The sequence below is a fragment of the Emydura macquarii genome, unplaced genomic scaffold (assembly GCF_026122565.2).
Source record: "Emydura macquarii macquarii isolate MOO-44397 ecotype Brisbane River unplaced genomic scaffold, CSIRO-AGI_Emac_v2 contig_3240, whole genome shotgun sequence".
NCBI lineage: Eukaryota > Metazoa > Chordata > Testudines > Chelidae > Emydura > Emydura macquarii.
In genome coordinates, this window is record NW_027133377.1 from 3,488,261 (window position 1) to 3,560,349 (window position 72,089).

A 72,089-nucleotide genomic window follows, 5' to 3' on the forward strand; every position below is an offset into this window, starting at 1 on the left:
ACTGTCCCCTCCTCAAATGAGGGGAGGGGGGTACTATAAAGGAAGGGGGGTTGGCTCACTGTCATACCAGTGTCATACCATACTATAGTCACTGTCCCATTTCCTCTCCTTTAAAGAATACTTCCTTTAAATCCTTTACTAATCCATTTTATCTGTTCACTATATCCCTTCCCTACAGAGTACCTGCACTGGACATCTGTCGCCATTTACATAATGAGTTGCGACATCATAGCCTAACTCCCATTTCATGTTCGCCCAACTAAGCCCACCGCACAAACCCACGGTGGGGACAGTAGAAAAAATCCCCTTTGCCTTGGCCAATCAGGTGGAGAGGAAATAATTCCTTACCAGCCCCCTGAGAAAGGACTGACTAGTGCAATGCCCACAGCGGATCCTGACACAACCCGATAATTCCTTCCAGCTGCTGCTCTGCCTAGTCCAGGTAAAAGAGGGGTTTTCCAGGGCTAGCATGGACCTATATAGTTCCACCCCCCCCCACCTTCCAGTTACCTGCTAGGGGAAATGGGTTAGCATCTCTATGCTGACTTGGTCTGTTGGTGCAGCTGTCACTTACTCCCTGTCTCTCTAGCCTTTAAAAGGGCACACACCGTTCCCCTCCCCCCCGCGTAATGTGCAGTGAGGTCATTGTGCTGCTGCGTGAGAACAAGGCCAGGTCTACACTACAGACCTATATCAGAATAACTACATCGCTCCAGGTGTAAAAAATCCACACCCCTGAGCGATGTAGTTATATTGACCTATTCCCCATGTAGACAGCACTATGTCAATGGGAGAGCTTCTCCTGTTGACATAGCTGCCACTTCTCGGGGAGGTGGGTTAACTACGCAGGCGGAAGAAGCTTTCCCATTGGCGTAGTAGCATCTTCACTAAAGCGCTAGAGTGGCGCACCCGCATTGGTGCAGCTGCACTGCTGTAAGCGTTGTACCTGGGGACTAAACCCCAGAGAGTGAAACTGACATGAGATGGACTAGAAACTGATACAAAACTGATAACCTATTTTCATGTTGTAAGCTGAGTGGAGTACAAAAACTGAACAAACAGAAGTACATGCTAAAAGTAAATTCCATTTCAAATCTGTTTTATTAATTAAAGGTGTTTTGAAGGAAATTTGTGAGGTCAGGAAATTTTATTTTCAGAAATCTGTTTTAAGCTGTCTGTGTAAGCGACTCTAACTTTTAATAACCAGTTTTCGTGTTCGGTGCTCACTGGAATTGGTCCCACTCAAATCCTGCAAGTTTATTTTCTGAGTTAGACAAATGGGATCGAAACCATCCCATATGTAACTCCATTGATTTCAGTGATGTTAAACCATAGATGAATTTGGCCTTTCACTTTCATTCATTAGCAAAGGGTAAGAAAGAGGGTCAGATTCACAAATCTATCAACACCACATAATTTGTGCCTCTAATGTGGTGCAAAGTGGCCTTTAAATAGGCTGTGGAGATCTCTTTCTGTGTAAGGGAACTCTCCACCACATCCTGTGCTAGCTGCCACCCTACCAAAGAGTGGGTGGTTGTTGAGAACATTCTGGGGATGATGTACAGACCAGGACACAAAGGGAAGAAGTGTGATGGATCGAAGCCAAATTCTCCACCATGATAATGTTTCTGAGCTAATTTAGCCAGTGGTGTAGGGGAGAGCTGCTCCTGTGCAGCCCTAACTTGCACCATGGCGGGGTGCTTGAGTACCAAGGAGCTACAACCAGCTCCCTGCAGTTCCCTCCTTCTACTGCATGAGTGGAACTAATCATGGTTATAGAATCCGTCTCAGAGAAGTAGGGCCTATTGGGAACCAAACCCTTTATGTCTTAACCTGTATAGGAGGCAGTGCATAGTTGCAACAGTCCAGGGAAGGAACTGTGCCTCAGAAATTCGCAATTTCTCACCTGGTTCCTCCTTTTGATCCAGGAGGATGAAATGTCCTTGATGGACCTGCTCTCTACCAACTGGTGGAAGTAGTAATTCTGCAGAGTGATGCAGGGAAGCAGTTCAGAGCAGTAAAGGGGAAGATAGGCTTTATGCCACCCTCCCCCCTTCAGTTCCTCTGGGCAGGCATGCAGTACAAGCTAGAAACTTATCCAAGATAGTTGCAAATTATTCTTTAGTAACATATCTCTGCTAGTTCCTGTTTCCATCTCAGATCTTCCACTCTCATTTTAAAAAGTCAGTTCTTGATTCTTTGTATTTGTCTGGTGTAGACTTTTAAAAGCCTTACCCTGTGAGTTAAGAGCTTTGCTACAATATATGATTCATATCAGATTGTTTTTAATTAATTTGTTTCACTTGCTTTAATTTTTTCATTTTTAAATACTTTATCAAATCCTTCACTTCTCATATACTGAGGATGGGTTCAAAAGCTTTTTGTTTATCGTTCATATTGTTCCATATATCTATGCTGAGCCATGTTGGCTTCTGTTGTCATTTTGACACTGATTTACTGGAATGAACTTATATTAAAAAATCTCTTACTATTCTTTAAATGGCTTCCACTCCACATTAACATTTTTCAGCAATGATCATTTCTAATTAGCTTTCTCCAATCCGTTTTGCAAACCTATCACAATGACTTCTGGTGTGGAAACAAAGAAAAAATGCTAAGGAATATCAGACATTCTGGGACAGTAGCTCACCAGGAAGCACTATTAGCTCGCCTCTTTTAAATTAACAGTTGTACCCAGTTGTACATTTTCTCACCCAATTTGAACTCCTTTTTTAAAAAAAGCTTTATGCTAGTTAGGAAAAGGCAAACTAGAAGAAGGGAATTTTTTTAAAAACTGGCCTAGGAGTGGGGTTTTCAAAAACTTTCAATGGGCCCTGTGCTCCTAAGTCACTTAGGCATTTTTGAAAGTGGATCTCAAATCTTTTTTTATTGGCATTTTGATGGGATTCTCATCTCCCCATATGGCTGTATCTCCTTCTTTCACCTTCCAATATGCTCCCATTTCTATTAGAGAAAATGGAAAATTGGCTCTGGATCCAGATTCTTTTGCAGGTCTCTGTAAAACCAAATGGCCCTCTCTAAACAATTGTTCATTCTGCTCCACTCCAAACCAAACCAAATGGCAAGGATTTATTTTCTCACTTCTGTCACTTTTTAAGATGCTATTGTACTTAGCCTAGTACCTCTCTCCTCTGCAGCAGCTGAAAACAGCTTGGAGCTCTTCAGTCGTTCTTCTTTACTTACAGGAATTTCTTTTTTTTAAACCAACAAGCATTTTAAATAACTACAAGGCCCCATCATCTACTGGTATAAGCTGATGTACCTCCATTGATTTCAGAAGAGCTATGCCAGTTTATACCAGCTGAGGATTTGCAATATGGTATTCTAATCTATGTGGGAAGGAGAGGGGAACTTCTTAGGTGGGACTTATAGATGGTTATGATGTATGAATTTTAGGCAACAACTAAAACTACTTCTAAAAATGGGTTCCAGAAACCGGGTTCAGATTGGTATCTTAGAAATTTGTAGGTGGAACATGCTGCTTGAAGCCAACCAGGGTATATGGTTATAGTGGATGTGGCTCTAATATGGAATATTTGTCTTATAAAGGGTAGAACTGCATAAAATGTCTACAAGCAGAGCAGAACACCAAATTCACTCCACCTGCATAAAGCCCAAATTTTCAGGTTGGAATGCAGAGGGATTAGATAGATGAAATCCACCCCACCGCTTCCAATGCTGCTGCTTCCTAGAAGACCACCCACTCTCTCTCTCTGTCTGCTATTCCAATCCATAAGCTCCTATGCCAGGTACATGGGATATTGGGACCCTATACATGCCTCCTCTTGCCTGTCCCTGGTATAGGCTCCAGGCCAGCCTGTAAGGAATTAGTGCAGAAACCCTTTTCACAGCATGTAAAGGATGCACACCTGCCTTGTCTGGCCATTTCAGCTGCAGTCCCCCAGTGCAGACCTCACAAAGGGCTTATGTAGTACTGAGGGCCCGCACAGGCCACTGTGCTGAGATTTGGTGGTGTGGTTGAATTATTTTATTACTTTCTCAACAAACTGAATTTTTACACTTTAACCTTGAATGCATGGTAGGTGAAATGTATCTTTTTCTTAAGGATATTCTGGTGATCACACATAGTACTAGATGTTGTAGAAATCACACATGCCTCACTATGGCCTCTGTAAGCTACTCCATACATATAAAGAGGAAATAGCTGCCTGTATAATATCCCTTGCATAAAAGGGTTCCCCCATTGGCACAGAGCTGATAGAGTAGTTGTCCTGTATAGCCTTGGCACAGAGGTATTTCTTGAGTATGCCGGGAGAGGGAGGAGTGTGCGGAGTGGGAGAGTGTAGGGTTGCTCTGGCAATATGAGGTTACTGCAATATAGAGCAGCCTCTGGGGCTGCTCTGAGTTGCGCCAGGGGCTAGATAGGTCCCCAGAATTTGGAGCATGCAGAGATGGAATAAAACTGCCTTTGACCTCCCCCGGCTGTGTTGTTTTTGGGGCAGCACATTGCCGTGCTGTCCTTTGGTCTGGATGAATTACAAGGTGCCAGATTAGCCCACTTTTCCATCTACATTTCAGAATTCCTATTAATTAAAAACATAGAGACTGACTGTCAGAGGAGCTATGGGCCCCGGGTCCTTGGGAGCCCAGCACCACTGAAAATCAGGTGTGTTTAGACATACTCCAGTATGTGGTTGTTAGAAAAGCTGCACATGTGCAGCATGTACAGCAAGTGTGTAGAAGAGCAGTTTAAGTACCCAGAAATGCAAAAGTATATTTCTAGTTATATTCTGAGGCGCATACACCAAAAATAGCCCATGTCAAATACTGTTTGTATATTATTTCCTAATGTGTCCAATGCATTTATTTTTATGTGAGCACATTGATATGTCGCATCTTGCAAAATGTAAAAAATATTCTTTTAGAAAAGATCTGTTTCATCGGCCTGTAGGTATGCAGAATTTAGTTTTTGGGTTGCAGCCTGGACTGGCCATAGTTTTTTGTGGTGACTGAGTGATGTAATTTTTATTGGTGAGAGAGCTTGATGATTCTCACTTATTTGGTTAAACTTACCAGTTACCAAAGCCAGTCTCCCTGAACAGGCAACTCCTGTTCTCCCTTCTTTCTCTTATCCCCCAACAGGGAGTGCTGATCAAATTCCCATAAGAGGGCAGTACAATGGTCCATCTAGTCCACTCAATATCCATCAATGGCCAATGCCAGATGAAACAGCTATGGAATAACCTACCCATAGGAAAATTGTCTTCCTAACCCCAGGCAGATGAGCCAGTGCATCTGTTCCATGACCAGGGGAGAGGGGCACCACAATAACAAACTGAAAGGTGTGTCATGGCTGAATTTTCTCTTACACTGTCAATATGCAAAAACAATAAAGCATTAAAGACAGCAGCCTAAGGCGCTGCTATTATGAAACATTAGTATTAAATTGGTTACATATATTAAAACCCAAGAAATGAAGGTTCTTTTGATTGCTCGGTATAACTAAAATATAGACTTTAAAATAGAACTTCTTGCTGTATGGTAAGTAGTAACCTTTAGCTGCATCTCAGATCGCAGAGTAGAGTTACAGACTGGATAACTACACTGTTTCGTTGACTTATTTTGACAGCTTACGTCCAGTCACTTTCAGTGATTTGTAAAACTGATGTTTCTCCTTAGTGAACCTTAAACTCTTTTCTGCTGTGTTTGATAGGTTTTTAACATAAAAGACAGGGAGAAGAGAATAGGGACCTCATTCTCATTTACACACACTTTAAGGCTCATTATGCTGGCAAAGTGGAATAAAGGGGCCTTAGTGTAAATGAGTATCAGGCCTTAGGTCTGTATGCATACAGCCATAGAAGTATTTCTTATGAACTTCCCACAATGTAAATTTGTCATATGATTTTTTTTGTTCCTTACTAGATATTTTTCTGTTTCACAAATTGCCATTATAACATTATCTTACTTTCATGGCAGAGCATATCTGAATGAGCCAATTACTACTGACAGCTTTCTTAAATTAGTGTGTCTGTGAATTCCCAATCCATTTAATATTTTGCTGTTGCTTTCCATATTTTAGGCACCTTTTTCTGTATCTGAAAGATAGGATGCTGATAGTTTTTTTATATTTATATTTCAAGGCTGTTTAATGTTTAACGAGGCTGAATACTTTGTAAAAGCTTCAGAACACTCAGACTGGTTAATATTTCATGATTGTCTACAAAGACAACTTTATTGATCTTTGAAGTCATCTGCCAAACAAGACAAGGAACAAATTGGATTTTGATCAGTCTGATTTGGCTGGTATCTTAAATAATTTTTGGACCACGATCACATTTAAAAAATGGTTTGTTTCCAGTTGAATGAAGTAGAATTTGAAGGCAGTGTTTAATTGTGTGTTGTATATTATGCATTGCTCTACATGCTGTGTGTTGTGTTGTGTGTATATGCTGCATATATATGTTAGAAAAGGATATTGAAACTTGGTGTCTTGTTTGTAAAATTGCAACCAGGAGTGTGGTCGGATTTAGGGGCAGAGCCTTACCCCAGTTACGTTCCTGATTGTGACATATCGTTTACTAGTTAAACTTTAATGTAGTTCTATATTGGATATAATATTTGATATTTAAGTAGTGCCTGTCACCCCAAGGACACACAGATGTTTTGAAACTTCAGTGGTGCTTTGTGCGTGTAATTCATCCACTCTTAAGATGGAAGGTTGCAGCCACACAAAAATAATACTCCTTTGTAGGAAAATTGAGCATATGGGTAAGTTCATTAGCAAGTCCACATAAGGACCCAGAAAATCAGCTCCTAGTTCCTTATGCTGTTTGAAAAGTTCTGTTCTAGTCCGTAGCCTTTTTTATGACCATAAAGCCTCATTGTTCCAAGAAGACTTCTTTGGCTGCTTCCCATTAGCAGTGAGACAATGATTCCAAATAGTGCATTTAGTAACATAAATTGGTGACTCACCAGTTATGTGGCCAGTGATACCTGGAGGCCAAACCATCCTTTAACAAGCTGGGCAGAAAAAATTAGGGCAAGGATATGGGGGCTAATTCCTAACTCTGGGAAAAGTAATCTAGGATTTTAGTGTCCACATTGGAATAGTAAACTATGTGGAACTGAATTTATCAACGTCACAGGATGAAGGGTTGAGTCAATCCTGATGTTTAGATCACTAAGTTATCCCCTCTAGCATGATGTACCATTGTATTCTACAGCAATGGATGAACCACAGCAATGATATCGGTATTTCTCTTACATAGAGTTCACTGGCAAAGAGTTTGTTGTAAAGTAACAAATACTTTAAATCAACGTAACCCTAAGCCTACTGCATAGGTGATCCATCTTGCTTTTTATGTCTAGGGATTGGAAAATTGTAATTTCATCGTTTTTATTTTTTTCCATTTACCCTCCTTTGCTTAAAACTATACTTTTGCTGCTACCAATTTAGAGCAAACAGGATACTTCAGGAAACTTAATTTCTCGTGCTGTAACTTTTCAGTATTATCAGACTGGAAAGTTTGGGTTTTACTTAAGGTGCCAATTCTGTGCTGTTAACCAAGAACAAAAACTAGAGATGGGGAGAAAGAAAGAATATCTAAGAAACAGGGAGTGGAATAAGGAAAGATTTTAATGTGATGAAGTTTTAATTTGAGAAATGATTATATGGAGAAAGAAGCCTTTGATTTTTTTGCCAGCGGGTACAGGATCTGTTCAGTTACTTGTTTTCTCTCATTCTCATTTTCCCATGAAATTCACTTGTGGTTCCCTGATAAGGTCCTTTTTATGATCTTGAAATGTATTCTCTACATTATAATCAAATGAAAGATTCAGGAAATTTGAGAGATGCAATTGTATTGTATCTTTTCACTTGATGAATTCTAGGATAGCATTTCTTTCTCTTGTGTCTTGGCATCAAGAGTCCATGTGAGATGGAGTGGAAGCAATGTTAGCAGAATCTCAGCTCAGCTGAATCTAAAATGTATGGCATGAGGCAGGGAGGAAGGATCGTTTAACTTGTCAGTATGGTCAATAATCTCTTGGTCTTTGGCATGCCCATATAAACCTTGCATTTGATCTAATACTAAAATAAAACTGTTTATCTTCTTATTGAAATATAAAATGTGCAGGCTTTTTGCCAAACAGAACCAGTGTATGCCAATTCTGAGAAAACTGGGTTAGCAATTATCTAGAATGATTTTTGCTTAATTTTCTAGGTTTTGGGGGCTTGATACCAGTTCATTAACTTCTTCAATAGTGGGATTCATGGTGACCACTAGGTATTCATTTCATGCAACCATCAAATTTCCTGAGAATCCACTGGATGCTTTAGGTATGGAGAAGATAGGCTGACCCAGTGTGCACTAGCCTTATTTTTACCTAAACCTCATCAGAAACCAACTGGATTTACATCATAACACCCTTATCGATGGCTGTTTCTTGGACAGTCCAGTTTGTCTGAGAAATGTTTGAGAATACAGCATGTGCTGCTGGACTATCAACTCATCATGTCTTTGTATCACCAGCCACAAAAACACCAATACGCCTACCATATGATTTTAAGAGATGTCTTCAGATGCTACAGTAATGTCTTTACTTTTCTTCCCATCTTGATCCTATGTACTTTTGTTTTAAGCACTGGCCATCTATTTTCATATAATTAAATGATTTCCCATTTAATCTGTGAAAGATTTGTATGATAGATATCAAAGTTTCTATTGTTACAATGAAATGTTGACCATGCCCCTGGTTTTATATAGCTATCTTGGAATTAAAATTACTTGTTTGTTTCATGTGCAGTAAAAAAATCTCTTGTAAACAAATCGTAGCCACAATCACTATACAGCACTATCACCAACTGAACTTGTCAATCTTAAAACTGGCCAATTGTCTCATGTAACTAAATAACTTTTGACCTGGGTATCTGCAGCATTCTGGATTTTCCCTGTAACAAGTATAGAGAAGGTTAGGTAATATTGCAAGTACTCAGGTAAATTGTGTATATTTCTCTAAGACAAAATAGGTGTGATTTTAAAGGTGACCAGTGTAAATGGCAAATGTGCAGCGTGAGGAACAGAACTCTGGAACTTCTGCTCCTGCAACAGGAGTCTAATATTTTGAGCTAAAGATAAATCTCACTGAGCTGCCAATAGAAGTGTGTGTGTTTGTGTCTGTGTGTGTAAAACAAAATATATATTCTTGTGACTAGCCTACGTAGAGAGACAGAATCCTAAACACTAGAAAAAAGTCTTTCTCACTCCATCCAGTGGAGAAGTGGAACATGCACATGTCCATGCACACACACACGCATGCACAATCACAGGCCCAGTACATTACACTCCATTGCACTGTGGGAATGCCAATATTTGCTTTAGTTTAGCTTAGCTTGCTCTAAAGTTTATCAGATTTGTAACAACTGCACTCAGTACTGGGTTTAAAGTAAATGAAATGTGATGGTTTCTGAGAAACTTTAGTAGCACAACTGAAGTTAGCATCTCATTTGCAGTCAACAGCCTTGGATCACTTGCCCATCTCTGTGCCCAAGACACTGAAACAGTTTTTGGCTGTCTAAGAACATATAGATACATTGATTTAGAAGCATAAACTGAATTATATAGGTGGAGCAAAGTTAAGATGTTGCTTGCTAGTGAGGGAAACTTCTAAGCATTTGAGTGCAAGTCCTCTGTTCACACCATATGTCAGACCGGCCATGGAGCTAAGATTGTCCCCTGCCCCTTCCACTATAAGCATTACTAGTTTGCTCCTTATAGTCTGACTGGCTAAGGAATGTTGGTTACATTTGGTCGTAATTACTTGCACTGTAAGAATGGCACCATTCAGTAAATTGGCAAGCAAGAGACTATTGTAAGGAGATGCCTCATTCAAATAGACCGACAGTTCATTGTACCTTAGCTTCAGTGAAATGGAGATTCCTGACCTGAATCTGCTCTAACTTATTTCAGTGTAAATTCGGACAAACTGTCAGAATCAGGACCTGAGGGGGCATAAGGTTGTTTCTAACTCTGGCTCTGGATTGTCCCATTGTTCTTCCACTAGCTTATATAACAGACAGAAGCTAAAACCTCAATCCTGCTTTCTTGAAAGTGACTGGAAGATGGCAGTTTTGCCATTGACTTCGGTGGGAGCAAGGTTAGCTTTTGCATTGCAAATAGTAAAGCATTAGGCAACCATTTTAATATCATTGTGTAAATGTAATTAGATCAGTATGTGCAGTATTTTACCTTTCCTTAGGGAGTTCATACAGTACCTTGACTGGAAGAGGTGACAGATTTAACCTGATTGAATCATTAAATGGAAATATAAGTCAATGAACATTAGCCACTTAGTTCATTTAATAAATTCTAATAATTAAAACTGCATGCCCAATAATAAAGACTATTCCAGATATCTAAAAGGATAAAAATGCATCCTTGATGTGTCATGGCACCACCATAATGAAAACATTTAGTTAATGGAGGATCTGTGTAATAAAAGTGACCATACAGAACCTGCAGGTGGAAATATACAAACACATTTCCCAAAAGAATTTCACCATTTCACAATTCATTATGAAAATCTGCAATAACTGACAAGATAGGCACAAAATGGATTTTCATGTTGCTGGGATGAATTATGGCTCCCAGCAATTAATGTTTTTAGTCATATTAAGCAGATAAATAATGCTATCTGACATTACAGTATTTCACATTACACTAAAATTTTATAACATTTGCTCATAATCGAACTTGAAATATGTTACCTAGAAAAAATATGTTATCTCTGGAACAGTCAAAACCCATTAGAAACCTTAGGCTTGAAAAATCACAATGTTAACAGTTATATCCCCTAGCAAAGGTTTGCTTTCCTTAAATAGTGTTAAATTTAAACCCAGAAGCTCTAGTCTCTTTCAGAGTTACTCTTTCTTAGTGCATTGAGGTTGAAAGGAGGATTTAGTACACAAAATATACTCTGTATTACTGAGTCTTGGTAAGTGAAACTTAAAAGAACTGCAGTAAAAGGCCTTTAGAAAGCCATTGTTTGCATGCTCTTCATGTCTTTCTTAATAACGTTTAAATATTTTGTAAAGCAAAATGTAAATGTGTATAGTCATGTTAAGATTATTCACAAATATTGATTAGCTAATTATTTTTAATCTAGGTTTAATCAGTAGATGAATTTTGGACCTATTAAAGTTCGTTTAGCATTTTTATTTATTTAAATCTTTCTGTAGAATTTTGTAGGCGTAAGCTTACAGGCCATACTCATTCAGTAATCTCACTGACTTCAGTGGACCTACTTTCATATTTGGATATTACATGTATAACTAGAAATTAAGAATAAGAAGGGTCTGCAGAACTGGGTCCCGTTTGAGCCCAATCCTAGTGCTCTCAAACAGCCAAACAATATAGAAGAGAAACTTTGTTTGATTGTCAAAACTTGCATTGCAGCTTTATCTGAACAGAACATGGTATATTCAGCAGTGTCATGTTTGGTTGAAGGCATTGATGCCTCATGTCTCAGTACCCAGATCCCATTTGAGTTTTTTTTTTTTTTAAAAGAGCACATTTTGTCTGAAATATTTAGGAGATGGAATGGAATTGGCATGTGCTATCCATGTGTGGGAAGCATGCCAAGGTTGTTTTAAAAATTGGAATTGCACTACTGTATACTTCATTAGTCATAAACATCTCTGGGAGTATTCATCTTTAACAGTGGTTTCATATTGAGATTTCAAAGTCAAATAATAAGCTAAACATTGCAGAGAATTTCTGATTCTGTGCCAAGATACAGTTTTATTGTTTCACAGATGACATTGCATGGAAGCATCGTTTTAACTCATGGATTCTGGAAGAGCAGAGACAAAGAATTTGCTTGTGGCTTATCACATTTTGGCCTACTGCATTTTTAGTGTAAGAAGCAGGGGTTTTAGCAGACATTTTAGGCAATGTCATAGTAAGGCAGAAACCAAGAAGCAACATGTATTCAAGATTACATAATCTATACCAGGCAAAACTAGATAAAAATCTAGTTTGAATTGAAACAAAGGATGACCTTAAAGTACACTTATTCTCTAATAAGTGACCTGTAAAAATGACATTGTTTATGGAGGTGGTAGTTCCATGACTGCCTTTTCACCGATTTCTAGAACAAATCTGCTCAGTTGTTTTTTTTTTTTTTTTTTTGTAAATTAACTGTCAGAGATAAAAGCTATGTTCTTTCTGGCTTGCTGTATTGTACCAGTGTATGACCGTGAAAGGCAGCTTACACCCTCAGCGGTACCCTTGCAAACTCTTTGTATGCCTTGGAGTTACATGTTTATAAATGAAGAAAGAATTTGACCCTACAGTTGGAACTCAGCTGACAGTTCTGTTGACTGATAATGCATAAACCAGAACAGAATACAGCTTATTCTCCCCTAGCTGCATTGACTCTGCAGTGCCAACTGGAGTAAAAAGGAGCACAACTTTTCTCTTGTTGATTTAACTCAGCAGTTATGATTCGGAATATGCACGTAGGGAGAAATTCAACCTGCTGTAGCAGATCAGAACATGGCCTCTGCACCACTGAGTACAAAGATGCCATTTTTACAGTCACTATTTTTCAAAGTAGAAATGTACTTTTAAGGATTCTTTCCCTCAGTCCAAGATTTTTAAAGCTGGCCTTGAAATAAATTTGCATCCCAAAATAATATCCCCTCTCCTGCTGGTCACACATGTGCAGATAAATTTTCTTGCCACTGGTGAGCCAGTTAGAGCCTAGTGGTAACTACAGAAATTCTTTTCATGGGACATACTTTTTTTAGCTTCTTTTAGTGCGATTTATCAGCTGGAAACAAGAGGGAGCCAGTGCTATGTGCCCAGCCAGCTCTTTGTGGACCACTAGCAAGTGCTTCATGGACTACCTATGATCTGGAGACCACAGGTTTGGAAGTTATTGTTTAAAAGCTTGCAGCTGGTTTTTGTCTTTACTTCCCCCTTTCACACGACTCTTCTATTAACAATTTTTGCATCTTCATAGTATCAAAAAAAAAAAGCCATGGTTTATTGTACAGGTTGTCAATTCAGTATAGGGGGGGAAAAATCCCACGCACATTGTGTATATATAAAAGTACAACAGCTCATATTATACAATAAAAAAATGCAGCCATAAGGGAGGTTTATTGTGCTGAAGGAAAACCATCCACCTATGGTACAATTTGGTAATAGAAATCTGTGTGTCGATACACAAACCCAGAACATTAAACCACATGCATCCCTCATGCAGCACAGAAAATAGAAGGCCCATCATCTCAAGAAGAAGGGTCCAGAAGGTAGCTGTCTCATTCCTTTTTCATATGATATGAATGAGTCAGCAAAGACTCTACATAGTAAAAGTGAAGTGTTGCTTGTACAAAGTGTGGGATGAGTTGGAAAACAGCAGGTCCATGTAGCATAATTTCTCTCAGGAAACAATATAAGCAACAGCCCACCAACCATCCCAGATTACTATTGCTCTCAGCAGTAGTAATTGTCAGAACAGACTCTACTGTCCTCATCAAAGAACCATGGGGTGACAGCCAATGTGACAGACATACTTTTACTGATTAGTGAAAGTGATTAGTTGTAGGTGTTGCACTCAAAGGGTTAAGATCCATAGGGCTGATGCACCTACGTGTATACCATGAGGTCTTATTCATTCAGCATCTCTGGACCCAACCAGGAGAAAAGACTGCAGCATTGAGAAAAAAGGCCCTGGCTCTTGTCAGGTAAGATCTCCCCTTTACATGAGAAGGGATAATATAGTTCTACATTCTTATTTACTATTTAGAAAAAACACTAAACTCTGAATTTGTTTAAACATTCAATACATTTCTTCCTGATTGAAACTGTATTTCTCTACAGGAAAAACGGGGGATATTTAAAGAAAATATGAAAAATTTCTAATGATCCTAAGAACTAAGTCTTAGAAGTTCATTTGCAAAGTGATACTGCAATCTATTCACAACAGTGAGGAGTTTTAAAAAATAAAATTGTAGTGACTAGGTCTTGCATTTAATGGTGCAGAGTAAGAGGCTATTTCTACCCCGTTTCTGAGGTAATAAACTGCTTTGTTAAAAACATATTGGTGCAAGCTATTCAGCCAGGAAGAAAAAACACAGTAACTTCATTAATGTGGAGAGAAACTAAACAACAGTCTGTGGCACTTTGAGTTGTACAAAATATCATAGTTCATCGTGATTTTTTGTGAGGTCTTCCCCATAATTGGTAGCTTGGCTGCCAACAAACATGTTCCAGTTCTCTAGAATCTCCTCTTTGGTTAACTTTTGATCCTGGAAAAAAATAAAAAAGTTAAGTCTCTGTTAGAACATTTTTAATACCAGGTAAAAGAAACATCAGGACAGGTTTCCAAGATGCCCAGTAGGAGAAAATTCTCTAAGGAAGGAGGCTGCAGGTAGTGGGTGAAGTCCTGGCCCTAGTAGAAGTCAATAGCATAATGCCCATTGATTTCACTAAAGTGAAATGCTCAAAGTATTTCATAATTAACTGATTCCTACACATTACTTCCAGAAATAAAGTGTGCCACTCATCTACCTTCGCAACCTCATCTATGTTTTTAACTTTCCATTTTGATTATTAATATGGAAAATATTTTGTTTGGTTTTTGGTGATGATGATCACCCCCATTTAACAACTGATGTGAAATCCTTCTAAATTCTACTCTGTATAAGGGAGTTTTGATCTTTCAAACTCCAGCAGTGGAGCATCAGCAGGGTTAGAAAGAGGGGAACAATCCTGTTGAGCCATGGCTCTCATCCAAGTATTGCTGAATTATTGGTCTCCTGTTGTAGTGGTGGCAGAAGGGAATGGGCCAGACCTTAATCTGAAAATTTGTCTTATTTCCTCTAGCTATATATCTTTATATCTATCTCTTAGTCCATTTTAATACATAAATGTCAATGTCCCCTTTCAAAAGAGAGAAATCTCTGTTAGAATTTTTGGGTGTAGGGGCATATGTTGGAAGACTAATTTTCTAATACTACGACAGCCAATGGGCCTACCTGAGTTGATAGTTATTTTATCAGATTCCTTGTGGTTTCCAACTTTATCATCTCCAATTTATTTTGCTGCAGTAAGACACTAGCAAAACCATTTTTATCATCTAAAGCTCTACTCAGACTGTACTAATAAGAAAAGTCATTAAGAATCATTTCCTGCTGGCTGACACTATGTAAAGGGAACCATTAAACTCTTAATCTAACATTTATGAACTATCACAGAGCAATGAGTACCTTGTCTATGTCCGATTCATAGACTAAGTGTCTGGCTTCAGCTTGTGCATGATCATAATCTTGTGGAAGAATCCAGTGCCGAATCTCCTCTTTATCCATTTTCCCATCCTTGTTTATATCCCGAAAATCTGAGAACTGCTCACGTTCAGTAATTACCCAGTCAGGCTCTGGTCCATCTTCCTCATGTGCAAACATATCAGCTGGAAGGGAAACAAAGGTTTCAAAGTCCTATTTAGCTTGCAATTTGTGCACAAAATGAAGGCAGATGAGTAGTAGAAGTATCACAGGAATAGAATGCACAGAGGTATTGTATGTAGTGTGGGGCACGCATAAGTGGAAGAGGAATGGGCACATATTTTATGCACCTTGCTTCACTCAAATGTCTTCACCATTGTTAGTTCTACCCATTCTCAGATCACCCTTTTAGTTTGCCAGTGTAATGCCATTGATGTTAACGGGCATTCCCAGGTGTAACTGAAAAAGCACACTGACCCCAAATGTCTTCACCCAGTGATTTTTACCCATGGTGCAAGCATGTGGTGACATCCAGCTCTTTCAGGATCCGTGCTTCGATCATGCTCTTTCAAGATGGGCTCAGACGTGGGGGTGGGGGGAGGGAGGAAGAGTGAAAAGGACCCACAGCACCATTGCAACTTGTCCCTGCCAGCAAGTGTCTTTGTCGATAACATCAGAATCCAACCAGAGAGTGGGTGAGGGAATTGAAAGGCACAGAGAAACTTAAGGAAACAAAAATCTACTAAATGGAACTGGCTGGCTTTTGTCCTGCTTTTATGGAAGTCTCTGTGTAAGCGAAATACAGCTTAGCAGATGAGTTCCTTTTTTAACCCCTTGGTGCTAGACTACTGAGTACACTGCGGCAAACTCCATTGGAAGGTAAGGGGGGTGCCCTAGACTAGGACAGGATTAGAAGAGTGCTGATGCAGCATGAGTTGCTATACATCAGTGATGTACCTACTGTGTGGAAAACACACCTTATAGATATGACACAGCCCACTCATCAGAGACCTGGGTAGGGGAACATAAGAACGACCATACTGGTCAGACCAATGGGCCATTTAGCCCAGTATTCTGTCTTCTGACAGTGGCCAATACTAGGCGCTTCAGAAGGAATGAACAAAACCAGTAATCATCAAGTGATTCATCTCATCGCCCATTCCCACCTTCCGGCAAACAGAGGCTAAGGACACTTCAGAGCATGGTTTTGCATCCTTGACAATCCTGGCTAATAGCCATTGATGAACCTATTCTCCATGAATTTATCTAGTTCTTTTTTTAATCCTTTTATAGTTTTGGCCTTCACAACATCCTCTGGCAATGAGTTCCACAAGTTGACTGCGCATTGTGTGAAGAAATACTTCCTTTTGTTTGTTTAAACCTGATGCCTATTAATTTCATTTGGTGACCCCAATTCTTGTGTTTTGAGATGGAGTAAATAACACTTATTTACTTTCTCCACATCAGTCACGATTTATTTACCTCTATCATATCCCTCCTTAGTCATCTCTTTTCCAAGATGGAAAGTCCCAGTTTTAATAATCCCTCCTCATCTGGACGCTGTTCCATACCCCTAATTATTTTTGTTGCCCTTTTCTGTACCTTTTCCAATTCCAATATATATTTTTTGAGATGCGGTGACCAGATCTGCACGCAGTATTCAAGATGTGGGCGTACCATGGATTTGTGATAGACAGTGGATGATCAGTTCTGTTGTACATGAGTTGCACTGCAGACCAGGCAGGCCATGCTGTAGATTAAGCTGTACCCCAGACCTGCCTGATCAGAAGAAAAGTGCCCTGTAGACAGCTGTTACTTGTGTGAGGGGAAAAAATGAGGGGAATAGTGGGGAGCAGAACAGTTGTGACTTAAAGAGGCGATGTTAGTCCCAGGGTGCTTTTGGGGGATTTACATATTTTTATTAGTAGAGGAGTCACCTAGAGGAACATCAATTTGCTCATTCCCCTGTCCTCCCATCAGGACTCTCACACCAAGCAATCCCTCTCTCAGTGAGGCTCCTTCTTTCCCAACTCCTATCTTCCTGTTTAAAACTGAAACCTATTTTGTAGCCTCTGCTTAGAGCCCAATATGGTATTGGTTGCCAAGGGGGTGCTGGAAGCACGTGCACACTGTTCACGTTACTAGATCAGGCTCAGCTTGAGGACCAGTGGCCAGCTGGCATCTGTGGGAGGTGCAGGTGCAACCCTCTTTAGGATTTGATCTAAAATTACCCATAATAACCACACACACGTTCTATACCAGGCCGGATGGGCGTAACTCCCATTACACTAATGGAACTGCATCTGTTCATGTTAGTGGGAATTTGGCCCACTCTGGCTAAGAGCTGTAACACGTGATTGAGAACATTTTGTTTCTAAACTTTCTTGGGACCTGATCCAAAGCCTATTGCAATCAATGGTGGAGGACGAGGACTTTAGATTGGGCCCTTGATGGGGGGAAAAAACAAGCTGTGCAATGTCTATGAGGGTTTTTTAATCTACACAAAGCAAAAATGTGGGTATGACTACCATAGCCACTGGTTAGAGGGAAAAAACCCCCCCAAAAAACCCTGCTATTATATGTAATCTAATAAAAGCACATGCGATAATTTAGGCATAAATTTTCCCAACTCTTGAAGAAAACTTCAAGAACCACACATCGTTACTCTTTTTTTTAATAAGTGCAGACACATAAGAGTTACATTTTGTTTATTAGAAGCAACTGACAAGTCCCATCAATTTGATTTTATCATCTTTGCCAATGTGAGGTGGTCGTGACTAGTACATTCTATGCTCCTATCTATAGAAGACAAGAGGAACCAGCATTCACATGGTAACGAATGTTGACAATTGCCTTATAATTATATGTAGGTAGTGTCACTGAATACACTTAAATTACTGGGGAAATTATGCTGCTCTGTTATTTCAGTCATACATGAAAAGCATTCACATCTTAAGGCTAAATATAATTTCAAGGAATAGAATCTCCCTCCCATTAATTAATATGTGTATATTGTTCCTGATTATATGTGATGAAGGGATCTTTACAGTAGCATTAGAATTAAAGATTTTATCTGAATTTGGTCTAATGCTTTTATGGTGTGACTTTCCTGATTAAAAAAATCAATCACAAAGGGGGCAGAGTGAGACACTAGCTTCAGTGTCAGCATGACATTTCCAAAGTGTAACACATACATCCTGCATTGCTCAACCCCAGTCTTATGCTTCCACTGTGCCGTCCCGGATCTAAGAGCAAGAGAGCAGATAAACACCTAGTGTGATTGAAGCTTGATCAAAATAACTCACTGGACCAGAGTTGCAGTTTACATTTCCCATTCTGCTCCCTTTGTGCCACTTGAGTGGTACATGAATCAGCTTAATTCAGGTATTTCACAACTTTTGAGTGCTTGCCGTTGCAAAGGTAATGTCCTTGTAACAAAGTTTGTTTTTAATGCAAGTTCCTAAGTTTTAAAAAACTTAAACATTGAAAAACCAATAATTCCATCCTCTGGAACCATACTGAACCCCCCCACATGCATCATCAGAAAGGTTGGGCTCTTTAGAACTACACCACTACTTGAGCTAATGGAAGAACTGGTAACAGTAGAAGCTGTTATTTTATATGGAGCTGCACTAGAATGGATGGAGACGCCCACTTTGTCAGTGAGTTTCACAGCTAGACAACAAAGGAATGATGAGACTCAGGAGTAATAGGTTCAGTTCTGGGTTCTGTAAGGGAGTGTTCTCTAGCACTTATAGATTCTTCTGCCCCAATCTCTCCCTGTCCTCTTCTGCTCCTAGCCCTTCCCCAGCTTTTGCCCGTTTCTTTGCTGCCAGTCCCCAACCCCTGCTCCTGCCCTTCCCCAGCTCCTACTCGCGCGTCCCCTCCCTGACTCTTTCCCCTGTCCTCCTCCCTGTGCTTCTGCCACTTTCCCGTCTCTTGCCCATGATCCCCCAACCTTCTCCAACAATCCCCGGCCTGCTCATATCCTCTCCCTCCTGCTCTAACCTCCCCCCTCCACTCGTATTTTTCCATCCCTGGGTCCTGTCTCACTGGGCACTTTTGTTCTCATCCCTCCCTCATATCCTGCCCCTCTTCTGCTCCTGCTCCAATCTATTTCCCTGCCAAGTGTCGACCCCACCCCTCCTGAGTTCCTGCCCTGTCTATTCACTCTGCCTCTTCCCCCTTGCTGTTCCTCTCCCTCTCTGCACTCAACTCAGGCTGCGTCTTAAATCTCTTCCATGCTGCCTCGATTCCAGCAGGGGAAGCATTGACACTCTCAGTTCTGGTGCCCACTACCACAAGGAGCCCTGGCTCCTGGAGGAACAATCGATTGACCAGCTCAGCCTCTGCAGCCCTAGGATGGAGCATGATCAGTCACTGTGGGGATGGCACCTGATCCACTGTCTAATACACAAGAACTGCAGGAGGATGACGCATGGTCAGTGTAGATGGAATCTTCACAGAATTTAGTTGCCAAATGCTAAGAAGATGGAGCAGGCGGACTGTGATTTTTTTCAGAGACTTATAATTTGGCCATATTTTCACTGGTGCTGCAAAAGGCATGTCCCTGATGAGAGGGTGACTCTTTCCACCCCTCCCTCACCAAATTTCAAGTCTTCACTCCAAAGCATGAAAGACCCAGAGCTTCACAACAAAACTGTTGTTTAAAAAAAAAATGAACATGGGAGAAACAACATTTTTCTCTAACCTTGTTCTTGAAAATGACTGAACCATTTTCACTGAAACCTCCTCAGGGGAAATAAAACTGACATCTGGCATGGAAAAAATTCAGCCCAAACCATTTAAGTTTGGCAAATTTATAAGAAACTAAAAATAGTCTTATAAGGGAAAGCATTAGGCAGCCTTTGCTATAGGTGCCAATATATGCCTAAAATTAAAAGAAACTTTGTTTTGTTTGTTTAAAATGACTGAGTATGGGCATGGAGGTGCTTTACTTTGTGATATAAGTGTTGATTTACATTTGAGAAGAGATGGACTGGGTGGAGTGGAGATTTCTAAAGTACTTGTGCTAAATGTTTAGAAGAGTCAACCCCATTCCAGCACTTACCAATGTACTCGTCTTGATCCACAAAACCATCCTCGTTTTTGTCTATGTCCTCCAGTGTTTCCTGGAAAATATTTTTTTTTTTTGTCAAAATGATCAAGAAATAACTAAGAATTCCAACAGCTCTCTTTATTACTAGGTGCCACTTTTCAAAATTATCAAAACTGAAATCCTAATGGAAATCCTGAGTTATTGTACAGCATTTGGCTTCCCTCACTGGACTGCCCTTTTGGAAAACTTCACATTTGGGAGATGGCGTGCTCTTGTATTCCTTGTGCAGAGAAATCTTGACATTGACTAACTCCAATGTGAGTTTTGTACTCAAAGGAATGCACAGATCTCCTGTCAGAGTGAAGAAATTCTATGCATATCAACAGATTTTGCAACTCTGCTGTTGAACTAGGTGGCATCAATCATTCTTGTATCCAGACACCAACTCCGAGTTTTAAGTAAGAGCTTGTCTATCTACAGACTTGCACCAAAACATCTACATCCGGTTTAATTTACATTTCCTGCAATTTCGGTGCAAGTTGGTGCCATGGACACTTTCATTCTCCTTCCCCTGTTCCCCCCCCCCCCCCCTTTTTTTTTTTTTTTAACTCTAGTTAAACAGAAATAGGACTTCTATTTATTTATTTCACTGCAAGTCTACGTGTAGACCAGCCCTAAAAGTGAATTCCATGAAGCATTTTCCTTTCTGTTCCCTGGGTTGGCTACTATTTATGTGCGTGCCTGTTTCTAAAATCCTGCATTGAAAGTTTAGGGAAATGCATCAGGGCTCATCAGAGGAATAAAAGCAAAGGGAATGTAATTGGTTTTACTCTACTTACTAAGATAACAATGTCTTTCATATGCTCAAACTCCTCCGGATGAAGGAAGGCAGTGAACTCCTCACGAGTGGCTGCTGAGTCTCCATCTAGGTCTGCAGTTTTGAATCGCCTTTCATCCCTGGGCAGCATTTTTTTAAAACTGTGTTGATCAGTCGCATCTTGAAATTCTTCTGGATTTTCTAGAAATTAATTAGAGTAGACACTCAGAAGTGTGTCTCTTTAACATATTGCTGCATTGTCTCCACACAATGCAATGATCGTGTAGAGAAAAACCTGCTGAAATACTTAGATTCTAAAATTATAATAGTTCGTCAGGATGGCTGCTAAAGTGTCATTAAAGTGTCAGGATTTCCCATGGGAAATCTTAAATTCATGGCCAGCCATTAAAGTGTGTTTGTGGTGCACAGGGTTTGTGCTTATGAATGACTGGCTCAATTTAATTTTACTCATCTCTGTTGTTCTGTTCAATGCCCACTTTCCTCCTTATTCTCCTCGTTCACCCCACTCCACAAACATCTTTTGGTTTCAGAAAACTGAGTGAGAGAAAACAAATCTCCCAAGTTGCCTTGCACAGACACACTCTTGGGACCAGGTGGGCAAGTGGAATTTATGATAAACTAAGAAATTAAGAGTCTCTTAGGGACCTCAAACAACCACAGTCTTTCAGATCCAATGTATCTAGGTATCTGCTGAATCTTGTACAGAGCTTTAGACTGTTGCTGAATAGAGCTGATGAGGTCCCAGCTTGTGGGAGGGAGGTGTTTGTTCTGTTTTCTGACATGATCTTGTTTCACAGAATATAGAGGTTTTAAAGAAGCAGATTCCTCTGTTTAGCAGGGTACAGTGCTGCCACCTTTGCCCCTTCCTGCAGAAAGTGTGCCTTTATAGTGTTTAGGGCCCAATTCAAACTCCATGGAAGTCTTTCTGCATCCATCTGTTGAGCGAGAAGCTTTTCTCATTCTTTCTCTCTCAAGTCTGAGTCAGATAACAGTCCCCACTGCAGGTTTGTGCAAGCAAGTTTTGATTTGATAACATTTTTCAGTGATGGGAATTGGTTTCTGTTTACTCTCTGCTTACACCTGTGAGAAATCCTTTATGGCTGGGCCAAGCAGGTTCAGGACTGTGACAAGTACAGAATTAACAATGTCCTTGTGTTCCAGCCTGAGGAGATTTCTTGCCCAAGTCTGATTGTGTAAGGATTCCACTGGTCTTTTTAAGGTTATTAACAACATGTGAACAGTTTAGAAAAGCTCACTTATCGGTTTTTGGGTTGGCTTTTGAAAAAAGCAAAGCATTATCTAGTATATTTAAAAAGAAATAATAAATATTTTATATTGCAAACCCTAGCCATCCAGTATCACAGCAATGAATGCAGAATAAATGCGCAGCTAGATGAAACTGTCAAGTGGCCTGCAAAAAACCCTTACCATCTCCACTTGCAACATCAAGAACAATTAGCCTGTTCCTTCTCCTGTTTTCCTTTCAGCACCATCCAGTCTTGTTCCCCCATGCCTATTTGTTAGAACTGTTAAATATTCTAGTTTTGGTTTTAAGAGAAGTCTCTTGTACCAATTTTTTATGCAGTGATTCAGTGGGTACTTTAATATAGCAGAACTTCCTTGTCTTCCCCACAACTTCCGTCTGACTATTTGGCTGCTGAGCTGAGCATGAGTTTGAGTTTTTTTACCCATACTTTCTGTTTCTCAAATCTGGATCCCAGTACAGTCCCCAAAAATTTAGTGGAAGATTCCAGCCTGAAACTTTCCATTTCTTTGTATTCTTTGTTTTCTCTGGCACCAGGCACAGAGCTCTCATAAAACATATTCCGTGAATAGCACATTGGGTTCTGCCACTTCTCTCTCCCCCAACACAGGACTAGCAGCTACCTGATAACTATCAAATTCTCACATTTGTTTTAGTGAGTTTAGTAAAATCTGTGTTCCAATAATTAGTGTAGTGAAGCAATTTTCACTGCTTATTAGCTGTTTTATCATTTCAATCACCTTCTTTTGTGTTTTCATCAAACATTCCCCCCCAAATTTTTGCCCTCTGTGCCCAAATAATAATAATAAAAAATGACTTCATAGGGATTTTTAGTTGAACAATTAGCATGCACCCAGGGCAACCACATTGCTATGACAGATGGAGCCATTACAATCAGTCATCATGGCACTCTGGAGATCGTATGCATGTGTAACCATATAGGAGGTTTTTCACAGGAACAAAAGGAAGTAACAGGAGTAACAAAAGTCTGCTTTATACCCACAAAAGCCAAGAAATTCAGTGCCAGGGTCTTTACATTTCCCTCTTGTGCCCAGATATTGCCATGCTGTCATGTCTCTGTCTCTGCTGCAATATCTAGATAAAGAATGAATGAAGGATAAAATTCCAAACTTAATTCCCTTGTTCTTTAATGGTGTAGGTGAGATACGCTGGGTGAAATCCCAACCCCCCTGGAGTCATTGGCAAAACTCTCATCAACTTCAGGGCCAGGCTTTCACCCTGTAGCTTAATGTTAAAAGGAGTGTTGGTGATTTAGTAAAGTAGCCTGCATGGGTCCCAGCAGAATAGAGAGAGATGGTTTTGCACTACTGAATATTCCATTTTTTGGAAAACTCTAAATCTGCTTTTATAAACTGTTCACTGTTTATGCAGCATTTCGGATGGATTTTATTATTGGTAGTTTAACTCTGATGGAAAATCTGGTCAATCTGATCTGCTCAATTTGTCAAGTTTTAGAAACAACAAAACTGAAGAGAACGGGGAGATCTGATTTCAGGAATTGGCAGACTCACTGATGTTTATCTAGCAGCTACATCTCTCCTAGGTGGAATCTCAAAATTATGTTTCCATTTAAAACAATGAGATTTAAACTTAGTGGTATGAAACAAATGAAAATTCTAGAAAAATTGCATTACTACATGAATCAAAAACCTTGAAAAATATTTATACCAAAATAATTTCAAAATGGAGTTTATAGACTCATTGATTTTAAAATGACTACTTTAGGACACTGTTTTGTGAATTTTTAATTGTGGATTAAAACAAGATCAAGATATGTCTGCCACTCTCCAAAGCTTGGGTCTTGCAAAGGATAAAATCTGTGTGTAGAAAGTCAGCACAGTGGCTGTGCACCTCCTGAGTCTCACTTATGCCTTCAAAATGGGATCAAAGTGGTGCATAAAAATTGTGCTGACCCTCTGTACAGACATGAATTTCACCCAGTCATGCAGAGGAGTGTGATGTAGCCTTTAGTTAGTAGGAGGCCTTCCTCCAGAGTGCAAGTCAGTATGTTCACATGGACTTGGATCAATATACCTTTCTTTAAGTGCTTTGGATCTCTCTCTGATTACAACTTGCCCTAATTAAAGGACCTCCAGGTGATCTCCTTTGATCACACCTGAAATCTGGACTGTTTTTTTTTATAAGATGTGCAGTAGAATATTTCAGTTGGATCTCATTTAACCTTTTGTCATCAGTAATTAGCTTTTTTTCTCATGTAACCATTTAAAAAACATACTTATGCCATTTTCATTTTTGAAAAATTAAATGCAAAGGGGTTTAACTTTTTCCAGAGTAAATTCAGTGCTTATGAAGGGGCTCAGGCTTATGGCCCTGCTGAGAACTGGAGTAGCAATAGTAGTAGGACAAGTTTCCCCACACCACCCAAATATGTGTAGCCACATGCTGGAGTGTCCACATCTACCTTGGAGGGAGAAGGTAACCATACATTCGTTCAGGGCTTGGCTTCAATGGGCTTTGGATCAGGCCCTCAATCCAAAGCATTGCTGTTCAAACTGCAAACAAAAGTGTTGGTTTCAAAGGTGGACACTTGCCCAATAGGAAATGGACTGAGATCTCCACACCACTATATGCAAATTTCTGTAATAGGAGCAAAGGCTTTTAATTTAGCTTTAAAATTTTATTCACTTACTCTTCCCCTCCCGAAATCTTTCTGGATCCAAAAAGTGATCTTTGTATAGATGGCTACTTTTTCAAATGTGTAACTGAGGAACTCTTGATCTTTGAACTATATTAATTTACCATTTTATATCAGACTAGAATCTCCTAAGGAAATTAGATGCCTAACTCTGTTGATTATGATTGAAATTTCATGTCTAACTCCCTAAGGTTTCTTTGAAAATTTCAGCCTAAAAGGTTGCCTTTTGACTAATCTTACCTAGATAATAACCATACGTGGCTTGTTTGTATTCTTCCCAGGATATTTTATTATCCTTGTTTAGGTCATAATCTCGCCAGACTTTAGCCACATTTTCATAGATGTAGCGTTTCTGCACTCGCTTAATCCAGTTTTTCAATTCCTCTGTGGTGACGTAGCCATCTTTGTTATCGTCTATTCTATCAACAATTTTCCTGCAAAGAGAGAGACATCTTTAGGAGCTGATAAAAGAAATAAAATGCACATGCTACTCCATCTTTGCTCATCAGCACAGGAACCTCACTGTGTCTGCCCTCTCTCCACAAAGAGGTAACAGTCGAAGCTGCAGAGAGATGCCCTATCACTAAGGTTTCATTATTTTTACAGAGTATACTAAAGGACATTTGCTGGTATGCTGCCATCAAACACTGAGCTATCATTGTCAAATTAATGGACAAAGTACTCAGGGTGATGTATTGCCCTTGATTTTTTTTAATGTCTGCTCACACAGGGGCAAATCTTCTATTCGGCGTCCAGAGAGTGGCCATGCTGGGCCTTGAGCAGATGATGCACAGGACATATTTTCACCCCAAGCCATAAAGATGCTGATGTCTTGCACAATGGAGGCTACTACAACTAGGGTGATCAGATGTCTCCATTTTATAGAGAGAGTCCCAATATTTGGGGCTTTGTCTTATATAGGTGCCTGTTACCCTCCCGCCTCTGTCCCGATTTTTCACACTTGCTATCTGGTCACCCTAACTACAACCCAAAGCCTAAGGTAGTTTCTGCACTCCCTTGGGCGGTCTCCTTGTAAGGAGGTGTAAGGATTGGATGAACCACAGAGGGCTTTATGCACTGCACAGGATGTATAATACCTGCACAGCCCCTCCCCTTCAATCTTAACTCCCACTTTTTTTTGAGAAAGAGAGAGGATTTGCATTAATTGTGCTGCCAGGAGCCCTTCCGTATCTGTGGAGGCAGGGACAGGACTGCCCTTTGTTCACTAATTCATCACACTGAATAATCTGCAATGGGTCTCCCTCCAGTCACTATTGCCCATTAAGGCAAAACCTGCATCAGAACAGTGCTGAGAGCATTCTTTTCCTGAAGCCAGTGGGAGTTCAGGGGCTCAGAAATTCTCAGGAAACTTCTGCACTTGGCAGGATCAGGCCCTAGGCAAAGCTCTATTGTAGTCAAAAGCTAAGATGTCAAATTATGCAAAGAGGGCAACTCCCTCAACCTTTTAGCTTCCCCCAAAATACATTTTCCTTACAGATAAAGGAAATGATATTTTATAATTCTATCAACCCAATGGCACAGTAGCGAACTGGGGTTTTGTTGTTTTGAGGGTTTTTTGGGTTTTTTTTTAAACGCTTTCTGTTGCATCTCAGTCACACACATACATGCCTATACACTGCTCTAACCACAGTGAGGAGCAAATTTATTTATAGGGAAGGGCATGCATTAAAGTATTTATATTTAAATCTCTCTGTTACACTCAACAGTGTAAAAACACAATGGAACCCCTTCTATTTATACCTGCAAGGGAAGCATAAAAGCAATTTTTTGGTATCAATCCATTCTCTCAAAAGTCCTTAAAAAAAAAAGAAAAAAGACTTACTTAATTAATTTTATTGGTTTAATCTTTTACTACAGAAAAAATATAAAACATTTACTGTCCTGTGAAATTTACCTCCCCACTCCATCTTTCCTTTTACAAAACATGCTTTTAAAACAATTAACACCAACAGAAATGTTTCTAATTCAGAAACAGAGTTTTTGTAACAATCCCCTGCAGTGTTTGTAACCCAATTATTGCAGCATTTTGCCAGTGCATGAGAACCTAAATGTGAAGATGTGTGTTTCACATTCCAAGCCGAAAAAAATGCGAAAAGGAAACAGTGTAAATAGGGAATAGTACCTTTACTAAATAAAAAATAACTGTAAAAGCAATGTGTGTTATGAAGAACACTAGTAAGGTGTTTTCCTTTTTTAAATATTATTTTTAGTGTCCTTAAGTGTTCACAGTAGGATTCAAAAGATCCAAATTCTGCTCCCAAATTCAGGAGCACAGTTCCCATTGAAGTCAATGGGAGTTTTGTGAGCATTGCTGAAGACAAGTTGGGCCATGTCTATATCTACAGTGCTACAGCTGTACAGATATAGTGCATCTGGTGAAGACTCTCTATGTTCTCCCATCGGCATAAAAAAACTCCACCTCCATGAGTGGCAGAGAGCTCTCCCACCAACATGGCACTGTGCACACAAGCACTTATGTTGGTGTGACTTATGTCGCTCAGGGGGTGGAATATACATACCCCTGTGCGACATGTTTTGCCAACAAAGGCTGTAGTGTAGACATAGCCTCAGGCTCTTTGCATCTTGTTCACTAGCTAAAGAAAACGTGCGTCAGGCTCTGATTCAGTAAGCACATGCCCACCTCAATCCCTAATCAGCAAAGCAGTGAAACACATACTTAAATCCCATTGACTTCAAGTTAAAATTAAGCCTCTGGTTAACAGCTTTGCTGAATTGAGGCCTCTAAGGAATCTTCAAAAAGAAAAATACTCTATTACACATTTATATTAGGATATATTTATAACAGTGAATTATCTGTTAATGGCATATACATGACAAGCAAGAGACATGTATTTTCCCAACGGATATTACACTCTAGTATACCTTAACTTTTTTCCCCAGCACTATTTCATTAAAACCAGCTTGAATTAAGCCCAGAGTTGCTACCTTCTTGCCCAGGAACTAAAGTTTATTTTAAATCCTTTTACAATCTTTTCTTTTTTCCCTCCTCATAGCATTACCACTGCTGTCCTCTCAGGACCATAACTATTAGCAAGATGGCCACTAAAACCATATGCCAAAGACCACAGATGCACCAGCTAGACTTGTTTGCAAACTGTTATTGGTATTAGCATACTTTGGGCACTGGTCAATAGAAGAGCATGCCTACTGCTCTTGAAATGAGGTTAACTAGTAGTCATTGAAGTCTCAGCTGCCAGTTGCAGCCAGATTGGCCTTTAGTTCAGACACCACCAAGAAATATATTTAAAGAACCTTTCAATGGCCTCCATTGGAGAGTTCTGAGATGAGAACTATGTTAACAGTGCTATGGTAAAATAGGGGCTGACTGCGTGATCATCATTCTGAGGTCTAGATATCTGTGTTTCAGGACCCCAAATATACCATTTGTGATCTCAAATAAATGTGTCACTCCTCTGAACCCTTAATCAGGTGGATTAAGAATGGATCCAGCTGGATGAGCGACAAGTGGATATCTGTCTTATAGCTGCTGTCAGTCAACGAAGACTAGATAATTCTGTAGGATCTTATACATGGGGAAAGAGCTGGATGAGTCTGCCCCAGTAATTGCTTCTTCCACCTAGGGAAGAAAGTTGCTCTCCAGCTAAAGCAGTGTTCTTTTCTGAGCTACTTTACTTCAATAACATGGATTTTGCTTAATTTTCAGCAGTGTTTAATCTTATATTATCTTTGGATTTGTAGCACGGTACATCTATATCTATTGTGAAGCAGAGATAGGGTCCAGACACATGCCAAGTCTGGCTTTTCCATTCATAACCAAGACTTTTCTGAAGGGGGGGAAAAAAAGTGCTGGTAAATCTCACTGAGAAATAGAAAAAAAAATATGCTACCTGATTAGCCACCCTTTTTCTTTTTTTGTATGTATCCCTCAGTGAATCTCCCACAAAGTCCTAAACCACAATGGGGCTTAGTCCTCAATGGAGTTGTCCCACAGTGAGTTCAACCTAAGTGAGTTAGCTGACATTTTGATCTATTGTTAAATGCTAAATGTAACTGAAATGTTTCTGCCAGAGGCCTAGGAAATATTTTACCTTCTTGTTATTTTTAACACTTCCTCAGTATCTCCAGAACTGATCAGGGCCAAGAGTTGTGCTGCTTGTAGTCAGCAATATTTATTTTTCCCTCACTTGCATTTTCTATTTTACTAGCTCAACTGCATCTCTACTGTGATCTATGACTTATGTCTGCTTCCCACCAAAGTGAGGGTGGGTAAGAAACAAAGTCTTGTGTCTTTGACACTAAGGATGATGTGGCAAGCATGCAATAGCATTCTGACTGCTTTGCAATGCAGCTAAAATTCATTTTTCAATCACAAAAGTCTCACTGCCCCCATCTCAAAGTGGCTAATACTTTAAAAAAACAAAAATTCAGACAGGGTTTCACAGCCACAAGGCTACAGAACCAAAACTATATGCAATACTCATTAAGCTGTCCCCACAAGCCCACAGAATGAAAAATCTCTTTCCCTCAAGGATAAAGGAGAGCCTGCTAAACCAAACCCCACACAGTTCCAGCAACCACAGTGGGACTACAGTCAATATAAGTACCTTGAGGAAAATTCTGCCCCCAGCTCTCTGGCAGTGAAATCAGTTCAATTCTATTGCACAAAGGAAGGGCAAATCTGGAGGGCCAAGCAAAAGGTGCACAGAAGCTGTAGGTGCAAAACCTTGCACTACCTATGGTGCCAGCATATGGAGATGAAACAAGGATGAACCAGATGATTCACAGCTACGGCTTGAACTGGAAGGGGAGGGATTCCGAATCTCAACCTTTTGTGCTTATGCCCATTTGGGCTGGGTGCTGGCTTCTGGGTGGGGTCTTATGCACAGCAGCAAGATTTGCCACAATGGGACATATACAGTTCTAGAAGCTCAGCAAACATCTTACTACCATATGTACTCTACATTGGTCTAATAAACAGACCTGAATGCCTCATCAAACCAGGATCATACTGCACAGTGGTTTTATCCTTGGGTTGGCCTGAAAGGCCTAAATGACGCTACAGTTTTATTGTCTGTTTTGGTTTTTTTCCAGGAAAATTTCTCTTCACTAATAAATGAGCCTAAATTTAGAGTATATTAATCAACTCTCTTTTGTGTGTCAGCAACAGATGACTTTCTTAGGCCATGTCTACAATACAGACACTACAGCACATAGCTACAGCGTGACAGCTATGCTGCTATAGTGTGGACCTTTCCTACAGTGATTGAAATTTTTCTGACAGTTTGGTTAATCTAACTCCTCCAGGCACTAGCTAGGTTAATGGAAAAAATCTTCCATCAATCTCTGGTTGTCTACAGCAGGGGTTAGGCTGGCTTAACTATGGCACTCAGGGGTGTGAATTTTTCACACTTCTGAGTGCCATTGCTGTGTCAACCCAACCTTTTAAGTGTAGATCAGGCCTACGTGTTTCCATTATAAATCAGTGGTATACAACAGACTTATGTCTAAACCCATCTCATTCTCGTGAGAAATACTGGTTAAAGAAGCTGTATTGTTTGCTTATAGTTGGATCCTGAATATTTTTATCCTGAATGAAAAGTGTCTCCCAGAAAATGGCTTTAAAAATAAAGTTTTTAATTAAACCTGTCCTCCTCCTTAATGCCAACAGCTTGCTGAAAAGTGACACCATTTGTGACTAGCTGCAGGGGATCGTAGTGTTAAAAAGCAGTTTCTGTTCTATTTTAATAATAATAAGCAGCTTTTTAATATTTAAACAGTGAAGTTCCTTTTCTGATTGTTCAACCATTATTCTATAAGAGGAAGGAAAGTGTTTTTAAATTTGTTGCAAAAGTTACTTTTTAATCAAAAGAGTGAAAAGCAGCAAAAGGCCTAAAAAATGCCTCATCTAGTTAGAAGCTTTACACCAGTGTTTCTCAACCTGGGGGTTTAGAGGGGTCGCAAGTGCAGAGCTGGTATTGGGGGTGGCAAGAAAGGCAATTGCCTGGAGCCACAGGGGCGCCATGAAACTAAATTACATGCCTCAGCCCCATGGGGGTGGGACTCAGGCTTCAGGGGTACAGTAGTTTGGAAAGGTTAAGAACCACTGCTTTACAGAGTTTGTGTCCTGCAATGTGTTTTCCACCTTCAAAATGCTGGTAAGCAAAACCACTTCAGGATTCTTTAAAGAAACAAAGAATAAACCCATTTCTCAGAAATGCTGGATCAGGCCAAATATTTCCTTAAGTATGTGACACACATTAGTTATATTAAGACTATTCTGTATTGAATTAGAAGGCATTCTATCCCATACAACCCATCAATCAAAAAGCAAAACTGTGCCTCTGTAATTATAGCTGAAGTTGGAGCCCTACAGATTATTTTACAGTCCATTTCTCCTTAATGCATATTACTCTCATATAGAATGATGCAAATGCCTTGAGTTTTGGCTTATCAAAATTTCCTGTGAATTCTCCCATCACTGGGGGAATAGGATTTGAACTCTACAAAAGGGGGCAAGGAATCCATCTACCAAACCTGCAGGTAATCAAGGTGCACTGGGGGCAAGCAGCAGTTAGTCTATCAGCAGATGAGCTGGGGAGAGGTATTTTTGGACAGCAAAAATGCAGACATATTTTTTTTAAAACCAGGGAGTTTTCAAATTCTCCTTGGACAGGAAGTCACAAACCATCCTGTCCCAGAGCATTCTTAAATTTGAGATACTGATTTTTCTTTTGTAAATATTGTTCAGGTTCATGGATGCTGCAAGAGAAAGGCAGATGCAGGGTCAAGTTACAGTAATTGTTAACTTCAAGAATGCCAGGAAAATCAAGAAACATTGGTTGTGTCTGACTCTGAAAATAATAATAGTACAGCTTTTAAAAGGCATTGCAATACCATCTATTTTAAAGAAACCAACAGGTAAATAACTAGGGAAGAGGAGGAGGTGGAGAAAGAAAAAGGTGGTTCAAATATATCTGTATTAGCTATTCCTGTATTTCCATATTTAATTCCTGGATGTTTAATCTGTGGAAGCTCCTCTTTTGAGGCTGTAGTCAGTTCTGGATTAAGCTTTCAAAACCCAAGCAGTATGGACAGTCGGAGATACGAAAAGCATGTGGGAAGCTGTCTGTTTTAGGTGATATTTAGTCACTTAGCAACACTCCAGTACGCTTTCTTATTCCTCAGATCGCTGTGTCCAAGGGGACAAAGGGAGAGATGTTCTAACAACCTCAGTTTAAAATAGACACAATATGGACCATAGTTGCTAGAGACCAGAGTTCAGGTCCTGAGCTCACTGTTGCGCTATTTTTTTATTGGTCCTAAGTGAACGTGACTCAATATGGGTAAAGGAATCTTGTATAGGACCAGTATACCGGAAAGAGTGCCTACTGCCCAGCATCCTAGTATGGATTGGTAGTGTTGAACTTCATTAAGAATAGTCTAGAAAGTATAAGACACAGGACCTTCTTCATCAGGGGCCCCACAACTCTGAAATTCATAGGTTTCTAGGCCAGAAGGGACCTTTGTGATCATCTAGTCTGACCTCCTATATAACACAGACTACAGAACTCCCCCAGAGTAATGCCTAGAGCATATATTTTAGAAAAACCTCCCATCTAGATTTTTAAACTGCCAGTGATGGAGAATCCACGATGACCGTTCGTAAATCATCCCCCCAATCTTCACCACAATGCACTGAAGGTATTCCTCTGAGAAAATCTTAAATTTACTTTGTACCCTGTTTAGTATGCTATTTATTATGGGATTGGTTTAGTATGTTTATGCATTTGTCTGTCTGTATCTCCTCTACATGACCTGGGGTTTGTCCTGCTTTGAGTAGGGGGTTGGACTAGATGCCCCTCCTGAGGTCCCTTCCAGCCCTAATCTATGATTCTATGGAGTGAAATTTGAAATAACTAAAAATTAAATTTCACTTTTTGCTGATTTAGAATATTAAATAAAATTTACTGCATACTATTTATATATCATTACATGTAGCTCTTGCTTCATTCCGTGTAGTAAAAGCTTATCTGCACAAGAAAGCTGTACCAGTTAAACTTGTACTGCTATTCCCATATGGGAAGGTGAATAATTTTACTGGTATAAGGCATCAATAGATAACTTAATACCAATAATTATATTGGTATAACTTTCAAGTGCAGCCCAGGCCTAAAAGTTATTCTAGTTTAAACTAAAAAAGCCCAAGATGTTAGTATATTATATATGAATCAGAGAGACAGTTTGCTCTTTTATGTTGAGAGTGAAGAGTTTGTTAATTCCTGGCCTTTCAATTATTTGGATAAGTTGCCCATTTATGATAACTAGTTTTTAAATATTTTAAAGCACCTATTACTATTTATTACTATTATTATTACTTGTATTTCAGTAGCACTCAACAGGATCTCGGACCCACTGTGCTTAGTACTATACAAGAAGAGACCGTCTTTGCTCCAAAGAGCTTACACACCCATCTGAAATAAGAGGAAATGAGTAAGGATAAACAATGCAAAGGAAAGAGAAGGCAGGCTGAAGCTAATGGTAATATAGTCTTATGGTTCTACAGATAGCTCTGTGCACAACTTGATGCATTTCTTAAAAGTAACATGAAAGTGTTTTTCTTGACTAAATCGATAAAACCAGCTCTCTTCAGCTGCCTTAAAACCTAGCCATCTTGTAGGTGTCAAGTGGGTCTTAAGGAGGGATCAGATCAGAAGGATGAGAGGGTGATGGACTAGTTCAGGGAGAGTGTCCCAAGAATAAAGGGCAATGTGGAAGAAAGAACAGGCACATTGTGGGAGAGGTGGACAAAGTTACCATAGTTGGAGAGTGGGGGGGCCAACATTATAAATGATGAACAGGCAAGTTGTAAAGGGTGGTAAACATGAGGATAGGATGCTTAGGTGTGATGCTGTGACAGCTAGCAGAGAGATTCAAAGTGAGGACTGACATGGTAAGAGAAATAGGCTACCAGGATAACTTTAAAAGCTGCATTGTAAATGGAGCAGATACAGAGAGAGCTGCAAGCAGTACATGCAGGTGATGGGAGGAGGCAATGCTTGAATATTATTCTGTCCAATGCTTGGTGCAGTGCTGCATGTCACAATCCTCAACTGGCAGAAGGGAAGCTTCAGTGCAAGGCCAGAGAAATTGGGAGAGAGAAATGGAAAAGATAATTTAAACATCTAGAGTGAAACTAAGGCTCAAGTTTTCAGCATGTGTTTGCAAAATCAAGCTGGGCTGTAGGAGGAGAGGTGTCTTAAACAAATGTCACCAGGTAAAGTTCGATTTGGCTGGACAACTTTTTCCAAAAGTCCTCTATGAGTGGATGACCAGTGCACTGGAGTGACCAGAGCCACTGGAGGTCAGCTGGAAAAAGGCCTGTCACTCAGCTGGGAGTCAGCAAACCCTTCCTTGGCTCTCCTCAGAGATCTCTTACTATGGAGAAATGTGCAAGTTCTGTACAATGCCCACAGCGCTTGAGTTAATCTTGGCTTCTGACAAACGCCACACAACCCTTCATGCCTGGCCTTCACTATGGTACGAAGTTTCCATTACAAAAACACAAAGAGAAAGAAAAATTGAAACTTTGTCTCTGCGGCTTCTTCCTGGCTCTTTTTCTGCTGAAGCCATCCCTTCCATACTATGCAGTGATGCATTTGGACCTCCCCTCTGCCACGTTATCAGCATATTATGGGGCGGGACCACTCCTCCTCTGTCCTCTCTCTCCCTTGCAGTAAAAAGCAAGGCTCCAAGGCTGGGAAAGCCTATCATTTCTTGCACTGTAAGGAGGCTGTTGCAACATGACTGTAAGCCACAAAAATCAAGGGTATGTCCTTCTCCAGGAACAGCTCTTGTAGTTTCAAGAGCCTGCATTATGCCTTTGCTCAGCCAGCCTACAAGTACAGAAGCACTTTCGGGTTCTTGCTATTGCAATGCCCTATTATTTTGATATATGCATGTCACTTCTACTTATGAAAAAATGATGCACTAAACCAGGGGTGGCCCAACTGTGGCTCGCGAGCTACTTGTGGCTCTTTTACAATTAAAGTGTGGCTCGCTGAGCCCCCTATGATCCCTCCCCATACTCCGCCTACCAGACAGCAGTGGGGAGTTCTGGGCTTCCATCCTGCAGTGGGGTAGGGCTCAAGGCTTCTGCCCAGCAGGGAGACATTTGCTGAGGGTCAGGGCTTCTGCCCCATGGGATGTGCCTGCAGGGAGAGAAGTCTCAGGGCTTCTGCCCTGTGTGAGGGGCCTGCTGGGGCTGGGCTTTGACAGGTACGCCCTGTGGGACAGAAGTCCCAAGCCCCAGCAGGCGTGCCCTGGCTCTCGAACTTCTGAAGATTGTTGTATGCGGCTCAGAGGATCAGCAAGTTTGGCCATCCCTACACTAGACTATTGCAGAAGGATCACTTGAATGCATCTGCTTGGAGCTGCCCTGCCCTTCCCTTCCACTCCTAAGAGCCCATCTTACCCTAGTTTCTCTTTGCTTTCTTCTGGGTTGAGCTGATCGAAAGTCTTGGCTTCCTCCTTGCCCAGAAAAGCCTCGTGGTCATACTGGAAGCTTTGGTTATCTTCGTGCAGCTGCTCGCTGAGCTGAGGGTCTGGATGAACGACCCTCTCCTTCCTGAAAGTGGGTTTGCTGAGTAACCCTCCTGTGCAAAGCAGCAGCACTAAGCAGACAGCCTGGAAGCCCATTCTCTGGTCCTAGCGAGGCACGGTCCGCCCAGCCAGGGGGAAAGAAAGGGAGAGAAAAGTGCCACATGAGTGTGTTTCACATCAGGGATCGGGGGGGGGGGGGGGGAGAAGACATTTCAACTTACGACACGTGGACCAAGTCATCCCACGTGCTGCATCACTTCCAAAGACACATGCCCGCGTGGGGGGACCTCCCCCAGCAGCAGCAGCCCGGCTCCCTACGTGCAGCCGCGGGCTGAGCCTGGCTCCAGTCCTTCCACCCCACACCTAGCCCGCAAGCGCGGCGCTGCACGTCACCGCCAGTCCCCGTTGCAACATACCGCCTGTTGCTGTTGCGGTGGAGAAGCTATGGCCCGGGCAGGCAGGCAGCCCTAGGACGGCATGCAACTGTGCCACTCGCCTTGCGACTGACCGACCCGCGCTGGGATGCTGTGCGATCGCAAGCTCGCAAGGCAAAGCAAGGCAAGGCGAGCCTTCCTCCCCACCCAGTCCTGTGAGAGGTTGCAGAGAAACGTCGCTCGCTCCCCCCGCTGTTACAGCGCTTGCTATTGGGCAGGGGCGGCTCTGTGCCTGCCGGAGGAGGGGGCTGGATCGCCACGTTTGCAGGCCGGCTCGGGCTCCCCTCCCACCACGCACGGGCCCGGCTGCAAAGGGCGCTCGCTGGGTTCGCGCTGCAGGGGTGTGTGTGTGTGGGGGGATAAGGTTCGGGTTCCTGCCCATGGGGAGTCCCCGGCCCCCGCCTGCCCCGGGAGCAGCTCTCCGCTGCTGTGCAGAAAAGCAGAGGCAGTCTCCAGTGCCACACACGTGTCAGGGGCTTTCCAAACGCGGGGCCGCTCGCCGGGCACGACAGACTTGGCAGCCCCAGAGTGACACCCCAGCCAGATTCCCCGAGCAGCCACGCCGGGTCCGCGCAGGCCGGCTGACACGACACGACACGACACGACACATAGCCGCGTTCATTGCAGCTGCTCGCGGAGTGCCGCGGGAACCTCCTCGGCGGCCGCCCAGACCAGGCGTCTGAGCGAGCTCGTCAGTCTCCAGGGAGAGCCCTCGGGTTCCGCCTTCGGCCGTGTGTCCATTAGAGGGGGGCCGAGGTTGAAAATCTCCGTGTGTGGCAGCCCCTCGAAGCTGATTCTTCGGACAGCTGTGGGAGTCGTGCGATTTACAGCCCAGCAGCTAGCAGGAGAGCCCATCCTGGCCTGTTTCAAGGCGGGATTGATTACTGGTGAGTTGTCTCTCCTGGGATGGTGTGACCAACAACTCGGCACGACAGAGTGGGCTGGCCTGTTCCCCCATTTATTTATTTATTACAGTTCCTACAGTGTACAGCAAAGAAGTAAAAGTCCTGATAATCATTTTGCTTTTCTATCATTTTAAACACGTCACACCCTCCCTGGTCCCCATTCATTTGAATTTATCTACTGGCAACCCCGCTTTAAACACATCCCCTTCTATCTTCTTGTCTCCATTTTTAAATGCCCTACTATGCTTATTCATTCACTGCATTTAATTTAATGTCACCTCCTATTCAGCCAATGATTCCAACCACTTTATTATTATTTATTAGTCTTGGTGCTGAGGACTCTAGGTGTTACTACAGTGTGCTAGGCACTTTACAAACAGGTGACTAGAAGTAAGGTACACATTTTTAAATGTGACAGTAATTATCCATTGGAACAATTTACATAGGGTTGTGGTATGTTCTCCAACACTTGAAGTCTTTAAATTCAGATTGGATGTCATTCTAAAAGACATGCTCTAGCCTGACCTGAAAATTCCTATAATTAGCGTTCTCACAATCCTTGTTGCATCTGCCAGATTTGAAAGCTTTTAAAAAAATCATTGTCCGGTGGTTTAAACACCCTTCCCGAAACAAATCAACAAGCTCAGGCAGACTGAACTAGGGGCAATATTCTCCTTTCCATTGTGCTCTGTGGATATCAATTGCATATTCTGAATTTGTTTTGTTCTTTAAACTCCCATTTACATCAAGGCTTGATCCTTGTTGCTCCCTCTTACATGCAGTCCAATTTCTGCTGTTTCCCATTATATTTCTTTATCATATTCCATTATCTGAGTATTATATTCAAGTTCTCATATTGTGCCCATCACTGGAGTGTTTGAGCACATTCCATACATGAACCTCCATGTTTCCAACCTTCTGCTGTTCCCATCCAGGACCAACCAGAATCAGTGCTGTTGTCCAGATGCAAAACTGTAGAATGTCAGGATTTCAGCACTATCTACTTCTAGATCCTAGTGGCAGGGCCCCCACATGGGGGGTGGGGAAAGGGTACACTTTACCGGAGCCCAGAGGCCCTGGGGGGGCCCGGCCCAGGCTGCAACCCCCATTACCATGAGGAAAAAGTTTTTCATGGCTCATGAGATTGTATGTATGGGATAAGGGATTGTGGTATGTTTGTGGGAGGGAGCCCGTGTTACAAGTTTGTACTGGGCCTGAAAAAATTATGCTTGGGCCCTGCCTGGTGGATCCAGATCCATTTCACTTGACTGTAGAGAAAAGCATGGTTACTCTGTTGAATATACTTGTTGTGTGGCTAATGGCAATGCAGTTAGTCATTAGCAAAGGGTTTGGATTATAGACTGGTTTTATTGTCCATACACTAATCAATTATGTACCCTGTAGCTTGATACATATTCTTATTAGTAAAGAAATAAGGAGTTGTGGGGTGGTGGTAGTGGTGGAGAAATCACCCTGAATAAATATTGATAGATTCCTCCACAAAAATTTGGAGTTGTTTCTATGGAGAGAAATTAGTAATAACCAGAAATGGGCCCAATCTGCAAAACATTATTATTCATTTTGAACACTTCAAAATTTGGGGGATTGCACGTGGGATTTTGGGGTTTGAATGTTGGTTTTATTTATTTATTTAAAGGCCATTTACCAAATGTTTATACAAATCCATATTCAAATCAATTACAGGTGATCAGATACCATGGCAGTATGTAAGTACCTAGACAGATGGAGAATCAGAGGTGTTCAGATCTGCAGGGATTTGATCCAGGACCCTTTCTAGCAGTAATAAACATCTTAATGATCTGTTACTCTTTATTGTAAAGAGGTAGTAATTAAAAAGAAATGAAGAGCCCTAATCCTTAGATTCTCACTCTGAAAGCATACTGTGTTTGATCAGAAACCACTCCAGTCTCAGTGCTGCAGGTTTCTTATTCCCACAGGTCAGAGATACAAGATATATTGTTTAGAGTTGTGCAGCCATGATCTCATAAAACGTCTTTAGCGCTCAGTAGCCTATGAAAAGTCACCATTTCTACTGACCATTTTATTTAATTAAAAAAATTGTGGGTCGTGTCCGTCCCCCCCTCCCCCCCTAAATTTCTCATACGAAATACAGCTAATTTCTTCTTAAAAATGTTGAATAGTTTTCACTGGATAGTTGATTTAAAAAATATTTTAATAACATTGCTAAGTATAATCTTTTCTGGCTGGGAGAAACCCTCTGCTACTGAATGATAAATGTTGTTCATCAGGTTTAGATTTAAAATATTATTTTACTAAACTACACTTCTCTTAATGATTCATCTAAGTTTTGTGCATTGCAAAAATATTGGATCTGCAACATGGATAACATTTCTTTAGCAAAACATTTATGCAGCCGCAGGCATGCTGAGTAGTATATAATCTCTTAATGAAATGTTGGCAGATATTAGGGTTTTATGGGCTGGAAAACAGTGCAAATCAAAGAGCTTTGCTTAGTGTTTGTAACATTTTTTTCTCCTGAATCTAACCATATTTATCCTACTTTTTACATCTTGCATTTGGCTTATCGCCTGTTTACTTTTTCTTCCGCAGATATTTTCAAAGTGAACAGAAAATAGTGTGTACTCAATATTCCTATGTCTGTAATATGCCTGGCATCTTTTGAGTCTGATCTGCAAGACTGGGTATTATTCACTCAAAGCTAAGAAATTGACTGGAAGTTGAAAAAGCAGGAAAATTCGTATTTCTATTTCAGTCTGTGAATAAAAATGACAGTGGGAGTGGGGAAGATGAGAGCTAGTTGTAGAAGTTTTAAGGACAGTGTACGTTTAGTGTTGTGATGACTTGTCTGTTAGAGTTAATAACGTCTGAAAATTAAAAAAAAAAAAAAAAAAGTTTGACAGCCGGCAACTCAGGAGACTGCTCCAATTGCAAATGTGAAACATTTATGTAACATTTAAGATTTAGTTTAATAAAATATAAGTGCTATTGTGTTTGTGTGTGTGATTTAGTTCTTACCATTCCTAATGGACTGCTGCTGAATCTGCAGCTTGACACAGGTAATGAGTATTATGTACTATTTCCTAAATTAATAAAAATCTAATTATCTAAAAAATTACACAAAGTATACCCTCCTAGATGTTGTAAAATCATTACTGAGTTGTAAATTAATATGTTTTAGTGATCAGATTTGCACTATTGTTTAAGAAATATTTAAAGAAGTATCAGTGAGAAACATGATTTAAATCAATGATTTTCTCTTGGTGATCAATGATTTAAATCAATCCACCCTGTTTAACAATGAAATGTCCTATGATTAAGGCTAAGATTTAATCATGGGTATTTTTAATAAAAGTCATGGACAGGTCATGGGCAATAAAGAAAAATTCACGGTCAGTGACTTATCCATGACTTTTACTATAAATACCCCTGACTAAACCTTAGCTGCTGCCGGGAGTGCCGCTGCTGTGTGGGGAAGGGGCTGGAGGTGCTGCTGCTCTTGGGTGGGGGGAGGTGGTGCAGGGACCAATGACTGGCCCTTTCTCTGGTGGCAGGGGCTGGCTGCCTGCTGCTCCGAGGACCTGTGGACAGCTCTCCCAACAGCCTCTGGGGCTGCCGCTCCGGCCACTGCTCAGGCTCCTGCTTCTCCAGTGGTCCCCAGGGCCAGCTGCATAGATTCTGTGACTTCCGCGAACTCCGTGACAGACTCGCAGCCTTACCTATGATACAATGCTGCACAGTCGGATGACTTGGAGACTAGTTTTTAGTGGAAGTCATTCAAGAGACACAGCAACTTTAAAAGTCTTAATGTGGAAAGATAATAGAGCCGACATTTTGAGTTTGCCCAGTGTTAGGCTCCCTAAATCCATATTTCAGCACTAAAATAAAAGTGGTCTGCTTTTCAGAAAGTCCACTCAAGTCTCTGCGAACTGGAGGAGCTCAGCACCTCTGAAGATCAGGCTGTTTTTATTTAGGTGCCTGCATAGATTTAGAAGCCCAACTTCAGTCACTCAGGTTTGAAACTGTTGGCCTAAATGTGTGGTGGACTTAAACACGTGTGATGCACTCTCATGTTATGGAAAACCAAAGGGTGAATGTTAGATACATTGTACTGGTTCTTAGGTCCTGAAGGAGCACCCAAGAAAGGTTTTACTTTATCAGGAGTCTCCCTTCTTCATGTTTGTTCAAACATTTACATTGTCAAATATATGAAAAGCTCCTTTGCTTCTGACAGTGTCTGTGCACTGCATGTGCCATGAGACAAGCAACTTGCCCTAGTAATTACTTATGTATTATGGTGATAACCATAGCAACATCCCAGGTAGATAATGTCATGCAAATTACTGCAGCTTCATGGGCAGAAGATGTTAATACAACATGTACTTGCACCCCTGGTCTCTAACATTTTGCAGAGACTTACCCATGAATACATGTTGTTTTAAAATTTGATTTCAACCTCCTCTCTATGATCAAAAGAGAAAATAAAACTCATCCCAATTTCTCATTGGTATTCACGTAGAGGGGGAGTAGGGGAGTCCTTCTGTGGTTCTGTCCTGAATAATTTTGTATGCACAGTGGAACTTCCAGAGCATGTATAGGGCATTAAAGTCCAGATGCTTGGCTACATTTCAGAACACAAATTTTGCATATGTAAAACTGAAGTGTGGAAGAGAGTGGTGGTGGGGTTAACCACAGATGTTTTGACTGGAGTGTAAACCGCCCCAAATCATTTACAGAGATGATGGGAGACGGGCTTTGTTTTTCAAAGCATTGTGCTGTGGCAGAATACTTAGCAGAGACAGTTCATTGTCCGCAAAAGGAAGAAAGCAAAGAGGAAGATGCTAATAGTTACTACTCTGCGTCACAAACCATCAGAGCGCACACACATTGGGAGTGATAAAACTATACAGATGCTAATCTGCATATACACTAGTCTCACAATGTTAACTAAAGTCACACAACGACTATCATAGAAATAATTTATAAGCCATAATTAATGGCTTTTGTTAAAGAAGTAGAGACCAAAGCAGGAAAACTGATTAGGTAAATCTTTTCCTTTTATGGTAAAGAATATCATCCACTATTAATTTCACCTTTTGAGTTAAATATTGATAATGTCAGTGTTATTCCTATGATCAGATAGGTTGAGAACCACTGATCTAATGGGATATCTATTTAATAAAAATGCCTTGAACAAAAAAAGAAACTTACAAGCCCAGTGATCTAATTTATCAGGCAGAAACTGTGAAAGTAATAGACAAAACTCCAGCTGTCAATCTTTCAAAATAAACATAGCTAATTTCAACAGGTTGTGCAGTCTCAATCGGATGGCAAGCCTCCAGAAGTTGCATAATATGTTATCTCCCCCTTGATATTTATAGCTACAATATATGCTTTTGTGTTGGAGAGAGATACTTTTAACACTTGAATTAAAAATGAAAGGGATGAGTGTAATATGAAAATGTTTGCCACATGATACTAGCTATTAAGAACTTCTGTATGAGATTAATAATCAAATATTTAGCACTTCTATAATGACTTCTGTTTAAGGATCACAAACCGCTTCATAGAAATTAATTGCTTAAGCATCACAGCACCTTTGTAAGGTGTATTATCCCCATTTTACAGATGGTGAAACTGCTGCACAAAGAAGGGACTTAAAGAAGAACACCCAGCAGGTTGGTGTCAAGATCCAGTTTTATGACTCTCAGTCCCTTGCTCTAGCCACTAAATAATGTTGCTTCCCTACCTATGCAGCACAGCTAGTATTTGGTTTTTTTGTTAAAGTTACCAAGGAAAGAGTCTGCTGTATATGACAGTGCTTTATTGATCAGATTTATAATTTAGCAAAGCAGCTATGTCTTAACAGGAAGCTTAAAAAATAAAAATTGGGACTGTATGTCAAAATGATGCATGTTGAATAGAGAAGAAGTTAGGTGGATAATTTTTATTTACATTTCCTCCTCCTCATAGTTTCTGCCTCACTGGCTGCTCACCTTTGCTAATTTATGACATGATGTTCCAGGAAACTTTGCATTATCACGTGCAGCAAGAAACATGTAAAGAGAAATTGTTTTGTCATTGGTAATAATTGTAAAACTAATCCTATGACAAAACCTGATCTTGACCACAACCACTTACTCTTGAAAGTAGAAGTGAAACACCCACCTACCCACACCCTGCTCCTATCTATTGAATGCTTTAATCAAGGTTGACTTCGCCACGTAGAAAGGCCAAGTATAAATGTGAGGCAAGGCCTTTGGGTATAAATGTGGTATAAATGCCACTGCGAGGCGGTGGCCTTTGGGCCCACAAAGACCATAACTACAGGGAAAATTCAGCTTTCATTTGTAGCTCCGTTCTTTCACGAGATATCATTACAATTGAAAACTGCTTGCTGGGGTTGAAAGTTTATCACTGAATTATTTTCCCTGATTTCTCTTTCTTCCCTACCTGAGCCCCTTTACCCCCAGCATACCTAGAGTCATCCCGATCTCAGAGTCTGTGTCCATGAAACCTATCCCTATAGGTCTCTTGAGTTTTGGAAGGACTCCAAACCATTACACAGGTATAGGAGGCCAAGCTGCAACTGACGCTGTTAGGAGCACCTCAAGTTCCCTTGCAGCTAGCTGACTACAGCTGAAGTGGCTCCTCAGCTGAACCCCTCATATTTCTTCTGGCTGCAAAAAAAGGGACACTTTAATTATATAAAATATAAGCTAGTGAACTAAGCCCAGGACTTGAAAGCAAGGGACCTCCCTTGTGTTTTAAGCTCAACTCTGTCATTCACTCCCCTGGGGTCTTCATGATGACACTTAACTTTCTCTTCTTAGTTTCTGTCTGAAAACTGAAGGTTTCCTCTGTAGAACCATGGACTTACACACACACACAGCTTACTTTTTATCTATTATGTTAATGTTGAAATAAGATTAGATAATTTAGCTGCTTGTTTCCTTAATGGTTTAGTTTGGCAAACCTAAATCAGCATTAATGATGGTTTATGGTGTGGAGAAGCAGGGCCATAGCCCAATGCTCCCTCTGCTCTGAAATGTAGAATGGGACCACGCTGTACAGAGACATAGTCCTAGACATCCCCTACCCCAAAGAGCTGATGTTCTAGACCGAAGAGACATCGACAAAGGGTGGAGAGGACAAAAGCACAGAAGAGGGAGAAGTGACTTGTCCAAGGTCACACGGAAGGCCAGCAACAGAGCTGGGAACAAAACCCAGGTCTTCTGAATCCTACACTAATGCCCTGTCTGCTAGACCACACACATAACATATAGCAAGGGGCTAAGCTAGAGATCGAAAGGTAAAGGCATTCGGAGCGGGGAGGAGGATGGTGTGATTGCATGTGGTTCATACAGTGAACAGACCATTTTCAAACAAATGTTGTGCTGAAAACTATGATAATCTGTATTTGATGGTGTGACTCACCAGATACATGGTTCACATTTCCTTAGTCACATATTTTTCTTTTGAAACCCACTGGTCATGTGTTGTGTCCCCCTCTGTGCCCAGTCCACATAGGAGGTAAGTGTGTGACTATTAGCATTGGGAGCAGCTGGGTCTTTAGAACAAGCTATAAAGACTCTTGCTTTTTAGCTCTGGAGGTTATCGGTTCAGTCTCTGGTGTTTGCCAAAATGGTGGCCATTATACTTGCAGGTATCCCAGATGGGTGTGTTTGAAGGTTGAGAGGTGTGCTTCATACTGATAGGAAATGAAGAGAGCAATAGGCAGCTCTGCTGGTGTAATACAGGCACACACACCCCACTGCTGCTCCTAACTACATCCAATTTCCAGAAATCCATGAGAGGCTGCAGAGAGTTTCGGGAAGTGATTATAAAGACTCCTTGGAGATTCCTTTCAGCTGACAGTTGAAGTCATCACTGCTAAACATGGAAGGTTGCTCATGGTGTGCTTACTTTCAGTAACCTTTAAACAGGGATAAAATGTGATAGATACAAAGAGTTTACTGAGGTACATCACAATCTCTCACACACTTCAGGAGAGTCCATGTAAACAGGGACAGCTTCAGCAGCTGAGTTTCTTCCTCTGATTCCCAGGCAGGTGCAGCTCCTCTTTTCCCTGACTCTGGCATGCTACCCACTAAGGTTCACCATAGCTGTATAATCTAGGAATTTAGCAAACAAAAATGGCATTTAGTGACAGTCAAGTGGCAGGAAATACCCCATCCACCCCACACCTTTAAGGCATATGTGACAGGGTGTATTAGGCCCCCTGCTGGAGAGAACAGTGGAGGTGGGTCCTCCAAGCTGCCTAGAGTGAATCCATGGGAAGCAGCCAATCAGAAAGAGGCTGCAGGGAAGCAGCCCGCCAGGGCCCAGCAGACTCTTATAAAAGGAGCTGCAGGGAGAGGTGACTGACTTTAGTCTGCTGACAGGGACTGGGGGAGGAAGGAAGATACTCCTGGCTGGCTGCTGGAATTCGAGAAAGAGAAGGGCTGCAGGGAAATGGATCAGGAAAGTGTAGGTATTAAATAAATATGGCATGTGGCTGCTATTTAGAGGGTCTCTGGGTTGTGGCAGGGAATAGTAGGTGGGCCCCAGTCCCTTCAATAGCTGCTAGAGAAATGGCTTAAGTATTGAGCTGTTACCACCCCACCCCTCACCCTGGAAGGGGGCTGAACTGAGACTGACTTAGCTGGAGAGCTGAGGTCTGTGAATTAAGTTTGAGAGAAATGGCTCAGCTGGAGAGCTGGGGTCACTGAGGGCTAACGTGAAGGCAAAGAGTCTCAAGGGAGGAAGCTCTAGGGGTGCTGCTCCACTTCTGAACAGGAAACTTTACCAGGTAGCCAGATCTCAGCTGGGATGCACCAACTGAGCATCCCATGATGGGCCCTGTTAAACTGTTAAAGAACTGAGCCTGGGGAGCACTGCAGGACACAGCTGAGATCATTGAGATAGTCCTGGTTGGACTATATACCCCAGAAGAGATTAGTTTTGTTTTTATGCATGGACTGTGTGTGACTCAGTTGGCAGGCTGAGTCATCAAAGGCCCTCCCAACCAGCACAGCGGCCGACGGGGTCTCATGAGCAGAGAAATCAAGAAATATTGGAGGTCCACACACACTTGGCCAGGGAGCGCTCAGGAGAGGTGGGTGCCACCCCATTACAGTATGGAAATAAGTTGCTGTCACACATTCGGGAAGTTATTCTGCCTTTAAAGATGCTGAGGTCACTGTTAATGTTTCGCAGTAGAGTGCAAGTTTGAGTAAGTTGGGGTACATACTGCTTTTTGACATCTGTTGGAAATGGAAGTGAAAGCCTTAGGGAGTCTTGGAATATGTTATTAACAGTGATGTAGACAATGTGAAGTTGCATTGGAATGGCTAAGTCTTTCCCCTTAACTTCTAAGATTTTGGGTGGATGGGGTGTGTCCGGCCACAATCTTAACTGTCAGTAAATGTAGTTTTTGTTTGCTAATAAAATCTAATTATAAACCACTGAAGTAAAACCACTTCAGAAGTGAAACATATCAGCAACTAGAGGGACCTTATCCAAATCCCACTGAAATCAATGGAAAGAGTTTTATTGACTTCAGTAGGTTTGGTTCAGCTTCTAGCTGTGCAAAGTAATGCTGCACAATAATTTAGGACAGAAAATGAAGAATACCATATACTATCAAATCTACATTTGAATTCTTTTTGGATCACTAATTTTTATTTGAATTGACCTCACAAACAAATAGTAAACTGCACACAAACTTAAATATGGAAGTAATGTACATTACTATAATAATGGAGAAGACTGCTTTTTTAAATAGACAAATGAAATTGGAATAGGCATCTCAACTGAATTGTACTTAATATCACATTCAAATTTTTTGTCCTTCAGATCTCTGGAATTCTAACTTGACTGTTAATGATGCAAAAGTTTAATTAGACAAAAGCATGCTCACAGGAGGAAACAAATCACCTAAATTTCTTCAGACAATAACATATGAACATCCAGAGACTTGTTTGAAAGATTTCATGCAATGCCTTGCACATTTAACTCATGTTTGCACACAATAAAAGTTTTATGAGGTTTGTAGTATATTGGCAGTTCATAATTTACAAGGCACTCAAATAGACTACACAGCAGTTGCAATGTTCTAAGTATGTGTACGTGTTTGTGTAACCACAAACTTGCAAAAAGGGTTGGCACCTTTAAAAATATTAATTAAGGCAAATAGTGATTTCCAATTACCTTTTTTGATTTTCAGCCATCAAAGCTGCAATACACTAGCTCTTAATCACATGTATAATGGAGTAGGTACACAAAGCTGCAGCATCTATAGAAACACATATTAGCAAGTGCCAGAGCTGTGAAGTAAGTAGATTATTTAGATAAACTAAATAATCTGTTAGCTATAGTACACCGTTGTAAATGTCAATGAGCCAGACAGGTTAATTCCTTGCTTGTGAAGTAGTGTTAGTATGCACATTATATTCAGTTTGTTAAAATATAAATACAGGATTACCTCTTAGATGATGAAATGAAATTGTATATGAAATAAACATTATATTGAGGGTCCTCCATGGCTGAAAACTGTTTATGTCAAATACAGTTAGTTTAATAAGGTTGATGGGCTTTATTCAAGGTTCCTAGAATTTATCTGCCAACCATAAATAATTATTTAACAACTAATAGGGCAAGGCCAGAAATATAATAGCTTTTATGTTGAAATTAACATCAAGTGATCTGTAGACATCTGCTAAGCAAGCCAAACGTGGTCTACGTGCTGTATGTTTTGCATCACTGCCTCAAAATAACAAGCGACGTTTATATTTGGAGGGGCAGTTTTCCTTGTTAAAATGGAAAAAAAATAAATAAACTGATAGAAAATCACTTGCACTATTAGGATCAAATGTGTGGTGAACATTAAATAGCCTTACAAATTTAAATAATGCATGCTGTAGATACTTCAGCTTTGCAGATGCTCTCATTTCCTGATGTGGGGGTAGTGTTGGTCAAAAATAAAGAAGAGGCCTTGGTTGTCAGAAAGAAAAAATAGTCATGCCTGGGCTGAGGGAGTTGAGCAATTCAAGTTCATCTGGAGTCTAGAAGGTGTGGAAGCTTAGAGTTCAGAAAACAGAGCCTGTTTTTCCAGAATAACCAAAAAGATCTGACTTCCAGAAGGGGGACTGAAAAATGTGATGCGATGATGGTCCTCCTTGAAAAAAACCAACAAAGCTTTATCTTCAGGAGCAGATGCTGTAGATGTTCCAAAGTGGAAATTCCATTCCGTTCACCTGGACTGCTACTGCAGCTCCCCTTAGCTTCCAGGGCCATTCAAGGGGCTTGTCACCTTTCAGGACCAAACCCTCATTGCTTTGAACCTTCTCCTGACTTTCTGATTTTAGCTGAAAAGTACTAAAGAGCTTTCAAGTTGCTGAGTCGTGTGTTTTGCTAGGGAAGGTCTGTAAGATGAAGGAACTGCATAAACAATCTTATTTGCAGTATGGAAGAATTGACAGATGAATCACTTTCATTATAGCTGCCAGTAGTTCACATTCTTAATTTCTGTACTTACTTTTATTAACATAAAAAGAATAAACCGATACAAATTTCTTGACTAACTTGAGCAACCATGAAGGAATAAAACAGTGAATGGTAGAACCTAAACACCTAAGATATGTACCATCCCAACACTCTTACGATTAACGTTTTGGGAAAAGGAAGCAGAGCTGTTTTGGACACTAGAGTAGAAGATTCAAGGCTGTGGTTTGCCACTGAAACAAAATACAGTGCTCTGAACATGCCACTTCTGGGGTTATGTCTACACTGCGATGTAAGCTCATGCTTGGGCCTGGGCTCAAGGCTAACACCCCTATGCATCTATACTGCAATTGAGATTGGGCCCCAGCATCCTGGAGGGGCCACACTGAAGTCAAGCCAGGGTCCAGGGTCTGAGCCTCATTGCTTTGCTGTGTAGCTGCAGCCCTGCTTGACTCAAGTCCTGGGAGTCAGCTGGAAGTATCCCACAATTCCATGGGACAACTTCCTTAGTCTTCTCTATCCAAACAATCTGCAATCCCTGCTATTGAAAATGGAAACCACCCTCCCCACCTCACCCCACCCCGGCAAGTGGCAGCAGCTCAGGCCGGCATTAACTCATTCTGTTCTGATCACCAGTCTGGAAGCACCCTAGCAGAGAAGCCTCCTGGGTTTGCAATGGAGCGTGAACTGAGAAAGCTTTTGCAAAGTGAGCTGATTCCTGATAATATGCAGGGCAGGCAGTAAAGTTTTCCCACAGTGCACCATGTTCCTAAGGCTAGAATAGCCACATTTTGGGGTGGGGGTGCTAGGGACTCTGGGAGATGGTTACTTTGACTTGTAGCTACCCACTTCAGTGTGGACACCAGAGCCCTAGGTTCATATAGGGGGTCAGAAAATTCTTCACCTAGGGTTTCCTAACACAGGTCAGCTTACTCGACTCCTACTAACCCTGGGCTTACATTGCAGTGTAAGACCCACTGCCATTGAACTCAGTAGGGCAGCAGTTTCCAAACTGGGTCGTGACCCCAAGTGGGGTTGCTTCATTAGCAGATGGGATCACGGCAATCTCAAGCATACAGAGGATGCCATTTTACAAAATGGTCTCCTCCCCACAGCGTGACCTCACACGCAGCATATACACAAGGTCACGTTGCACTGTGGATGCTGTTTTGCTCCACAAAATGGCGCTCTCCATGCAGCATTACCTCACACTCACCGTATGTGTGTGAGGTTATGAAGTCCAGAGGATGCCATTTTGTAAAGCACAATGGCATCGTCCTTGCAGCGTGACCTTGTATGTACAGTGCATGTGAGGTCACACTGCAGGGAAGATGCCATTTTTAAATGGCAACTTCTATGCTGTCTGGGGTAGTGGGAAACAACACATTTGAAAATGGGGTCATGCAGGGAAAATGTTTGGGAACTGCTGTGATAGGAACTTTGCCATTGACTTCACTATAAACAGGCTTTTCTGAAGGAATGGAGGGTCATATTCTCTGCTGCCCTAAGTTTGTCTACCTCTGCCCCAGAGTACATTAGAGCAACCTAAGACTGCTATAACTTACACTAGCTGTCAAAGGTCCCTAAAAAGTCTCTCTGCCAACTGGGGTTACAGCATATAGAGGAATGCACAGTACTCTGACCAAACCCCACATGCCCTCTGTGACAGGGACAGCAGGAGGGAAACACAGTATTTGTTTAGGCCAGCTCTACACCCACTACTGACTGCTCCCACCATGCTTAACTTCACCAAGTGAGTGACAGGTAATTTCTTTTTTTTCCCTTGGCAATGTCTGAGAGGTGCATAGGTAGTGGAATGGGCCAAAAATCTGACCTGGAATAAAAAGAGGTGGTCTTGGGTTAATCTAGACATCTCCACAAGGAGCCAGATTGTGATTTTGATGTTCCCTCGGTGCACTCTCAAACTACCCATGAATAGCAAGAAGAAATTCCTTAGGTGTGAAATTCATCTTGGTGCGAAGGACCCATGCTAGACTTTCTGTGTCACCTTAGCCTAGCAGTGAGGCTTCAGAGAGGCAGGGAGCTGCTGGGAGGAGTGCTTGGACAGGAACTGTCTACACCTATGTGTGTTGTAAAGAGGAACGGTTTTCTCACTGATCCAACGTAATCCAGTAGAGAGGGCAATATTGAGGGTTGGCTGTGGGAGAAGCCATGAGGTCCATATTCTTTATCTATAGCAGCCCTTATGCTGGCACAAATGGTGAGGAGAGCTGTGGATGTTATTCCAGGTCACAAGCCCATGAGTTAGCTGCACTGCAGCCCTGCACCTAATTTGGGGGAATGGATTTCACCTCCCCACACCATCTGTTCTGATGACTCAGGTTTTGTGTGTATGAAATGAACTGTGTCTTTAATGAAGTGGTGCATAACTTGCTATTAGAACTCAAGCTTTACAGCTACATTGAGGATCCATAATAGTCCATTTTGCTGCACTGAAATGATTAAATTACCCCATATAGTACAGAATACATGGCAAAGCTGTAATTTTTATATGTTTTGGAATGCTACATTATTGTATTTCAGCAGTGACATCAGTGTAATTTCCACACAGTCATTGCTTTGTCTTCCATGAAAAACAAACTCTCTACAAGCAGATGCAAAAAGTCTGCTGAAGATTTATTATTATTGATGTTTACAGTATTTATTGTGGTGCTGCCTATTAATTACTGCATTTAGAGCACCCCAATCTTCTGTGAGGGGTGGGCGTCTATTTGGAAAGATGCCTCTTGAGAAAGTGTTGACACTAATTCAGCTTCACTGCATTTCTAAAGACTTTGGGGACTGATTCTGCTATGATGTGCCAGTGTAAATCAGGAATAACTCCACTGAAGGAAATGGAGTGGAACTAGGGTAAAGTTGGTGTGAGAGAAGAATCAGGCCTTTGATTTAGAAGATTCCCTATAATGCTGCCATAGTACAAGCTGGTGGACAAGGGGCACTATTGATCCCCAGTGTTCATGTTTGAGGGTGAGCAGAAAGCATGAGGGGTGTTATTCTTATGTTCTGCCTAATGAATTGTCAGGCCAAATACTATTCAGTATTCCATTGCTGTTCTGGAGGCTGGGATTGTCATTTAGTATATGTTTCCATAGTGGCTGGACAGGTGGGGCCATGATATTTAGCCTCTGCCATAATACAAATTCCTCCTTCTACCTTCCCTCTGTTAGACCTAATGCTGGTTATATGTATTTGTACAGGAAGTGTGAAAATCACTTGATGAAAAGGCACCAGTTTCTTCAGTCAGTTTCCTCTCAGCACAACACTCCAGCTGATCAGACCCTTCCCTTCACGCTCCCCCCATTCTCATCCCTTCTGTTTTTTTCTTGTATATACATGAAAAAAGAAAAACTAATGCCAAAACTTTGGCCAGGTGTGGGCACCCTAGGAAAGGTTGGGCATGGGCCCTCTGACACATTCTTGGCACCAAGGCCCACATACTGACCCCTGCCGGCTCTCCTGTGGAAGAAGAGCACTCTTGGTATACATTGAGGCTGTGTCTTACACTGTATTGTAGTACAGTTTTATTTTGCAGGTTTTTTTGGGGGGCAGGGGAGGTGTTGTTTGGTGCTAATTTAGTGTCTTTCAATTCGGTGTGCTGTTTCTGCAGTGTGACATTAAACAGCTGATCTGCCCTCTAGGGAAAACTATGGTAGATAATGGCCTAAGAATTTCCCAGTGTGGCCTGCGTTTTATGCATCTGTCTTTGACTGTGAACTTTTTGGGGCAGGTGCTGTGTTATCTCTGTGAATTGTACGTACTGTCAGTGATAAACAAATAGTCAGGCTAGCTAGGACTGTTATCACAGGAAGAGAGAAAGAGGAAAATGGACTTGACATTTCATGTCAATTTTAAAATGCTGCTATTTGGGTTAGGATTGCCAACCCTCCAGGATTGTCCTGGAGTCTCCAGGAATTAAAGATTGATCTTTCATTAAAGATTGTCATGTGACACAGCCTCCAGAATGCGTCCAACCAAAACTGGCAATCCTAATCTGGTTTCTGTGAGAATGTCCTCTGTTACTCCTGGATGGCAATGAACTGCAAGGTTGCCTGTTGCAGGCATATTAAAATGAGTTTTCCAAGGCCAGTCATGACTAATGAGAGTTGTTGGATGGCCAGCCATGGAGTGAGTGCTGTTGTTCTGATATCATACTCTAATCACTCTAGGGACTGGATTCACAAAGGAATTTATGCCAGGTGCTGCTGAGCACTGCCACACCTAACTTTTAGGAACCTGGAAAAATCACTGGAATTCATATAGTCTGTGTTCTGTACTTAGGTGCCCTATTCAATGACTGGGGAGAAACTGGCACCCAAGAATGGGATTCACAAAAGCCATCATACTAGTTGGCTCCTTGTCTAATCTAGCCAATGAGAGATGCCAGCCAGAGTGGTGGGTGCTAAGCCCTGCCCCCCCGGAAGATAAATGCCAAAGTCCAGGCTTCCAGGGAGACTCCCACATCTGAGGTGAGTACCCTAACTACTGTGCTAAAAGTTTTGAGGGAGTTCTTCCTGCTCCTCCTCCTCCTCATTCCCTCCCCAGGTCATTTAGTGTAAGATCTGACCCTCTTTTACATTTTTGCATCACTTGTACAGCTTGTTGTGCCAGTGAAGTCCCATTGAATTGAACCCAACATCTGGGATGATTCAGATGTTGTTACTGTTGTAATCAAGTGAAAATATCCCTCACCATTGAAATACTTCTGCTATTCTTGTTCCTGCAGTCCCTTATGTGAATAGCTTCATTAACTTTGATGCCACTTTTCATGTGCAAGACTGATTAAAAATGTAATCTCAATATATGAGCAAAGAAAGTTTGACTTAGTGGTTCTGGGATACCAGATTTCATGCACTTTTCACAACTCTGTTGACTACTAAGATTAGATTATTAAGACTAAGGTTTATTAAAGTTACGTGAGTGTAACTGCACACAGAATTGGGTTTTCTTGTATTTAGAAACAATTGACTTTGCTCTGCAGTATCTGGTATGATGCGCTGCACCTTCTATGAGAGATTGAGCAATATATTTAAAAACCACGCATACAGAGATGGTCATGTCCTCAGCTAGGGCCAATGGAATTTTGCAATTGACACCAAGCTGAGGATCCGACCCAGGTGCAGTATGAAACTAGGACCAACATTTTCAAAACTGGGTGCCTAAAACCGGTCACCTAAATGCATACTTTGGCACCTATATAAAAGTGGTCTGATTTTCAGAGGGTGGCCACAAATCTCATAGAGGTCAATGGGAGCTAGAGGTGAACAGGGCTTTTCAAAATCAGGCCATTATTTTTATTTAAGGGCCTATCTATGAATTTAGGAGCCTAAATTTACACATCCAGGTTTGAAAATATTGGCCTGTATCCTTCTCATTTCAGTTTCAAATCTGAAATGACACCATTAATTGCAACCATCCTTTATAGTAAAGGCTGACACTGCAGTAGCTCCACCTGCTGGAGGATAAAAAGAGAAAATGTGTTAGTTTGATTCTGTCTGGTTTACAGATTATAAACAGTGTATTTCAAACTATTGTATATCTTAGCATATTATATTATCTCACTTCTTCACTATCTTCCCCTTTTCTTTTCCTCATTAATAATCTCCACACCCTTACTCCTGAACTATTATCCTGTGTGTTGCCTTGTATTTGTCTTATCTTATTTAGAGTCTAAGCTCTTTGGAGCAGGGAATATGTCTTATCTATGCTTGTAAAGCACTGTGTAAATTTACTCCTATATAAATGTTTGATAATAATAACAATGATCTTTTGTTTTTACTAGCTATGCAGTCAGAGTGCTCTGTGTGAATCTAAACAAGGAAAAATAAAATATTTTTGTCACCAAATAATTAGGGTATTTACGATGGTTGTAACTAAACTAAGGAGCTCTGCTTTATGTGTGTATATATATTTTAAATGAGATCACTGTAAATATCTGCCTGAAAAATGTGAAAGAGAATCAGCTAAAGAGAGACTCCACTGCCGACCTAGAATGATAAAAAATTCAGTGGTTAAACTGTGTATTTTGGGGATTCTTTCTTCTATTTAACTATTTTTAAAGTATTTGATAATTATAATAATCAGTAATAGCATTTATTAAGCATACTATATTCAGAAAAGAATAAGACAATTTTGGAACAGGAAATGGTTGTTCTAATTACTACTTTCTTTCTTTTCTTTCTCACACCTTTACTTTTTTTGACATCAGTTGAGCAAGGTACTTAAGCATGTGCCTAATTTTAAGAATATGAGCAGTCCCATTGAAGTCAATGGGAGTATACATTTGTTTAGTATCTTGTTGAATAAGGGCCTAAACTCTTCATTTTCCTCCTTCAAGACCAAATCTACATTAACTTCATCAGCATCTCCATAACAACCTTATTTTTAGAACTATTCCCTCGTCTGCAGCGTGACAGTCTACATCCCATCTTGGGATTCAGGATGGTTCAAGCTGCAAAATTTGGGTCTGCAACCAGATTCCAAATACGCTCTATTTCACCCATCTCTACCTAGGAATGAAAGGGATCTGGGTGCTTATATTTCCAAACAAATTACTAGGTTAAGATGGAGCTAAGTTTAAGTGTTTTAGTAACTTGAGTAAAAATAAAATGTTTTGAGTGTTAATTTCATTTAATTTATTAGTGATGTGAATACAGTTCAATTTTGAGAATATTTTGAGATGGAAAGAACATGTTCTGAGTCATCTAATGAATTTGTTGTGGCAAGATTGGCTTCATCTGACGTTAGGAAAGGCAGCTTTAAATCTACCATGTCAGGTTTGCTTTCCACTTCATATAGCTTTAAAAATAATCAGACTATTTTAAGTGTTTGTGTGTTATGCAGTGTGGGAGGGGGGCTGTGTCTCTCACAAAAGTTTCAGCTACAGGTATGGAATGAGTGCTAATAGATGGGGAAAGAGTTCAAAAGTTAACAAAACCAAAAATACTTAGAGCCAGAATGTTAGCTGGTTGTAAGTAGGCATCCATTGTAATCATAAGCAGACATCATAGTATGATTTGCCTCAGCTGACAATCTGGTCCTTAGCTTTCAGGAGAAAGGATTGGATTTCCTAGACTGGTAAGCTTTTCTGCTTCTGCCTCTGACTGATCCATTATATGCCTATGGAACACAACAGAGAGAACAGAGCTCTGTTGGTTTTCTCAGTGCGTGAAATTCAGCCATATTTTAAAGACTTAAATGAGTCTCTAGTGGTGTATAGGCCGGGTGCTGGCTCTCTGCACAACGTGAATGTGAATGTGAAGGGAGGCACTTTCAATTTAATAAATGTATCCTAGATTGTAGTGATTCCAGAAATTCAAAGCATGCATGTGCATAACAAAGAAAAGACAGGGAAAATATAGCTACTTTTTTTTTTTTTTAAGGAAGTCCCACCTGAGTGTGTTGGACCTCAATACTTCTCACTATGTGACCTCACAAACTGCACCCACCATGTACAGTCTTTTATCTCACCAGATGTAAGAAAATGTCAGTTTAAATTATCCTTCTACGTACATTGGACACTAATTTCACGTTATTACCACATAGCATATAAACAGTGTATGTGCTTGTTTTATTTATAGACAAAATTTTCCTTCAGTTCATGAGCATATTAATATTCACTTAACCAGGGATTTAGCAGGACATGGGCTGAGGCATCTGTTGACAACATCTGTGTGGCCACTAAGTGTTCTGACATGTGTCCTGGTGCCCAAAAAATTCAGATGCTACTGCAAAGTATACTTGTATTTCTGGAAAATGAAGATAGAGGGGACAAGGTCACTGAAGTCTGTTTCTGGTACAGGGACTTCTGTAGGCAAGTGGGTCACACTTCATTATTTAAGGTTTCATTTATATATCGTTTATCAAAGTTTGATACATAATTAATAGATGTGCTAAGCATGTTTAGAGGCATGAGTAATATGCATTAGAGAAACACATCAGTAAAAGGTATTTTAGATCATTGGCTCTCAACCTTTCCAGACTATTGTACGCCTTTCAGGACTCAGATTTGTCTTGTGTACCCCCAAGTTTCACCTCACTTACAAACTACTTGCTTACAAAATTACACATAAAAATACAAAAGTGTCACAGCACACTATTACTGAAAAATAGCTTACTTTTTCATTTTTACCATATTATTATAAAATATATCCATTGGAACATAACTATTATACTTACATTTAATTGGATAGTATATAGAACAGTATAAACAAGTCATTGTCTGTATGAAATTTTAGTTTGAACTGACTTTGCTTGTGCTTTTTATATAACCTGTTGTAAAACTAGGCAAATATCTAGATGAGATGACACGTACCCATGGAAGACCTCTGTGTACCCCCAGGGGTACGTGTATGCCTGGTTTAGACCACTGTCTTAGATTATTAAAAGTCATGGCCTTACGCAAACTTACTGGTCAGCCTTTTGGACTATATAATAATTGATCAACCATTTACAAGAGTGCTGTGTAGGGGAAGAGGATGATGGAGAGATGGGCTCAAGCCAAATAAGTTCAGTGGTGCGCTGAATTGGGGTTTTGACTGGGGTTGTTATACAGAGTGGATCCTCCAAAAATACAGATCTGAATATTCCTGAAATTCAGCAGTGTTTGGATATGGTGCTTTGGGCTGAGATAGAAAGGAGAGCGGGAGGCGGTGTTTGCCAAGCTGAAAGCTCAATGAATATTGAAAAGTGATGTCAGTGTAGCTCTGCTGTTGTGCTCCTAGCATTGCTATTTAAATTCTGTGACTTTCAGGGAGGTTAGCTTTGTTGAGGCACTTACATTTTCCTTCAAGTTTAAAAAGCAGGCACTCTGAACAGGAGGAACTATCCCCCATTAGATAATGTTTAATCGGTAGAAGTATTACGTTGGGGTGGGATTTCTGAAAGAAACAGTCAAAGGCAGTTGGGCACCTAAATCTCATAAAGGCTTTTGAAAATACCACCCTGCATTGTTTAATAGGAATGAAATGGAAACAGGACTGACAGCTTCAGGCCAACTAAATTAATGACTAAATTTTGCTCTATGATATTGTCTCCAATGGGAATTGCATGTATTTCTCTGAGGGGGTTGGGGTCTTGAAGCTCAATCTTGTATAGTGCTGAGCAGCTCCAGGAGGAGCTGATTTCCATGGAAGTTGTTGCTTGCAGAACTGAAGCATGAGAGCATAAATTCTGCAGCTTTTTTGGGAATAAAGTTTCATTGGGAACAACATTACAAGTCAAGTGGAAATAATGTCACTATTCCACTGCCAAACAGCCAGTTCTTTATAAATCTATTGAGATTAACAACTGTTCAAGTAATAATAAAACTGACACCTGTCTCTGATATAATACCAAATCTTTAAGAAATGGATCTCAACAGACCCTATATCAATTTATATTTTATCATATGAAACCACAAATGTTATTACTGGTCATTCGAGTCTTTTTGAAATCCAGTTACAGTATAGCATATTTCACAGGATAACTATGTACCATTAACTTCTTGCCTTATCTTCCATTAATTTCATCACGTAAACCCTTGTTCCAGATATTGCAAGAAGCTGAAACCATCAGTTTGTCGTGTTCCCTTCTTAAGCTCAAAAAATTTGGAGGTTTGAGCTGAATAAACTTCCAAAAGTTGAGAGGCTTCTCCAAACCTCTTAAATTTGATGCAGGAAATGCATGTATTTTATAGCCTTGTATCTTTCAGGAGATCAGACTAGATGATCATAAAAGTCCCTTCTGGCCTTAAAATCGATGAAGCTAGGAATCAAAATGTGGGCCCCAAACCTGCAAAGACTTACACATGTGATTAAGTTTAAATTTGTAAATACCCTGTTGAACTCATTGGAAATCTCATGAGAAAACATGCTGCCTCATGAAATTTTGTCTTCTAGGCAGCTCAAAAATGTCACAAAACCAATTTTTCTCCTGGTATATTTCTATTTCTAACTGCTTTAGGAGTGAGCAGAATTTGGATGTGACGTGGAGTGCCGGAAAAAAGCAAATATGAACAAGAAGAAACCCTTATTATTCACTGCCCACATGATGAGTACGTGGAATTTGCATATATGTTTTATTAAGCAGAGGAAAATTTGAGATGTGCCTCTGTTATACCATTTGAATACTAAATGTGGCTTGTGATCATGAGCCTGCCTTTAGTTTATTGCTCTATGCCTACCAAAAATGTTTGATTCATCCAAACCTATCCCAAATTGATTCTGAATCATAGCAATTTTAAAAAATCAAATTATTTTTGTTTTTGTTATAGTTTGGTTGCTTTAAAAACTGTGAAGTGTTTTCTTTTCTTTCTTTTTGTTTCTTTTTACTTTTTTGTATATTTTATTTTGGAATTTCAGCTGGTTTGTTATAAGAAAAAAATTATTACATTCCCATTTACACTGGTATATTTTGACAAAGAATGTGCATGAATTTGATGGTATATCAAACCAAAGAAATCTAAAAGATGTTTTTGACTTTAAAGAAAAAGACTTGAAGCACTGTACAGGATCAAAGTATATTATATGTTCTATGGCCTGGTTCAACAAAGCACTGAAGTTCTTTGCTGAATAGGGCTGGAATTATGTTTAGGTACGTTGCTGAATTGGGGACTAACTGAGTAGGTCACAAACCTTCCTTACTTGCTTCTCTAGAAAATGTTTCTTTTCTTTCATCAGAAATATGAGCCTGATTTGCTCCTTGTTGGTTTTGTGTGATTCATTAGAGTTGTTTACCAACAACTCCACCACCAGGGAAATTCTTTCTTGAGAATGGTGCATTTTGTGCTTGAACACCTCCTAAAAAAGAATTTCAATTGCAATAAGCTCTGATAGCAGCCCCTGGAAAAAGTTCTGTTCTCTGGCTTTCCTGCTGTGATTCATGCTCCTTTTTTAAAAAAAAAAAAGAGGCATAAAAAACATTGTAATCTTTCTCCTTTAACAACTTCACAATCAAGTCTCAGTATTTCTTACACAATTTGCATTATTCATGAAGCTCTGCATTAATCAGAAGGACTCAAAGTTTTAAAAGTTTTTATATTTGAACATCTGTCTCTCTTGGTGCATGCATTCAGTTAACAATGGAACATTGCCTGCATGCTCTTCCACATCCTAACTCATCCTTTATTCACATGTGCGTTACGCATTAGACATACTCTCTATTCTTCCTCCCTCTTTATCACTTAGAATATGTATGCTGATGCCAAACAAATTCAAGCAGAAGAAGTTTTTTTTTTAAAGGAGATAATGGAAAAATGATAAAACATGGAAGCACTCTGATTTCTTTCAAATACTATAGCACAGTTCATTTTTCAAACTAGAATGATATTATAAGAGGCCCTTCAGCAGGACTAACTAGTTGTGTTGTAATAATGCATTTCCGCAGCATCTTTTTGTCCAAGGATTGCAAGGTTTTTACAAACATTAATTAAGCCTTGTAACATCCTGTGAGGTAGGTAACTATTATGCCCATTTTACAGATTGGAAATGTCACAGGGAGCTGCCTTTTTAAAAGCAGGCTTGAGTCCAGTCCAGCTCCCAAGTCCTGGCCCTTTAAGAACAGTTGTTCTGGGATTTGTTGTTTCCCAGAAGGCTCATGTGCGGGAGCCTAAAACAAGGCCTGCTGGAGGAAAGGGTCTCGGCTATTAAAGTGCTGCCTGCAACTTGGAACAATGAGAGACTTAGGGAGATTCCTTGAAAAGGAGATGAGGGGGAAAAGTGATGTGGTCAGAAGGTGGGAAAAGACCAGAGGTCTGGAGAAATCTGAGGAAAGAATTTAAAATGGGCTATTGGAAAGAAGGCTGAGAAAGTGCTGGGGTCCAGGAGGCTGGTAAGTAAGCTAGTGTAGAAAGTAGCCGGAGGAAAAATGAAGCAGGATTTTGAGTAGAGTGGATAGCAGTGAATGGTTAACATCCCTGGGCAAGAACCTGAGGAGGTGCTGAAAACCTGCAACCAAGCCAAAGGGATTTAAAGAAACTGTGACGTGGTAAAGGGACTGGGTGAAAAATTTGGATTTTTTTTTTTTATTTGAACTATTTTTTGGAAACTTTCCTTTTTCCTGAAAGGGAGGACTTTTGGTTTGGCTGGAGAAATAAATCACAAATGCACCAACTGCACCAACTCAACCGATCAGCTAGCTGGTAAACTGCAATGAATATGTAGTGGAACTGAATACATAACCCAGATCTCCTGACACTTCTGTGTCAGAACCCTAAAACCATCATGTGCAGTATATCTCAGCTGCAGAGGAGAATACTTTTAGTTTGCTTCATAAGTTTATATCCATGTTATACTTTAATAACTGATTTACAGCAATAAAACCTTGGTGGTAATGAGGAAAATCTAATTCATGAAAGAGATTGTTTAACTAAAAATGTAAGATGGAATGCCAACCAGCAGTCTGTTTATGGGAACTCTAGGATTTTCTGTTCTTGAACTCAGAATATGAATTCTTTGCTTTGTTACCTTTTTCTGACATTTTTCTTGTTTCCATCTAGTATCTGGATATTAGACAAAGAGAACTGACATCCTAAATTACCGATCATCCTGAAAGAAAGGCAGGAGAATAAGAAATCGATATATGTAGTTGGGAGGAAGTGGCTTAAATTCAACCCTTGCTCATGTCAGTGGTCCAACTGAAGTTAGCTTTCAGATACTCTCATGTTCTGTAGAAGCTAATGGAGTTACTCTGGATTTACACCGGCATCCATGAAAACAAAATTTAGCCCACAGACTTCAATGGGATTACTCATCTGAGCTAGGGCTGTTGGAGGAGTTTCTTTGATCGCTCTGGCACATTTAGCATATTTGACTTAGTATGGTTATAATCCAAAAAACTATTTCAGATGGTTGATTGACTGAAATGGAAGACTGAAGTAAAAAGAGAATTCAAAGCAATGCTTTGTGAATATGGATAGAACACAGGATTTGTCCCAGTGGATCAGACCATTGGTCCATCTGAGCTGTCTTCTAGCAGTAACCAAGATCTGATGCTTCAGAGGAATGCCAGTGCCTCCCTTGCCACACTACACTTACTCAACTGTGTAACTCGGTATACAGACTTCTTTTCTGAACCACCTCCCCACACCCACTCCTAGTCCGTTGCCATTTAGCAGAGAATAAATGGTCCTTAACCTCCCACTCCAGATGACTCAAAAATGTAATTCTATTTTAAAACAATTAATTGACTTGATCTCTAGTATTTTTTTTCCAAGGTAAGCTAATGCCATGTCATTAAACCAATATTTCATGGCATGCTCCGTGGTGAGTTTCTAAAAATCAATATCATATAATAATAAATCTCATTATTCTACTCAGATGAAACAAGGAAGAGATTCACCAATCTTCCATTCTGAAATATTCATAAGTTTTTATTTTATTTTTCTACTGACACAAACAGTCAAAAATCCAGCCTGGAGGAAATGGCCTTCGCTTTTGGAAAATGAGTTGGTAATTTATTCAGATAAGGCTGTGTAGTCATTTTGAATTAGCACATTGTGGAATCTACTAATAAAATGAAGTCAGTTTACATTTTAAACAACCTTTAATATTTGTAAAAGTAAATATCCCTTAATTTCTCATCAATTTAGATGTAATGGAAATTGTCAGAAATTTTAATTTCTCACCATTTAGCTCACTCACAATGGCTGTCAAATAGTCAAGTGATATGACGTAAAGTACAGCTAATCGTTTCAGCACAAGACAGTACTTCAAAGGTAAGGCAAAGGATGTGCAGACACTAATGAAATTTTATTAGAACATAGAATTAGGATTGTGACAAGAGACAATGGTGGCAGTGACATGCAGTTAGTGTTAAGCTTCTGAAGGCTCCAAACTGAATCTTGCAGATAAAAATAGCTGGAGCTTTGACTTCTTTATATTCTTAAGTGGAAATTCAATGGTCACAGTTTATCAAATAAGCAAACTATAGGACATTACAAAAAAAGGCTTTTTCTGTATTTTCAGGGTATCTGTTATATCCTGAAATAATGGTGTGGTCAGCAATGCATGTGTTGTTGTTCTTTTTTTGTGATGAGTATGTATTTTTGTAATTCATTGGAAAACATGGAAGGATCAGAAGGCTGAGCAATATGGTGATCTGTAAGCACACTCGCTCTCACACATCATTGACATAGCTCTTGTTTTGCATTATCAAACCAAAGCTGTCTATATAATTGTAAGGAGTCTTTCTGCATAGGTGGGCAGGTGATCTATTCTCAAACTATAAGAAGTTGATTGGGACTGTCAAATGTCAAAGGGGGGGAGGGTAACAGAAGCCTGTAAGTGAATTACTATTCTTGTGTCTGCTTTTATAAAATTAAAAGAAAATCTGTTTTACACAGTCATATGGGAGTCTGATATAGAACCAAATTCTACCCAGTTGGGTTGCAAAGATATAAGTGATGACTGGATTTGGCGTTAGTGGTCTGTCTTGAATGTAGCACCTTAATAATTGTAGAGCAGTTTTGTCCCCATATTTCTAAAATTAAAATGTTGATTCTCTCTGTGAATCTGTGTTGAGTGTGTCTACTTGTGGATCCCATCCTGCTCAGGGGAAATGAAGGATGCCAAGTACATGTTCAATAAATTCAGCCTTGTCTTAATTTCAGTTTAACTTGGTAAAGCAGAAGCCAGTGTTGGTAGATTTTTCTTTTTCATTATATGGGACTGCTTCACACACCAGGTTTTCTCTTAATCCACTGATAACAGACACACTAAGTTAGAGTTTCAGTGTGATTCACCCCTGCAGGGATATCTCAGCTAAGAGATTTCTGGGAAGAGTTTTTGGAAGGAAGGCATCTGTGACCATAGTATGTGTCCCATCAGTAGAAAGTGTGATTTGTGCAGCCTGCACCAGTCCTGATAAGCTTAATGAGGACCTCAGCGCAATAAGGTTACCTGGCATCACCTGAGAGAGGGAGGGCCAGGGTTAATTGAGAGTAAACCACAGATGAGTAAGGGTTGGGACAGTATTATAAAGCCAGGAAGCTAAAAATAGATTATAGGGGAAGGAGTCTGCAATCACGCCCGAGGGAGAAAGGAAGGGTGGGTGGGTCAGTCTGTCAGTGGGTGTCAGGAATAAAGAAGAAGTCTAGGGGGCAGAATAATCCCTGAGATTCTGTTCTGGTGAAAAGAGTCTTGTGAGATGCTAGGAGAGGTGAAGGAGTCACAGGGAATAGAGTAAGCTCCAGTGATAAACCCAGAAACAGGCAAGAAGATGGAGAGGATGGGCAGGAAGGAGCCGAGGGAAACAGCAACAGGGACTGAGACTGAGCAGGCCTGGATTGCTGGGGGTAAGGTCCCTGGGATGAAACCTGGCATAATGGGTGGGCTGGGTTCCCCTGCTGGCCCCGGTATAGTGGCATAGAGCCCCAAGCTGGGGCTGAACACTGTCTGGAGATGGCATTTGGACAGTTGTCCTGCTGGACTTTCCGACTCAATGGTGAGCTGACCGGAGGGCCAAGTTATCCAAAGAAAGACTATTGCAGAGCAACGAGCAGCAATGGGAAAACTGATGCGGCGAGAGCTACATTCCCAGACCTCGATGCAAGGTGGTGTGGTAGTGGTGAGCGGCGACTCTGGTCTCTAGTGCAACGAGCAAGTAAAAAAGCTTTGTGGGTGTTGGGAAAGCATGAAAATTCCTCATGGTCTGGAGGCAGGGGTACAGGCCAGCTGCACTCACCGGAACACCTCGGCCACAGTCTCTACTGAAGCCCTTTCACTATGCCCAATCCAACACTTTGTGCTTTGCAGTCACTAGCTCTACTTCTCAGATGCCTCTGCAGAGCTTCTGCCGGATTTGTGGCGTTAAACAACCAGAGGTGTTTTGCCCATAAAGACTGGACTGGAAGAGACTATTTCCAAGCTATACTGTGCCACTACAGGATTGTCCCTAGCAATCTATCTTCTTGCCTAGTTTTAAATGTGGGTAAGTTTTCCATTATTTTCTTTAGAAGACTGTTCTGTCTCACAGTGAGAGAGCTTTCTTCTGATATCAAATACGTTCACAACATCTTAGAAAGTTTAAACCCACTCCTTTTATTAGGAGCAACATAGAATTCAATAATACTGTTTTCTAACGAAACAGATTAGGTGACAGTTTGCATCACTAAAATATAATCTCAGATTCTCAGTTGGCTGGATGGACCTTCTGAATTTAAATTCCTTGTCAATTCAGTCTGTGCTTGTGCTTCTTGTTCAGGCCTGTTTCAGTGAATGTGTCTGTTCCATCTATATCTTCCCTTCTAGTGGCAATCCTCTTTTCTCCATCATGGTTTTGCCTTTTCTCTCCCTGTCCCTCACTTTATTCTCCAGACCCTCCCTTTTCTCCCCCTCATGTTCACCCTTTTCCCTCTTTCTGCTTCAAGGCATTCCACAGCACCTCCAGATTTCTATTCTTGCTGATGCCATCTCCAGACAACCCTAGGGTAATACGTGCTCACTCATTCTATCTCCTCAGACAAGGTGCCTGTGACCACCACTTGGCAGAGCTGAGCATAAAAATGTAAGGATTCAAGCTGTGCTAACACAGGTACTTGCAAAAAGCAAACTTTAACCTTGAATGCTTGAACATTGGCTGAAAGTGAATTGCATATGGTATGTGCACACGTTTATATATTTACATTTTGCACTGTATTGGTGAGTTGTGCAAGTCTTCAAATGGGAATAAAAACAGTAACCTGTGACTTGCATACCTAACCAACATGGTGGACATTATTTAATTGTACAATCACGTGCATAATTTGCACTAGGTTAGTTATGCTGTTTGGGGCAGGGGCGGTGTCTTATGTGGTTTGAAAACCCTTAGTGCTTTGTGCACAATACCACAGTCCTAGAAATAAATACAGCACAAGTTTTGAATTGTAATATTCACGGTCCTTCCAATCGGTCAACAGAAACAGTATCATTTTATGTATGTAACCAGCAACATGAATTGTGAATATTTACCGAAAAATAATTAATGCTTTTGAACAAATACATTTGAGAATTTAACAATTAGTTCATGGACAACTTTTAAAATGCATAAAAAAGCAAAAGTGGTAATAAAAATAACTCCTTGTGAATTATTTGCTCAGGAAGGAAGAATGATCCAGTGATTAGGGCTCTGGTCTCGGACTTGGGAGAACTGGATTCAGTTCCATGCTCCTCTACAGACTTCCTGTATAACCTTAGGCATGTCACTTTGACACTCTGTGCCTTAGTTCCCCACCCGTAAACCAGGGATAATTGCACTTCCCCTCATAGGCGTGTTCCTCCTCATAGGAGTGTTGTGAGGATAAATACACTACGACTGTGAGATACTCAAATACTACAATAGTGGGGTCATATAACTATCTGATGGATAGATCTAGAATACTTCTTGCCACAATTCCCCAACACTAGACTGATACTTAGAGCTCATCTCAGGTGATGTCAGTTGGGTCAGGTGATGTCATGTGAATGCAGGGATCTGTCTGCAGAGTGCTTATTGCAAGATTGAGGCCAACGTATCTAGGGAAAATGAGAGGGAAGAGAATAAATGAATTCTCAGTAAAAATCCTCATACTGCCCCTCACTGCTTTCCTAGGGCACCTTAACAATGAAGCTCACGCATTTTTGGAAAGGGTGTTCATCACACCAAAGGAGATGTAATTAAAATTCAGACTCTTTAAAAAAAAACAAAAAAAAAACGATATTCTTAGCGTGACCAAGTGGGGAATGCTAATCTTGATAACAAACATCTATCGAGAGAATATTTTCATGCTTTTCTTGACCTTTACATTCACATTGGAATGGCTGTCTAGAACGCTGTTCTTCAGCTTCTTATCGAATACTTCGGGCTGCAGTATTGCAAACCAGAGCTTCTTCTGTGAGGAAGTGATGATGTAGGACAACCAGCCTGGCCCTTTGTCTCTGAGCGCATAAGAACTGCCCCTGCTCAATACTGAACGTCGAAGCGAGAGCGGTGAACGCTGAAAAAAATGGCAATGCAGAACCCAGTGTTGGTGGTAGGTACAACAGTAGCTTTTATTTATCCATTTCAAAGGGTTGATTTCTAGACTTCATAATGAAACACAATATGTTTGAATACTTGGGGGCAGCGGGAAGACTTTTCCCCCCAACCTATTTATATGCTGTACCCAAAAAAGTACCAGATCCACCAACGATAGCAGTTCAATTCTGACTGACTTAACTGGCTAACTAAGTTGAGTTTATGGCTGCTTGGCACTACCAGAGGAGCCCAAAGTAGCTGGAGCATATAGATGAATTGGGCCCAAAGTCTTCTAGAATAACTCCACGTATTATGCCAAATGTAGACCCTTCCCCACCCACACAAAATGGCTTCTTTGTCAACAGTACTTTGGGCTAGTGGCCAGTCTCTTATCTTTGGAATAAAGCTTTCATTCCACACTCAGCACAGAAGGCATTGGCCCTGATTCTCCTCTGAATAGAGTGAAACTGGCTTAAGTGAGAGGAGAATCAGGCCCATTGTGTCAACATGCTGTGGGTGAGAAACCTTGTTTTAGATAATGAGCTATCATTAAAATCATATGTTGAAGAGCATTTATATTTTCAACTTGTGCTTTTCAAGAGAACAGCAGTTATTGGCGGCAGAAGCCCTGTGTGTGGATTTTTTTTCTTTTTAATTTAACAGTTTCTCTGCATATCAAATCTGCAGAACTCTTAGATATCTGATCTAGTACTGTTTGTTGGACTCGGATACGTTAATAATTATAAATCTATATCTCTCTTAATAGAGTTGGCAATGCGAGCACAATGTTAGGCAGGGGAAAAAAACCCTTGAAATTGTCATAAACCTCTTCTCTTCACCTTTAATACAACCTCTTGGTTTTTAATTACTCCTGTAAAGTGAGAGCAATCTCAGGATCCTCCTGTGACATTTTCAAGTTTTCTGTCTGCTCCACTTACGAGAAACAAATGGGTCTGCTCAGCTCCATCTAGATTGAGTTTTTCATGAAGTCATTACTTCTGTCACAGGGACTATTTTCAAATTGAAAAATCTGAAACAATAAATGATGGTGAAGCAGTTAATAACTGTTAAGAAATCACATTTGGAAAATTGCATTTAAGCAATAACCTTTCTCCCTGTAATTAAATGACAGAAAGGTCCTGGTTTTAATTAAGTCAGCAATTTATAGTTATGAAGCTATACTTCACTATGCAGATTAGAAGATGATAGGTCACAGAACACCCTGAGTGCATTTTTAGCGGAGCTGATCTGGTAATTACTCCACTGTTCAGTGGTGACCACATTGAACCATATCTCTAGATTAAACAATTTTCTTTTCCCTGCTCCATGATGTATAACTAGCATGAGTAAATGTACCACTAGGAGTGCATCGAGCATCTTTAAATTAAAATGGATTTTAAATGAGGGGGCATGAGCGAAGGAAGTAATGTTTGAAGAACAGCGGTGGAAATGAATGGGCCACTAGTCAAGGCTTGCAAGCAGAGAATATATCATTGTTTTACAGGGCTTTCTATCTTGTGCTTGAATGTTTGGTGCAGATTTATGAGGAAGTAAAATGCTAATGCTAGTGTATTTATAAACATATGATGGGGGTTTCATCTATAATTTATTCCCAGGCTCTGCATTATGCAGCCTATGAAAGAAAATGAAATGCTGTGTTGGACAGCAAAAGGGTTCATTAATACAGCTTTCACATTTTATTTAACTAACCCCCAGCTCATATTACACATTGATTATTACATTGTGAGATGTTTTTGAACACTTATTGTGTTCTTTTCCCCAGGCCTTTTGCTAGATACTTCAGTAGAATTTCAGCAGCGTTCAACTGTCTTATTCCGACTAGCACTAAGTTCTGTTCCGTTGGCCTGCAGGCATATAAACAATGTATGTATATTTATATTTTTTCCCGGCAAGAGTTGGGGGAGCAGAGGTATGGCTTGGTTATTAACATTTTTATTAAAATGTTGTGTTTTAGGGCTAGTCCCTAATTAAACAACCTGTAATCAAATTGGATCACAGCCGCACTTGTGATACAATATACATATAGCACAAGGCTTATTGAATTATTTTGTAGAATATAAGCACTCAGAAAGAACATTAAGTCACAACCACTGCTACCTTTTTTACTGGTCGTGAACAACAAAGTCATTTTGTAGTGACTGATATTCATTAATGGCCAAATTCCCTGATGTAATTCAGCAGCACTCCATTAAAACCAAGGGAGCTTTGCCAGTTTACACCAGCAAAACACTTGGCTCAGACTCTTACTTTATACTGCAGCGCTGGGGGTGGATGGTGGGGGACAGGAAAAGGCAGTTACAAGCTGATAGTAATCAGACTGGACATGAGCACTACTGATATTAAGTGACTAGAGCAGATGATGCTTTTCCACTTTACTGGTACAAAATACTTGTTTATAATTTGCTGAGAGTAACTTTCATTTTATTCTGTTCACTCTTCTGTTTTAATTTTATCTTCAATTTTTTTTTGCTTACCTTCTCATATGTTCATTAAGTTTTAAAGTTATTTGTGTAGCGCTTCTATCAAACTTCATAGACTGAAAGACCATCCATTATTAGATTAAAGAGTATGCATGGAAATAAAACAATTGTTAATAGATGTTCATACTGAATACTATCTAACCAGAGAGTTTTGAAGCTATAGACACTTTTGTAGACCCATCTCCTCTTGTTGATGTTGATCTTCTACCTGGATCAAACAGTTACTACTCTAAACAGTGTTCTCCCCTGGGTTGTTTAAATATGTGATTAATTATATGCATGTGGGAAGGATTTTGATCACTCTGAGACCAGATATTTTGAGAGGGTCCTAGGAGGCTTTAAAAATAAAACTGATTAACCTAATTAACCTAATTCTGGTAAATGGTGAGAAATATGACAAGACTGGAACAACTTCTTATTGCACTTACTCTGTTCCTTTGCTCTCATGTTGAACAGTTTGACATTTAACTAAAGCAGTATCAGTGACTACATATCCCCCGCCATATTTAAGCTGAGTGGACAGACCTAAACAATCCCACCAACTCCTCCAGGTAAATATATTATCTGTGGTGCACAGGATCTTGCAAATACAAAGGGTGTATAATTTAAATGAGAGACTCATTTGGGCCCTTCTTGTTTAAACTGTTGCAAATCTTGGTCATGTTGCAGTCAATGAGAGGTCAGCCCAAAGTGAGTGACAGCCCAGTATAACCCATATGCTTTATCCATTTGGAAAAGTTGGATAAGTATAAGATTAAAGATCAGCACAGTGATCACAATTATCCAGCAGAGAGGTTCAATGACGTTGACATATTTTCACACCAATGAATTGTCTTCTAACATATTGGGTTAAAAACATCATTCCTTTAGGCATGTGGATCTTCATCTCTTTATCAACAAATATTTTTGTGATGGGTACTTATTGAAGAAATTCCATCTTTCCACTGATGGTTGAGATCCTCTAGGGACATTACTCCCTCAGCACAAGAGATGTATTGTGCTTCTTCCACAAGGTAAAGTGCTGCAGATCAAAAGGCAGTGTATGTTGCTCACTCTTGCAGTAGATGCCTGGTTTTCAGGGGGGCTGGTAAAATGTCACCTTGGCATACAGCTCTTTGATGTACCTTTTGCCATATCATCGGAAAGAGTTCAATAAAGAAAGCAGAGGCTGCAATGCTTTCTAAGCAGCAAAAGTGGCTGCCATTAGGAGTGCTAGCAATAGTAAGCTAAAGGCCCAAATTTGCACTTCTTGTGCATCCAAGTTCCCATGAGGAAGTGATGATAATTTCAGAAGGGGTCCACTACCTGTTACAGCTTAGTTTAAAGGTAAACTGAAACACTAAGATCCCAGATCGCAAACAGAATCTCTGTAAATGTAAGAATATCCTCATATTGCATTTTAAGACAAACACAGTTAACATAAGAATGGCCATACTGGGTCAGACCAACGGTCCATCTAGCCCAGTATCCTGTCTTCCGACAGTGGCCAGTGCCAGGTGCTTCAGAGGGAATGAACAGAACAGGTAATCATCAAGTGATCCATCCCGTCACCCATTCCCAGCCTCTGGCAAAGAGGGTAAAAAGAGTGCAGTTAAATCACTGCTTGTTTTATTTATCTCCTATGACATGAATTTATGGTTCTGCTTTCTCCAATAATAGCTGGAATCACCAGGACTTAAAGCAGAAAGTTTTCTTGCTTTCTTTGCACTGCCTATGCAAGTCCAGGAGAACATTCCATGAAAACAAGCCCATCATTGTGTCTTTAAAGGAGTGTTGGAGGCTGGCATAGAATACCCTGACAGTATGAGGGCTCTGCATGGGATGAATCCTGTAATTAACAAATACTTGCCATACAAGGACACCTAAGCTACTAAATGAAAATGTCGCTGTAAGACAGGACATTCTTGCTGTTATATCTGGCAGAGACACCTACAATTAAGGTGGACAGGAAGAAAGAGTTTGAATTAAGGAGAGAGACATGATTGGTGACAGTGGAAATCATAAAAAGGGAAGCTGATGAACTCTTGTACAACTCAGGGAAAAGTGAATTTGAAACAATGTAACAAAAAACTGTCAAGTGATGCTGGCATGGTGCTGATTCTGGAATAAAACGTTGTTTTGTTCTTGTTTTTTAATTCTTGATGAGCGCGGTCTTTCGCAACCATTTGAGTCGTGGTAGCTTTACAAGAACATCATTGAAACTGTAGAAAAATAGAAACTATCAAAGTGTTATCTCCAGTCATACCTGCTCTATCAAGCTATAGACCGTGACTGCGATATTTGTTGGCTTTCAGGAATAAAATTGGTTAAAATCTCTGCTATTATTCAGGTTTTGATTTAACCCTCAATGTCTTGTATTGAAATAATTATGAATATAAATGTTATTAATTAAACTGTTAAGTTGCAGTGCTCATAGGAAGGTAGCACGGGGGTGACCAGACTTCCCGATTTTATAGGCACAGTTCTGATATTTGGCGCTTTTGCTTATAGAGGTGCCTATTACCCCACAACCTTGTCCCAATTTTTCACATTTGCTATCTGGTCACCCTATTTGGAGGATAGAGCAAAGTAATTGGAGTCAGGATATGTTTTTATTATTATTATTCCTGGTCTTGCTACTGATTGTATATGTAAATTTGGGGCAAAATAACCTAACTTTTATGTTTAACATGGGAAAAAAAAACATAGGAACATGTAGGTCCTACAATTTGATTGGAATTGCATATTCACAAGAGGTGCCTTCTTTGGCATCACGTTCAGCCACTATGCTGTCCTGTGGCTGGCTGGACTGCTTCAGATTTAAAAATAGCTCCTGGCTGTCCGGGAGAATGCACCTGTCTCCCATTCTTCTCCTCCTCCTTCCATGTCCAGAACGTCCTCCTCGTTGTTGCCTGTGGTGGCCCAGGACTCAGACTCTTGGGAGGTATCCACGCTACGTCTGGGAGCAGAAATGGGGTCACCACTGAGAATTGCATGCAGCTCATTGTAGAAGCGGCATGTCGCTGGTGCATGATCAGAATGACTGTTTGCCTCCCTTATCTTCTGGTACAGCTGCCGAAGTTT

The 72,089-nt window shown here is 40.5% G+C and overlaps 1 protein-coding gene and 1 long non-coding RNA gene across 3 annotated transcripts; one reads left to right on the forward strand and one right to left on the reverse strand.

Annotated features, from left to right (window-relative positions):
- Positions 1-12,013: 12,013 nt before the first annotated feature.
- On the reverse strand, positions 12,014-36,597 carry RCN1 (reticulocalbin 1). 2 transcript variants are annotated; one of them, XM_067532043.1, is made up of 7 exons: positions 36,131-36,597; positions 35,587-35,819; positions 25,353-25,546; positions 21,173-21,351; positions 20,346-20,406; positions 15,260-15,459; positions 12,014-14,299 (listed from the first exon to the last, which is right to left on the reverse strand). In XM_067532043.1, exons 2-7 carry the CDS (start codon positions 35,808-35,810, stop codon positions 14,192-14,194), a joined length of 966 nt encoding a protein of 321 aa, XP_067388144.1. In that variant the 5' UTR covers positions 35,811-35,819; positions 36,131-36,597; the 3' UTR covers positions 12,014-14,191. The 2 variants fall into 2 exon arrangements, with proteins under 2 accessions (XP_067388144.1, XP_067388143.1); XM_067532042.1 differs by having other exon boundaries at positions 35,936-36,597.
- An 8,839-nt stretch (positions 36,598-45,436) lies between these two features.
- LOC137142664 (uncharacterized) lies at positions 45,437-47,097 on the forward strand. The gene is made up of 3 exons (XR_010916979.1): positions 45,437-45,543; positions 46,050-46,171; positions 46,912-47,097. It is a non-coding gene; the product is annotated as an uncharacterized lncRNA (long non-coding RNA).
- The last annotated feature ends 24,992 nt before the right edge of the window (positions 47,098-72,089 follow it).

Bases quoted from the DNA above. Each gene is read 5' to 3' on its own strand.
- RCN1 (XM_067532043.1), bottom strand. From the start codon at position 35,810: ATGGGCTTCCAGGCTGTCTGCTTAGTGCTGCTGCTTTGCACAGGAGGG. The intron at 21,352-25,352 runs GTAAGATTAGTC...ATTAATTTCTAG, and splicing joins CACGTATGGTTATTATCTAG to AAAATCCAGAAGAATTTCAA. The intron at 14,300-15,259 runs GTACTCATTGCT...ATTTTTTTCCAG, and splicing joins ATGAATCGGACATAGACAAG to GATCAAAAGTTAACCAAAGA.